The sequence below is a fragment of the Rutidosis leptorrhynchoides genome, chromosome 1 (assembly GCF_046630445.1).
Source record: "Rutidosis leptorrhynchoides isolate AG116_Rl617_1_P2 chromosome 1, CSIRO_AGI_Rlap_v1, whole genome shotgun sequence".
In the NCBI taxonomy this organism is placed as follows: domain Eukaryota; kingdom Viridiplantae; phylum Streptophyta; class Magnoliopsida; order Asterales; family Asteraceae; genus Rutidosis; species Rutidosis leptorrhynchoides.
Window position 1 is genome coordinate 673427797 of NC_092333.1, and position 72089 is coordinate 673499885.

Sequence of the window (72089 nt, forward strand, 5' to 3'; positions counted from 1 at the left end):
ATAAACCGATTTGTTTTCTGAAAACCCTATTTTCAATGCGTTCATTACCATTGAACGTAAAATCCTAGGAATTCACCTGGAATTCATTAGGTCACCTGAACTAAATCGGGTGTCAACCGTAAGAACGGTGGTTGCATAGCATGGTCAAAGACAGGACTTTGTGCCAAACCGACAAATTATAAGGGTGAGCTTTACTATTGCTCCTACCAAGGATAGTAATTGCGTCCGACACGTTATAGACCATAATCAAAAGCATGTCACGGGACATTGCCTTAACAGTTGCTTGTTCAACGCTTTCCTTTCAACCGGACGGTAGTTTACCGAAAGGTAATATACGGGACAAGTAAACTGGACGTGTTGCTTTCCAAATACAAGGTTAGCAAGTGGGTGACACAAAACCGCAAGTTTTGAGCTAAAATTTTCAAATCTGAAACCCACCAAACCCACAAAAATATTTTGCAAACACCGGTAAAGGGTTATTCCGGAAAACTTATCTAGGATAAAAACTAGATTTCAAAAGATCAAATGTTTTCATAAAGATCCAATTTCCTTAATGGATCTAAATTTTTATAGTCATGTGGGACTGTAAACCATATCGTTACTACCATTGTTTATACCGCCGTATAGAAATCACTGATGTACAAAGTGTGAAGAATAAAGAAGTGATTCTAGTATTTCAAGACAATATTGCTTGAGGACAAGCAACGCTCAAGTGTGGGAATATTTGATAATGCTAAAAACAAACATATATTTCATAGCATTATTCCTCAAGAAAGACAAGCTTTTAGTTGCAATTGTTCTATTTACAAGTGATATTCGTTTAAATAATAAAAGGTGAAGACAAAAGACAGATTCGACGATTTGAAGACGCAAACGACCAAAAAGCTCAAAAGAACAAAAGACAATCAAAAAGGTTCCAATTATTGATAAGAAACGTCTCGAAATCACAAGAGTACAAGATTCAAAACGCAAAGTACAAGATATTAAATTGTACGCGAGGACGTTCGAAAATCCGGAACCGGGACCAGAGTCAACTCTTAACGCTCGACGCAACGGACTAAAAATTACAAGTTAACTATGTATATAAATATAATATAATATATAATTAATTATATTAATTATATATATATTATATTTATATATATAAAACCGTCGGCAGAGAAAACTCCAAGGACTGAGCTGTAATTACTATCTCCGCGACTCGCGGAGTTTGAAGGGCATTTTGCCGCGAGTCGCGGAGCCCCAATTTTCAACCCTGGCTATAAAGCAAACCGAATTCTGATCAAATTTCATATCTTATTTCTCTATCTCTCTCAATATATACGATATATATATATATAATTTATATTTTAATTTTAATTTTAATTTTAAATCCTAATAATAAGGGTATGTTAGCGAATGTTGTAAGGGTGTAAGTCGAAATTCTGTCCGTGTAACGCTACGCTATTTTTAATCATTGTAAGTTATGTTCAACCTTTTTATATTAATGTCTCGTAGCTAAGTTATTATTATGCTTATTTAAAACGAAGTAATCATGATGTTGGGCTAATTACTAAAATTGGGTAATTGGGCTTTGTACCATAATTGGGGTTTGGACAAAAGAACGACACTTGTGGAAATTAGACTATGGGCTATTAATGGGCTTTATATTTGTTTAACTAAATGAAAGTTTGTTAATGTTAATATAAAGATTTACAATTGGGCGTCCCTATAAATTACCATATACACTCGATCGGACACGATGGGCGGGGTATTTATATGTACGAATAATCGTTCATTTAACCGGACACGGGAATGGATTAATAGCCACTAGAATAATTAAAACAGGGGTGAAATTACATTCAAGGGTAATTGGTGTAATTGTTAACAAAGTGGTAAAACCTTGGTTTACACGCAGTCGATAACCTGGTGTATTCATTAAACAAAGTATTAAAACCTTGTTACAATTCGAATCCCCAATTAGTTGGAATATTTAACTTCGGGTATAATAATAATTTGATGAGGACACTCGCAATTTATAATTATGACTGATGGACTGTTATGGACAAAAACCAGACGGACATATTGAATAATCCAGGACAAAGGACAATTAACCCATGGGCATAAAACTAAAATCAACACGTCAAACATCATGATTACGGAAGTTTAAATATGCATAATTCTTTTATTTCATATTTAATTTCCTTTATTTTATATTTAATTGCACTTCTAATTATCGCACTTTTATTTATTGTTATTTAATTGCACTTTTAATTATCGTACTTTTTAATTATCGCAATTTTATCGCATTTTTATTATTCGCAATTTCATTATTGTTATTTACTTTACGCTTTAATTTAAGTCTTGTATTTATTTTATATTTTACATTAGGTTTTAACTGCGACTAAAGTTTTAAAATCGACAAACCGGTCATTAAAACGGTAAAAAAACCCCCCTTTATAATAATAATATTACTTATATATATATTTGTATTTTTATAAAAGTAAACTAATATAGCGTTGAGCTTTGTTTAAAGATTTCCCTGTGGAACGAACCGGACTTACTAAAAACTACACTACTGTACGATTAGGTACACTGCCTATAAGTGTTGTAGCAAGGTTTAAGTATATCCATTCTATAAATAAATAAATATCTTGTGTAAAATTGTATCGTATTTAATAGTATTTTCTGCTAAAATTTAATAACTATTTTATATACACCTCGCATAACATCAAAAATCGACAAACCAGTCATTAAACGGTAAACCCCCTTTTATATATTATCAATATAATATATTTTGTACAAATATAATTGTTTAAAAATATAGTGTGCAATAAGCCCGCTCCCTGTGAAACGAACCGGACTTACTAAAAACTATACTACTCTACGATTAGGTACACTGCCTATAGTGTTGTAGCAAGGTTTAGGTATATCCATTTTGTAAATAAATAATTAAAACTTGTGTAATATTTCATCGTATTTCGTATTTAAATTAATACTATTTCGTACACCCCGCTGCACACATCAAGTTTTTGGCGCCGCTGCCAGGGAACTTGGCGAAACGCTAGATTTTTAATTTATTTTTGTATAAATATATTTATATATCATTTTAGAAAAACAATATAAAATTAAAAAAAAAAACCGAAAATGCAAACTCCATGACTCGCGGAGTTTGCAGGCTTAAAACTCCACGACTCGCGGAGCCACCCTGACAGACGCACCCAGAACCCTAATTTGGCATTTATTACGAGTATAATTTAATTATTATTATTAAAACTTAATTAGGTTTATATTTAATATTAATATTTAGTTTTAGTTTTGAAATTAATTTGTATTTTGTATTTTATTTAGTTTTATTATAAATAAAAATTAATACTTTTATAAAATAATAAAGATAAAAATAATATTTTTATAAAAATTATACTTTTTACAACTTTAAGTTTATTTTTATTTTATTTTTATTTATTTTTATTTGTTTTTAGCATAATATTTGTATTTTTATTGTTCGTAGCTAGTTTTAAATTTAGTATTTTGCCGTAGCTTATTTTTATTTCTAGATTTTTAGGCTTTGCCGTAAAATCCCTTAAGTACTTTTTCTTTAGATTAAGATTTAGACGCTTTAGAATTTTACGACGCCGTTTTAAATTTTAGTGCCTTTTAAGTTATTGCCGTTTTGGATATAGAATTCCTTTAAGCTTTAATACCTTTAGGCGTAACTTTTTAGATTTAATTTTTAGACTTTTAAGTTTCAACGTTTTTCTTTCTTATTTTTATTTTTTGACGTTTTTCGACGCGCACTCTTTTTCTTTCTTATTTCTCGACACGCTAGTTTTTAGGACTTAGAAATTTTCTCTACTTCTTCTCTAATAATTCCAAACGAAAAATTATTTTAAGTGGTTAAATTGATAGACATCCAAATTTTCTGCTTCGTAGTAATAGTTGGATTTGTTAGTGGCTGAGTTGTGAGCTTCCGATTTAAAGGGTTCTGGCTCCCTGCTGCATCTATTGGCTATTCGAAACGTGGGCAAAAGCAGAAAAGTCTATTAATTTGATAACTTATATAATTTTTATATTTATAACTAATAGGATAATTAAAATTTGGTAATAAGCGCATTATGAAAAGTCTCGAAGATATTTTGGAAACTCTTTACGACATACGAAATCAATACTCTCAACCGAGTGTTGATGACAATTCGTTCGGTCAATCTTGGATCACGAATGACGAAACAATAACTGGTTGTGAAATCTGTGGAGATTATCACTCAACATGGGAATGTTATTATTACGTTCCTATGGAAAATTACGCACCCATGGAACCTGAATGGAATGATTATGAAGAATACAATTCAAATTGGGATTATTCCCAAGAATATTTCCAAACTCAACAACCAGTAGACGAGGAAAATTACGTGTCTGAAAATTTATTAGACAATATGAAAATCAAACTCGAAGAACTCAATGCTCAAAATGAACAAATGAGAGAGTTTGTAAACCGGCAAGCTGAAACTCTATCAGACTACACACCTGTTAATCTGAGGAGTATTGTGCAAGAAAATCTCATATCATCGAATTTTGATGAATTCGAGAGCTCCGAAATCACCAACTATCCCGATGATACTTTTTATTCAGTTTTACCAATTTCACAACATATCGACACATTAGCCTCTATGGATGAAGAAGAAATAAGGAAGACAAATTTGTACTCTTGGGAAAACGATAACGTTGAAAATTTTACCCCCAATACCAAAGTGGTGGGACCGATAAGTACCGTTAATGAAGAAGAATCTACTTCGATCCCGAAATTCACCATTTCACAACCTTCCAACCCAATATTCTCAATAGATGAGTCATCTATCGAAGATGAACTACGAGCTGTAATAGATAATGACACCTCAGATTTCACCCAATTGGGTAATAGAGGTGAAACCTTTAATCCCGAGAATAAAAGGAAGGAAATGTTAGGAATTGTCCACCCTATAATATGTATGTCGGTGTATATCGATCCATTTGACCAAGAACCAGAAAAGAGACATATCCATTTACTAAAAGCTAAACTTAAAAAAGAATTAAGTAGTGACAATCGAGCGAGTCTAAACTTTAAACCCATTGATATATTATACACCACCCGAGATGTAAATAACTGGCTCACTATTTTAATTCTTGGAACTTATTCTACCGACTTCACATGTCGTCAGCTAAGTATGGGGAAGTCTAACCCCACTTAACGTTAAATTAGGGGTTCGGGTTAGTGCATAACTCGTTAATAAAAATGCATGATTAGGGAAAAAGACGCATTTTTAAAGATTAGCAAACAATTCAGAAAAGCAACCGTTTTTGAAGAAAAATATGTGTGATAAAACAAGAAGGAATAAACGATGAGGCGCGCCATCTATCATTCGACGAGCTTTGTAATTACAAACTGGGTATTTTCAATCACTTTTCTACACTAATCACCCTCATGAATTTATAATTAGAGTCTGATTTCATGCAAATGAGGGCATTGCATGATCTCAAGTGTGGGGAAGGGTTATAAATTCTCTCGGGTTTACACTTGGTTTTATTTGCCAAATTTTGTGAAAATTTGAAAAATTTTCAACTAAATGAATTCAAAATCATGTTTATACATATTTATGAACGATGAAAACTAGGTGTTAATACCGAAATTATCGTTACCTCAGAAAGGACATAAATTGAGAAACACCCTAAAACGATTGAATTCATTTAAAATGGAATAAAGGAGAATAAAAAGGCAAAGAAAGAAACTAAGTGTGGGGAGAATGTACCAAGTTATTCAATTAAAAACTATCTATCACATGTTTCTGTAAAATTATTGCAGGTACTTTTGTTTTGGACGATTTTAATCAGTTTTACCCGATTTACTGTAATACTTTTGAAAGAACGAAGGATCTACACAATGAATCAATTCCATCATTAAAAGGAAGTAAAGTCTTTCGAAAAATACACGCGCTTCTTGATTTAGGTCAAGAAGTTGTCGTCCAGACCAGCTGTAGGTTGACGAAAAATCTAGAAAAGTCATCTCTAAAATCAGCAGGAAATCCACGGACCTCAGCATCAAACAGAGTCGCCAAGTGGTCAGATTTATCCTAACCATGAGAAGGATTTATCTCATACAATGAGGGGCACCGTGCAAATTAGCTTGATAAGACTAATGAATCAGATCCCCAGAAAGGATAATCTCCTTAAAGATTAAAAATCAGCTTTTAAGCCTGATATTACTCAATCCTTGAGATTGACCTTAAAGATTTAGAATTACAAACTCATGGAATTCAATGATATCTAAACTCGAGCTTGAACGAGAAAATATTTTGATCAAAATTAAAACCGATTTATTTTCTGAAAACCTATTTTCAATGCGTTCATTACCATTGAACGTAAAATCCTAGGAATTCACCTGAAATTCATTAGGTCACCTGAACCAAATCGGGTGTCAACCGTAAGAACGGTGGTTGCATAGCATGTCAAAGACAGGACCTTGTGCCAGACCGAAAAATTATAAGGGTGAGCTTTACTATTGCTCCTACAAAGGATAGTAATTGCGTCCGACACGTTATAGACCATAATTAAAAGCATGTCAGGGGACATTGCCTTAACAGTTGCTTGTTTAACGCTTTCCTTTACAACCGGACGGTAGTTTACCGAAAGGTAATATACGAAGCAAGTATACTGGACGTGTTGCTTTCCTAATACAAGGTTAGCAAGTGGGTGACACAAAATCATAATTTTTGAGCTAAAATTTTCAAATCTGAAACCCACAAAACCCACAAAAACATTTTGCAAACACCGGTGAAGGGTTATTCCGGAAAACTTATCTAGGATAAAAGCTAGAATGAATTTTTAAAAGATCAAATATTTTTATAAAGATCCAATTTCCTAAAGGATCTAAATTTTTATAGTCATGTGGGACTGTAAACCACATCGTTACTACCATTGTTCATAACACCATCTCAAAATCACTAATGTATAAAGTGTGAAGAATAAAGAAGTGATTCGTGTGATGTATTATATTTCAAGTTCTGTATTGCTTGAGGACAAGCAACGTTCAAGTGTGGGGATATTTGATAGTGCTCCAAATGAACATATATTTAGTAGCAATATCCTCCCAATATGTAAATTATTTAGTTGTAATTGTCCTATTTTAAGTTGTAATCGTTTATATTAAATAAGTGCGAGGACAAAAGGCGAAAACGACGATTTGAAGACGCAAATGACCAAAAAGCTCAAATGTACAAGATACAATCCAAGTGGTTCAATTTATTGATAAGAAACGTCTAAAAATGACAAAAGTACAAGTTGCGGAACACAAAGTACAAGATATTAAATTATACGAAAGGACGTTCGAAAATCCGGAACCGGGACATGAGTCAACTCTCAACGCGCGACGCAACGGTGCAAAAATTACAAGTCAACTATGCACATAAATAAAATATAATATTTAAATAATTCTTAAAATTATTTATATATTATATTATTATTTAATTACGTCGACAAGCTAAGATCCAAAAAAATTGTGAGCTGAAAAATCAAACTCCACGACTCGCGGAGTTTGAAGGCCAAAAACTCCACGACTCGCGGAGTTTGAAAAATCAGAAATCCCTATAAAAGGCCATGCATTCTGCCGAATATAGATATAATAAAAATAATAATAATAGTACTCTGTAATAAATAAATAAATAAATATATATATAATATATATAGTATAGGGTAGTTTTATATTAGATTAGTTCGGGTTATGTAAAGGTTATTTTACGGGTTTTAAAGTCGGAGCTCTGTCCGTGTAACACTACGCGATAAATAATCAATGTAAGCTATGTTCTCCTTTTTAAATTAATGTCTCGTACTTAAGTTATTATTATGCTTATTTGAGCCAAAGTAATCATGATGTTGGACTAAATATTAAAGACGGGGTAATTGGGCTTTGTACCTTAATTGGGGTTTGGACAAAAGAACGACACTTGTGGAAATTAGACTATGGGCTATTAATGGACTTTATATTTGTTTAACTAAATGATAGTTTGTTAATTTTAATATAAAGATTTACAATTGGACGTCCCTATAAATAACCATATACACTCGATCGGACACGATAGGCGGGATATTTATATGTACTAATAATCGTTCATTTAACCGGACACGGGAATGGATTAATAGTCTATGGAATTATTAAAACAGGGGTGAAATTATGTACAAGGACAATTGGCATAATTGATAACAAAGTATTAAAACATTGGGTTACACGCAGTCGATATCCTAGTGTAATTATTAAACAAAGTATTAAAACCCTGTTACAGTTTAAGTCCCCAATTAGTTGAAATATTTGACTTCGGGTATAAGGATAATTTGATGAGGACACTCGCACTTTAAATTTATGACCGATGGACTGTTATGGACAAAAACCAGACGGACATATTAAATAATCCAGGACAAAGGACAATTAACCCATGGGCATAAAATTAAAATCAACACGTCAACCATCATGGTTACGGAAGTTTAAATAAGCATAATATATTTTATTTCATATTTCATCGTACTTTTATTTACTCGCTATTTTATTTAACGTCATTTATTTATTGTCATTTATTTTTCGCTACTTTAATTATCGTCATTTATATTTTGCATTAGGTTTTAATTGTAACTTAAAATATAAAATCGACAAACCAGTCATTAAACGATAAACCCCCTTTTATATATTATCAATATAATATATTTTGTACAAATATAATTGTTTAAAAATATAGTGTGCAATAAGCCCGCTCCCTGTGGAACGAACCGGACTTACTAAAAACTATACTACTCTACGATTAGGTACACTGCCTATAGTGTTGTAGCAAGGTTTAGGTATATCCATTTTGTAAATAAATAATTAAAACTTGTGTAATATTTCATCGTATTTCATATTTAAATTAATACTATTTCGTACACCCCGCTGCACACATCAACTACAGAAGATTCATCCAAGATTTCTCCAAAATAGCAAAACCCTTGACTACATTAACGCATAAAGGGAAGAAATTTGAATGGAAGGATGAACAAGAGAAGGCGTTTCAATTATTGAAGAAAAAGCTAACTACGGCACCTATATTGTCATTGCCTGAAGGGAATGATGATTTTGTGATTTATTGTGACGCATCAAAGCAAGGTCTCGGTTGTGTATTAATGCAACGGACGAAGGTGATTGCTTATGCGTCTAAACAATTGAATATTCACGAGCAAAATTATACGACGCATGATTTGGAATTAGGCGCGGTTGTTTTTAAATTAAAGACTTGGAGGCACTACTTATATGGGGTCAAAAGTATTATATATACCGACCACAAAAGTCTTCAACACATATTTAATCAGAAACAACTGAATATGAGGCAGTGTAGGTGGATTGAATTGTTGAATGATTACGACTTTGAGATTCGTTACCACCCGGGGAAGGCAAATGTGGTAGCCGACGCCTTGAGCAGAAAGGACAGAGAACCCATTCGAGTAAAATCTATGAATATAATGATTCACACTAACCTTACTACTCAAATAAAGGAGGCGCAACAAGGAGTTTTAAAAGAGGGAAATTTAAAGGATGAAATACCCAAAGGATCGGAGAAGCATCTTAATATTTAGGAAGACGGAACCCGGTATAGGGCTGAAAGAATTTGGGTACCAAAATTTGGAGATATGAGAGAAATGGTATTTAGAGAAGCTCATAAAACCAGATACTCAATACATCCTGGAACGGGGAAAATGTACAAGGATCTTAAGAAACAATTTTGGTGGCCAGGTATGAAAGCTGATATTGCTAAATATGTAGGAGAATGTTTGACGTGTTCTAAGGTCAAAGCTGAACATCAGAAACCATCAGGTCTACTACAACAACCTGAAATCCCGGAATGGAAATGGGAAAACATTACCATGGATTTCATTACTAAATTGCCAAGGACTGCAAGTGGTTATGATACTATTTGGGTAATAGTTGATCGTCTCACCAAGTCAGCACACTTCCTGCCAATAAGAGAAGATGACAAGATGGAGAAGTTAGCACGACTGTATTTGAAGGAAGTCGTCTCCAGACATGGAATACCAATCTCTATTATCTCTGATAGGGATGGCAGATTTATTTCAAGATTCTGGCAGACATTACAGCAAGCATTGGGAACTCTCTAGACATGAGTACTGCCTATCATCCACAAACTGATGGGCAGAGCGAAAGGACGATACAAACTCTTGAAGACATGCTACGAGCTTGTGTTATTGATTTCGGAAACCGTTGGGATCGACATCTACCGTTAGCAGAATTTTCCTACAACAACAGCTACCATTCAAGCATTGAGATGTCGCTGTTTGAATCACTTTATGGTAGAAAATGCAGGTCTCCGATTTATTGGAGTGAAGTGGGGGATAGACAGATTACGGGTCCGGAGATAATACAAGAAACTACCGAGAAAATCATCCAAATTCAAGAAAGATTGAAAACCGCCCAGAGTCGACAAAAGAGCTACGCGGACAGTAAAAGAAAAGATATAGAGTTTGAAATTGGAGAAATGGTCATGCTTAAGGTTTCACCTTGGAAAGGCGTTGTTCGATTTGGTAAACGGGGGAAACTAAATCCAAGGTACATTGGACCATTCAAGATTATAGATCGTGTCGGACCAGTAGCTTACCAACTGGAGCTACCTCAACAACTCGCGGCTGTACATAACACTTTCCACATCTCAAATTTGAAGAAATGTTTTGCTAAAGAAGATCTCACTATTCCGTTGGACGAAATCCAAATCAATGAAAAACTTCAATTCATTGAAGAACCCGTCGAAATAATGGATCGTGAGGTTAAGAGACTTAAACAAAACAAGATACCGATTGTTAAGGTTCGATGGAATGCTCGTAGAGGACCCGAGTTCACCTGGGTGCGTGAAGATCAGATGAAGAAGAAATACCCGCATTTATTTCCAGAAGATACGTCAACACCTCCAACTGCTTAAAATTTCAGGACGAAATTTATTTAACGGGTAGGTACTGTAGTGACCCGAACTTTTCCATGTTTATATATATATTAAATGAAATTGTTATTTACATGATTAAGTGTTTCCAACATGTTAAGCAATCAAACTTGTTAAGACTTAATTAATTGAAATAGGTTTCATATAGACAATTGACCACCCAAGTTGACCGGTGATTCACGAACGTTAAAACTTGTAAAAACTATACGATGACATATATATGGTTATATATATAGTTAACATGATTTTATTATAAGTATGTATCTCATTAGGTATTTTAACAATGAGTTATATACATAAAAAATGAGACTATTAATTTAAGAAACTCGAAAACGATATATATAACGATTATCGTTATAACAACGTCTTACTAGGTACATATGAATCATATTAAGATATTGATACACTTGGTTAATTATGTTAAATGATAAGTAAATATATTATTAAGTGTATTAACAATGAAATACATATGTAAAAATAAGACTACTAACTTAATGATTTCGAAACGAGACATATATGTAACGATTATCGTTGTAACGACATTTAACTGTATATATATCATACTAAGATATATTATATATCATAATATCATGATAATATAACAATTTAACATCTCATTTGTTATAAAAAACAATGGGTTAACAACATTCAACAAGATCGTTAACCTAAAGGTTTCAAAACAACATTTACATGTAACGACTAACGATGACTTAACGACTCAGTTAAAATGTATATACATGTAGTGTTTTAATATGTATTCATACACTTTTGAAAGACTTCAAGACACTTATCAAAATACTTATACTTAACAAAAATGCTTACAATTACATCCTCGTTCAGTTTCATCAACAATTTTACTCGTATGCACCCGTATTCGTACTCGTACAATACACAGCTTTTAGATGTATGTACTATTGGTATATACACTCCAATAATCAGCTCTTAGCAGCCCATGTGAGTCACCTAACACATGTGGGAACCATCATTTGGCAACTAGCATGAAATATCTCATAAAATTACAAAAATATGAGTAATCATTCATGACTTATTTACATGAAAACAAAATTACATATCCTTTATATCTAATCCATACACCAACGACCAAAAACACCTACAAACACTTTCATTCTTCAATTTTCTTCATCTAATTGATCTCTCTCAAGTTCTATCTTCAAGTTCTAAGTGTTCTTCATAAATTCTAAAAGTTCTAGTTTCATAAAATCAAGAATACTTCCAAGATTGCAAGTTTACTTCCAAGTTTTCTAAATCCATTTCAAGATCAAGAAACCTTTGTTACTTACAGTAGGTTATCTTTCTAATACAAGGTAATAATCATATTCAAACTTTAATTCAATTTCTATAACTATAACAATCTTATTTCGAGTGGAAATCTTACTTGAAATTGTTTTCGTGTCATGATTCTGCTTCAAGAACTTTCAAGCCATCCAAGGATCCTTTGAATCTAGATCTATTTTTCTCATTTCCATTAGGTTTATCTAAGGAACTTGATGTATTAATGATGTTCATAACATCATTCGATTCATACATATAAAGCTATCTTATTCGAAGGTTTAAACTTGTAATCACTAGAACATAGTTTAGTTAATTCTAAACTTGTTCGCAAATAAAAGTTAATCCTTCTAACTTGACTTTTAAAATCAACTAAACACATGTTCTATATCTATATGATATGCTAACTTAATGATTTAAAACCTGGAAACACGAAAAATACCGTAAAATCGGATTTACGCCGTCGTAGTAACACCGCGGGCTGTTTTGGGTTAGTTAATTAAAAACTATGATAAACTTTGATTTAAAAGTTGTTATTCTGGGAAAATGATTTTTATTATGAACATGAAACTATATCCAAAAATTATGGTTAAACTCAAAGTGGAAGTATGTTTTCTAAAATGGTCATCTAGACGTCGTTCTTTCGACTGAAATGACTACCTTTACAAAAATGACTTGTAACTTATTTTTACGACTATAAACCTATACTTTTTCTGTTTAGATACATAAAATAGAGTTCAATATGAAACCATAGCAATTTGATTCACTCAAAACGGATTTAAAATGAAGAAGTTATGGGTAAAACAAGATTGGATAATTTTTCTCATTTTAGCTACGTGAAAATTGGTAACAAATCTATTCCAACCATAACTTAATCAACTTGTATTGTATATTATGTAATCTTGAGATACCATAGACACGTATACAATGTTTCGACCTATCATGTCGACACATCTATATATATTTCGGAACAACCATAGACACTCTATATGTGAATGTTGGAGTTAGCTATACAGGGTTGAGGTTGATTCCAAAATATATATAGTTTGAGTTGTGATCAATACTGAGATACGTATACACTGGGTCGTGGATTGATTCAAGATAATATTTATCGATTTATTTCTGTACATCTAACTGTGGACAACTAGTTGTAGGTTACTAACGAGGACAGCTGACTTAATAAACTTAAAACATCAAAATATATTAAAAGTGTTGTAAATATATTTTGAACATACTTTGATATATATGTATATATTGTTATAGGTTCGTGAATCAACCAGTGGCCAAGTCTTACTTCCCGACGAAGTAAAAATCTGTGAAAGTGAGTTATAGTCCCACTTTTAAAATCTAATATTTTTGGGATGAGAATACATGCAGGTTTTATAAATGATTTACAAAATAGACACAAGTACGTGAAACTACATTCTATGGTTGAATTATCGAAATCGAATATGCCCCTTTTTATTAAGTCTGGTAATCTAAGAATTAGGGAACAGACACCCTAATTGACGCGAATCCTAAAGATAGATCTATTGGGCCTAACAAACCCCATCCAAAGTACCGGATGCTTTAGTACTTCGAAATTTATATCATATCCGAAGGGTGTCCCGGAATGATGGGGATATTCTTATATATGCATCTTGTTAATGTCGGTTACCAGGTGTTCACCATATGAATGATTTTTATCTCTATGTATGGGATGTGTATTGAAATATGAAATCTTGTGGTCTAATGTTACGATTTGATATATATAGGTTAAACCTATAACTCACCAACATTTTTGTTGACGTTTAAAGCATGTTTATTCTCAGGTGAATACTAAGAGCTTCCGCTGTTGCATACTAAAATAAGAACAAGATTTGGAGTCCATGTTTGTATGATATTGTGTAAAAACTGCATTCAAGAAACTGATTTCGATGTAACATATTTGTATTGTAAACCATTATGTAATGGTCGTGTGTAAACAGGATATTTTAGATTATCATTATTTGATAATCTACGTAAAGCTTTTTAAACCTTTATTTATGAAATAAAGGTTATGGTTTATTTTAAAAATGAATGCAGTCTTTGAAAAATGTCTCATATAGAGGTCAAAACCTCGCAACGAAATCAATTAATATGGAACATTTTTAATCAATAAGAACGGGACATTTCAATTTAAACTATATATTAATCATGTATAGATTTTGGAAATTATTTTGAGTCAAATTGACTTTTGTTGACCTTTACATATTATTCTCGAGCCTTGGGATTGTGATACACTATGACTTGACCTAATTTGTTAGACAAATATTGACCAACACATAAATATATATAATTAATTTAGGTTCGTGAATCCGAGGCCAACCTTGCACTTATTCAATGACGTTATATGTATTTTTACTACGAAATACAGTATGGTGAGTTTCATTTGCTCCATTTTTAAATGCTTTTGCAATATATATTTTTGGGACTGAGAATACATGCACTGCTTTTATAAATGTTTTACAAAATAAGCACAAGTTCATGAAACTACATTCTACGATTGTTTTGTTATACCGGATATCTGTACTTATTATTATTATGCTTGGTAACCTAAGAATTAGTGAAAAACACTAATTGACGCGAATCCTAAAGGTAGATCTACGGGCACCAACCACCCCCATTTTCGAATAGTGGAAATGCTTTAGTACTTCGAAGGGTTCTTGTCATACATTTGAATAGTGGAATGTATGATGCCAGATATCTTAAGCGCTCTATGTTAAGGTCGGTTACCAGGTGATTCATCGTATGAATGATTTTTGCAGTTGTAATGATCCTGCACATTTAATTAAATGAAATCTTGTGGCTTATTAAATATTATGATTATTATATAGAAATTAAACCTATGAACTCACCAACCTTTTGGTTGACACTTTAAAGCATGTTTATTCTCAGGTGTTAAAGAAATCTTCCGCTGTGCATTTGCTCATTTTAGAGATATTACATGGAGTCATTCATGGCATATTTTGAAAGACGTTGCATTCGAGTCGTTGAAATTCATCAAGATTATTATTAAGTCAATTATAGTCGGATGTATTATGAAATGGTATGCATGCCGTCAACTTTCGTTGTAAAGAAAGTTTGTCTTTTAGAAACGAATGCAGTGTTTGTAAAATGTATCATATAGAGGTCAAATACCTCGCGATGAAATCAACTATTGTGAATCGTTTATAATGTATATGAACGGGTCCTTTCAAGTGAGAACGCTATCATAACCTCGAAATATACTATCCTTTCAACTTTTCGCGTTCTTGCCGGTACACTGACCACCTCATAGCTATGAACTTTACAAACCCATCTTCTCATCCCAAGCACGCTCCCACTATACGAGTAAGAAACAAACTGCGGCTACTCAAGAAGATATTTGGTTCGTACCACTAGTCAGTCGCAAATTTCTTTGCCATCGAAGAGTAAAACAAGTACTCGAAGCTCCAGTGTTACGCGAAATCATCACACTAATCTTAAGAACATTGGAGAACGACGTCGCATAATCATCTCCACCACTCTACTAGTTGACTAACTCCTACTAGCTCGATAACTTCTATCCGGTTAACCAAATCATGCCAAGTTCCCAACACCCTCAACGATCCTAGAAAGCTCAAGTTCCGGGACTTACATGATTATCCGCCCCTCTTCCATCACTAAAAGACTTTTAATTGATCACCCTCGAAGAAAATCGCTTCTTTTGTTGAAACGCCAACCAAAACCGAGCAACCGTCGAATGGGTTCTATACGACACCCTTCGACAACCAATTACCATTAGTGACAAGAAGATCTAATCCTCCCTCATATTCCATAATCACTGGAATATTGACCAAATACCATTGGTCATCCCGTTTTTAAACTGCAAGCACCAAACTTCCCCGATACTCTCACTGTCGACTTTCAAACCGATGCATCTAGTTCGTTACCTAACCGCTCTAAATCGAAAGAAGAACACCCTCATTAGCTCCCGTAACAAACTCACATATCTGAAAGCACAGCTCGTATCGCTCGAAGTTTTGAAACAAAACCATCTCGCACTCGCGTCATCAAATTGAAAACATTTCATCCTGAAAACTTCCCATCGAAAAATCATATCTCAAGATCCGACGGTCAGATCGGCCTCAACTTTTTAACACGTGTAGATCAGCAAGTCTTCTATCTACAACCAAAAAATTAAGTGTAACCAAAAGTTAACAAATCCGCTATGAATTTTATTCTATAGCAGCTCCTGGAACTCCGAATTTTAAAGTTCAAACATTTTGTCGCACGGGATCGCAAAGAACGAGAACTTAGATCCGACTCCCGAATCTCCCGAAAAATCTCTCCGCAACGAACCCATCGAACCGACCTCTGACTCCGTAACCCTTGGCGAAAAAGAACCACCATCATCATACAAACGTCGCGAACAACTGCATGATAACTTTTAGAACCGTTACCCGAATTCCAATGTGATCAACTCTTCCGGATACATAGACATACCCATGAGTTCATCGCGAACAACTAAGTCACCTAGTCTCGATACATGTTGCAAAACAAATCCTTAAGCCCGTCGTTTTAATAACCTTGATAAAAAAAAACTGGTTCATCAACCATTATCGAAAAAAACTTGCTTTCAATTCGCCATCGTGCCCGGATCTTCAACTTTAAGCTCTTGATACCACTTTTTAGGAATTTGGGACCCAACAAGACAGGTGATTTAAACCAATCACCAATCCCACAAACGACAAACGATTAATTAAAGCATAAGAATGATAAATAAAAGCATAAAAATGACACAACGATTTAACGTGATTATATCCCAACTTCAAACACGGATAAGGGTTAATCCACATGCGCAAAACCGAGATTTTTCTTTGTTATTATCGTGCACACCTTTACAAGTTATATGGTGTTTATTTTTATAGGGGAACACAAAATAAACAAGAAATCCGTCTGACTTGCTGACCAAGACAAAATGTCACGTCTGGTGACCATAATGTCACCATTGGTGACATACTTGTTCTACCAGCTCAAAAAGATCGACTATAATTCTCGCGTTTCACCATATCACCTCATCAATGGTGAGAATATGTCACCAAGAGTGACATTCTTTGGACTCGCTTTTCCTTTGATTTTAATTCTTGTTCAAATCTCCATACTCAACACTTTTTTGATGACTATGATGCATGGGTTTTTGATGTGGGTAGGAGTATTGTATTGATGTGTTAAAATATATTTTATAAAATAGTTAAAAAGGATAAAAAATAATATTTTTAAAATAATATAAAATCAATATATTAAATCTCATGCATGTTGCTTTTGGTGTAGTATTCCAACACACGCCTCTCAAACGTCCAAAACCCACACACCATTACGTATACAATTGGTGTTGCTTTGTGCCATGCAGGATTCCCACGCCCGTGGGTTTATTCCGATACAAATGGTCTTAAGGAGTAAGACATATAGTCAATCTTATCTGATAAAATTGTACAATGCCTGGCCAACTTAACATGAGTTTGGCCATGTTTGGTTTTAATCTAATAATTAATACAGTAGTTAATACTATTAAGGGGGTGTTTGGATTAGCGATTTGAAAATTGATTATACGTTTTAGATAATCAGAATCAGATAATCAGCTGTATCGAAACGTGATTTAATTTAATGGTGTTTGGATATGATTATGCTGTTTGATATCGCAATAATCTGATAATTAATTTTCTGAGTGTTTGGAAAAATCAGATTACTTGAAACATAACAAATAAAATTACTAAAATGGACATTCTAATTCTAATTCTAATTCTAATAATAATAATAATAATGATAATGATAATAATAATAATATAATAACATACAAATGTAATAATACAAATATATAGACAACTGGAACTATATGACACCATTATATTATATTATAATCAATATGATAATAATAATTTAGTAATTGTAAATAATATAAAGACAGTCTAGTATGATTTAGATTTAATAGATTAAAAAATTCAATAACAAAGGTTTTGTAGTACAGAAATTCAACATGTTATTAATAGGGAAATATATAAATATGTAGAAAATAATAACATGGCAAAATATTAACATCAAGGAAATGATTACTAAAGCTGCAGTTGGTAGCATTTCTAAAGCAATGAGATAAGTAGAGATAAGTAAAGCTTGTACGGAGTATACTTTAATATTGGTATATAATATGGGTGATGACATGCACACAACTAATTTTTACAAATACACAACCAAACATGTTTTACAGTGTTGTATAGTACAACACTGTAAAGAATGTTTGGTTGCGTATTTGTAAAACTTGGTTGTGTACATATCACTTCCCATATAATACAAGGGTATGACGGTAAAATTCAAGTGATGGGATTTTCTCTAAGAATCACGTTTACAAACAGTACCTCCCCACCAACTGTTCTGTTTCTGCGTTTTGAGACCACCTAGACGTAAATAATCAATTTTTAATAGTTAATTACCAAACACTTAAATTAGATTATTTGCGATTTCAAAACGTAATAATTAAATAATCTTTCTCAAATCGCTAATCCAAAAACCCCGAAATATCTAAAGATTTTATTTATTAAGGTAATTAGGACTATATGCTTTATTATTAAACCTTTTACATATATATATATAATAGTAATATGACTGTTATAACACCTGTCAAACCGAGGACTGTCTAGTATTTGCAAACGACAATGATTGCCTTCGTGAAAAAAAGTTCATTGATTGAATCTGAAATCTCGTACAAACTACATGGAATGTCCTTGTAGTTTTTTAATATACATACAATTATTAATAACGAGCCACGTGAGTGTTTCGAATATAGGTCATCTAGATTTGATTTTACTGTTTCGGATGGCTCGTTATTACTAGCAAGATTGCAAAAGACGTGAGACGAGGTCGAGACGGTTGGGTCCTAAAAAGGTCGAGACGTTCGAGACGGGGTCGAGACGGACGTTGACCAAAGTTGACTTTTAAATATATATATAAGTACATAAATGTATATATGTGTACATATTTTAAAGCCAAAAACTTTAATTCACCAATTTGTACCCATAATCGCTATCACCGTTTTTATAATATAGAAAATTCAAACTAAAATACGACAATTTTGACCGATTTTACCGACTTTCTGGCTTTTCCAAATTTTGAGAGACTTTGACCTGATTTTTTCAACTTTGACCCAAATTTTGACCGTTGACTGTCATTTTAGACGGTTTTCTTCGAGACGGGACGGGCTAGTCACCAAACCGTCGCAACGGGCATCGCAACGGCTCGAGACGGGGGGTTTTGCAACAGTGATTACTAGTGAAGACGTGAAGTGATAGTTATAATATTGTTTTCACAAATTTGAAAATTCAAATCTAAAGTAAGACTCTAGTTGATGTTTAGAGTTTGCAAAATATTGCCACAAATATTTCTATTAAAGTTGAAGTAATGCTACTTTAACTCAGTTGGTTTAGAATAAACGACAACAATTTGAAAGTTGGTGGGCATTTTCCTTTCTCTTATAGTCATGTTTGCAGTTTTTGTAGTTTAATACGTATGAATTTGAATTGTGAAGCATATTTACATCTTCAATAACCTTATTGTTTTCCAATTTAGGTGAGTACAACGACGAACATTTAGTATACGAATTTTATTTTATTTTTTTACAATGACCTAAATGTCCTAACATACGTTTCAGTGTTTATTAAATAATAAATACACATTAATACATGCTAAAAAAAAACTCCTAGTAATTACGTACCTAATTTCCATTTTCTTTCTTGATGTTTTTTACGTATATAAGTAAGGGATCCGACTTAAATCAATAGCCATAAGACAAACAAAACTAATTTTTCTCCAATAAAAATGATGAAAAATGCTTCGTTGATGATAGTGCTTTTAACAATCTTGCTAATGAATGCTAACAATTTCGACTACGTTTCAGGAATTTTACAATCGAAAGGTGCACGCTCGTCGGCTAATGTTAAAGTTCCGGCTGGGGAGTTTATAGGAAAGATGGTAAACATTGGACAATTATGTCATCAAGATATCGACTGTGCACTGACTTGCCCCATTTACGGGAAATATATTTGTGTCGATGGCGGATGCTTTTGCTACGTACCTCCGAATGAATAATTGTTGGTAACTTGCTAAATGCGATAATGTTGATAATGTATAAAGGGAATTTTAAGTAATACAATGTAATATCATGGATATATGTTTTCAACAATTAGCTTGAGATGTTTACAAATTGAAAATTTATGACCCATTTGAAGCGACTGGAACCAGTTATTGCTAGTTTCAAGCTCAAAAGTTATATTATCTTCAGTTTCATGTTAATTTCAATAACCAACCTCATCTTAAAACAAAATTATTATGTACTAATGCATTGGTTGAAACAGGGTTGAATTGGGTTGATAAACAAACACTTTCATATATAAAAACATTAAGCATGTACATTTTTTCAGTGATTACAACCATATAATACTATATAAGTACCATGTATTTGTACACTCATTTCTTCTTCTTTGTAGAAGATTTCCTCTTTGCCTTCATAAACCCCGCTCCGCTCTCCTGCCAGAAGAATGCAACTTTCAGCAATGCTAATAAAAAACCTTAGCAAAAATTTTATAAAAGATACATTGAATAAATAAACTGTTAATTTTCAAAAACCACAACTGAAAGCGCATACAAACACAATTACCTTCTTGTACTGGCAGTACGCAACTCGGCCAGTCAGCTCCTGTCCCCTTTTACCAACATAGACCTAAAGGTAACAACCAAATAGTTCAAAACATATACATATCTGATATAAACACTGCTTATAATATCCGAAACAGCAAATTAACTAGTCTTCCATTTTAATTTATTTTACTCGAGATTCAAGTATAAATCACCAACATAATAAGCCCATCAGGCTCCTAATGACACGCATTTGCACCTCAGAAGACCAAACAGATACGTAAAAGTAATCTGGCATCCTGTTAGGCTGTTACCCATAAATCTAGAAATGACAAAATGAATGGGACAAGTAACTGGTCAACACAAGTAACTTTTGGGAGAATATATGGTCAAGTTACTAATTACAAAATAATACAAATTAATTAAAAGTTATTTGAAGTGTTAAATAAATTGAATACAGAGATCGAAGTTGCAATATGATCAAACCTATTACTTAGCGTGATAGATATGAGTGCTTAATTTTGGAAAAAGAGGATTAACCGATTGTTTTATCTCCGGCAGTCGTGCAAACCCGATCGGAATCTGAGAGTTCATAAGAGTGTAAAACAACCAATCGATTAATCTACTCAATTAGATTGAGTAATTAATATCTTAGGTGATGAACTCCGGTGGTGATGACTGGAATTCAGTCGGAATTGAGTAAACTTGTGCCTGAGACGTAATTTTGGCAGAGTATATTTATAGTGATTGAATGTGTGTGAAATGAGTGACCCAAGGGGACTTATTTTCAGGCAGAAAAGTTTGTTATGTGAGCTGGTGATGTGACACACGTACTACTTGTGTGCATAACAAACTTTCCTAAATACTCGGGCTGACGTGGCACTGACGCTCCCCCGTGTGCCACTGCTTAGATATTTTGGGCACGTGTGCAGGCTGCATGCTACCGGATGGTACATATGTATGCCCAAGTTAAAGGGCTTACGTGTATACACAGACTAAGTTATTGGTCAAGTGTTTCTTCATGACAACTCTTATCCGCACAAACCCTATCCCTCATATCTTGTCGGCATGCTTCATCAACAACCTACACATTCATCATTTTGCTTATGATGCCAATCTGTTTGCTCGGTGATCATCCTTTCTTTGCCACTTCTTACCTTATTACATGTGATTTTATCCGGCACCGGCACTATTTATCATTCTTGCCGGACCCTGTTCTTTGTAAAATGGATAATCCGTATAAAATTAAAGATTATGTGATACGATCAGTAGGGCGTATCATTACATTAGAAATAGCTTTTGGTAACTTCCAATGCATTTGAGTATTTGACATTCTTTTTGGTAAATCTAGAAGGATGTATGAACTGAAAATTATAACAAACATACTAGATAATTCAACTCACTTTCTTTCCATCCGAGCCTGTTAACCAACGCCCAGGAGTATGATTGGCACCATGCACCTTTCTTTTTACAGCTCTTTTTGTTGTCACTTTGTCAACACCAAGTTTCGGATTCACCCAACCGTCAGACATATCTTCAGTCTTAGATTTTCTTGAATTTTTCTTTTTATTTGAGCTTTGTCCACATTTAAACTGTCCCCTATATTTTTTATACACAAGTATGTCACTGACTAGAATACACCGTAAAACGTTAAGAACATCATGAGGTGGAGCTGAGTTTACATGTAATCAATCTCTGATGTACTAGGCTTCTCAAAATCTCTCTTTGTCACATTATCCAAAGGAGAAAAGTTTGGTAAGCGACTTCGAACAAGCTCTTGAATCCGTGGGTCATCGTGACAAAAATAGCGATGAGCAGGTAGCAAACATTCACGAAGACTTCCTGTAGCAGATGACTCAACTGATTCAATGACGTATGACGTTTCTCTTCTTACTTATAATATGCAACTATTAACAATTTGAATAAATATATATATTACAGTAATAACATCAAAATTAAACAATAATAATAATGCATAAGAAAAATGATATCGCATAAAATAAAATAAAAATCGCATAGAATCAAAGCAAATACCACAGCAGTCATCAATAACCGCAGTAGAGTGCAACTTTGTCTCATCATTGCACGGAATCGTTGATGACGTGGCACTGATAGAGAGTCCACGTCGGATTCGCTTCAGCTCCGGATTCTGATCAAGATACTCAGGCTCCGAATCATCGACGATTAGGGTTTCAAAATCATCATCGTTGTCTTCGAGTGTTTTTGTAGTAGCAGCTACTGAGAACTGCCCGGACGAGCTACGGTTGCTAATTGGATTTGAAGAACCAATTCGGGGCTCCGAATCGAATATGGTAAAATCAAAACCTAAAGAAAAGGAAGGTGCTTCAAAATCCGCCATGAGTCAATCTAAAAGCGCAACGGTCAGAGTGCCGGTTATACAAAAGCTGGTGGAATACAAATGAGATCCCTATAATATGCCACTATTAACAATTCTAGTCCTCGATTTTTTTAAAATGTTGATCAAAATACAGTCGTTTGATTGGTTGTGACGCTCGTTTTGATTGTTAATAGTCTTTGTTTTTACAGAGTGAAATATTGTGAGGATTCGTCTGGCTTATTCGATTTTTCAGGTTGAGGATGTGCTTTTCGATTTTTTTCTTGCGCTCTCGAGGAGGGTGCCTTGAGCTTTCCCGGCGAATGTTTCAAGTAGTTTCATGGACGGGTTGAGGGGGGTTCGTTAGCCAAAGGGTTATATGGGGGTTTTATGGGGGGTCTTGAGATTGTGGGTCTCAAATCAATTGTTGATGTGTCTGATTTGATTATTGTTGTACGTTATCAGTTCTTTAGGTTTTAGGTTGCATTGCCAATCATTTTGGTTGGTTGTACGGTTGTTAGTTGAGATCAGTTGTTAGCTATGGTCTATGGGCAATTGGTTTTGGTTGTAGTACATTTAGCTACGGTTAATTACAATACACAGTACACACTTTATCATCAACTTACGTGAATGTAACATGCAACAAGCATAGCTACTTATTATCGAAAGATTCGATATAAGAGAAAGCCATCTTATAACAAGTTAGATGATGAAAAAAATAGATAACAAGCCACCAAGATATAGGAAACAGATAAAACTAGTAAAACCAAAGTGTATTTGTCAACAATCCATCGTGTTCACTCAATAGGAAATGGACATCAATACAAGTCGAATTCAAATATGTGTCAACAATCTATTGTTTTCCTTTCAGCTCAATTCACTATATGCTTGCCATAACCCCAACCAACCATTGGGTTTGTAATCACAAGCTGAAATGAGCAGACGTATGTTTAAACGCCCTAAAGATATGCTTTTTAGCCTAGCTTGAGTGCTGCAAATGACTTGGCAACGTCTATTGCTTCGTCTACATGCTGTATATCGGGTCCCTGAAGAAATAAATGATCATCATCATTAGTCAAGGGAATAACAAACGAAACAAGCCTGGTCTAGCCCATGCCAAAGATGACCAAATTCAAACTCGCCACCCAGACATGTAAGTTAAAAGAGTAAAGAAACATACCTGGCCTTGAGCAAGACCGCCTTTTCCTCCACCACCTTTGCCTTCTAGTGGCTTCAATGCCGCCTTCAGCCACTCCAAAACCTTCAACTGGTTGCTTTTATCACTTTTTTCTGGCACACCAGCACAAACTAACGCCTTATTTGACTGTCTATCAGTAGTAAAAACCATAACTGGCATTCCCTGCCCACCCAACAAAATACGTTCACAAAATCAATACATTATAAGAAATAAAAAAAACACAATACATTGATAACCAGATAATATTTATGCAACTTTAAACCAACCTTCTGCTCCATGACTTTCACAACTGCTTCGCGAATAGCAGCATTGTCCGATCCTACGGCAACGTGTGAAATGCAGAAAGGTACACCTTCAGAAGAAGCAACTTCTGCAGCCTTAATTGCTGCTTCAACAGCTTTGTTTATGTTCTCTTCTGCGGCCTTCTTTTTTGCTTTTATTACCAAATTCTGAAATATAATAGACACGTACTCATCTATTAATGACAGGTTTCAGTGGCAGGTTTGTAACAGAAACTGAGAGTAGTAGGATGGATATTATTTACCTGAAGGATTGAGATTTTTGCCTTTAAATCAGCCTTCTTTGCAGATGAAATAGAAGCTGATTCTACTTGACCATTTAAAGAGGTCACTTTCTGAAATAAAAAGAACCACACACAACAAACATCATAAAAACTTCAAGCAACATATTCCAAAAAGAAATTACAAAAGTAAATATAAGCACTGATGAAGTCTAGAGAGGAGTTAATTTGGCAGTTCGCATAGTACACAGAGAAGGTGAAGACAAAATCTAAGAATAAGAAACTAGAGGGGGCAAAATGAGTGTGGTGTCAAATTCCTAACGTGTCAAAGTGACCCAATTCTGTACCGTCCCAAGTGAGTCAAGATAAGGTCTTAAAATTTTCTTTAAAATTAAAATGCAACTCTAACATTCTGTTACAAACAAACTAATAAGATGTATACATTATTGTATGATGAGAAAATTCAAAACTTGATTAAATGGTAATGATAAGGTGTGTCGTGTGTGTGGTTACAGTACTATTACTATAGCGTCCCAATAGTAATACATGCTTAAAATCTCTCCTAAATTGCTACGTTCCAGGAAAAAATGACTACAGTACTATTTTACAAGTACAGTTTCTATAGTGACATTTAAACTCAGTATTTATGAGCTCAGATAATAAAACCAATGGGATTAAAGAACGAGGAAACACAACGTACCCTGACCTAGATCATCTTGACCCAATTTGAACATTTTCGTATATACCCGTTTGGACCCTTTGTATCAGTCGTTTCACCCAGAGAAAGCCTAATATTACTTGCCCATTATTGTTAAATTAGGAAAATATCCCCCTTCTATAAACTAATTAACCAACCTGTTCAAGAAGGCTTCCTTCCAGCTTCGATGCCTGATCAACTTCCTGCTCGAGTTCAGCTGCCTTTTTGATAGCATCGAAAGCATAATCTGTTGTTACGGCAGTAACCCTCCGAATCCCCTTGGCAATTCCCTCCTCAGACAGTAGTGCAAAAGCCTTCGCCTCCCGTGTATTTGAAATATGAGTCCCTAAATACTCATAAAGTTCAGTATTTAATATAGGATATGAAACAAGCATTATACGAGTCACCAACAATAAAAAATAAACGTACCTCCACATAGCTCTGCAGATATCGACACCCATTCTTCACTTTCGGGATCAGCCAAAAGATCGTCCACTTGTCGACCAATTGCAACAATCCTAACTGGATCAGGATACACCTAAACCATCATGGAAAGTCCAACATCCGTCAGATTAAAAGTGGGCATTTTGGACACATTTGTATGGCAAACGGGTCCATCCAGGTTGCTTTTTAAAATGCTTACCTCACCAAAAACAGCCCGCAAACCATTAACTCTTTTAGCATCAGCCAGGCTTGCCTCTTTTGCAGAAACGTCTAATTCAGCTTTGATTTGTTCATTCACAATGGATTCAATTCTGCGAAGGTCCTCTGGTTTTACGGGTTTCCCTGAAATAAAAAGTTTTGAAGTATTAATACATGATTGTGGTGACAAAATGAGGTGCCAATAAGCCTACCATGAGAGAAGTCAAATCTTAATTTTTCTGGAAGAACAATGGATCCTTTCTGATCGACATGAGTCCCTAATACCTCCTGCAGATAAATTGCAATATTAGGAATACAAAATGACTTACAAAGGTGACAATAAAAACTAATGAAGGGTCATTTTTTATTTACCCTGAGAGCAAAATTTAACATGTGTGTACATGTATGATTGGGAGCAATGCGCTGACGCCTTTTGTAGTCGACCTACATAAAGATACCCAAAAACATCAAAAACAGAGGTGGCAAAACACGAGTCAAGCAAGTTTGGTAACGAGTCAAAGAGAATAATTTTTTATGCTAGTCTGGTCAGCCTGATCACAAATATCTAAAAACGTTTTATAGAGAATTAGTCAGTTGAACATGATGACAAAACCAACTCATTTATATAATTACTTGGGTTTTTCAAAGATCAATATCCATTAACAATACTCTCCGGGCAACTTTCACCCGTTAGACTTGTTTCCGTTTGCACTGATCTTAGTTGTCCTATTGGACTCATCGGAGATAAAGCATGCCAACCTAGACCCATAAGTGGACGGGTCAACATTGATATTCAAACCACAAGCATCAGATCTGCTATATGTGTCAGCCTCTTACCTTGCAAATAACTTTATCACCCACATGAAACTTGGCAGACTCCCCAGTAATTTTACCATGATGTATCACAAAACCACCATAAACTTGAACATTACAAACTTCAAATGATCCAAAGGAGCCTTCAAGTAGTCCAGTATCATATATCTAAAATATCACTAAACCATGTCATACTTCGAAGCACATTTGCCCACACAAAAATAAATAAATAAAAAAACAAGTAAATAATATGGTACACGGAGTTTGGAGGATAATCAGCACTAACCTGACCACCTTGCTCAGCATAAAAACTGGTACTTTTAAGAATTATACCAACATCAACACCAGCATCAGCAAGTTCCACGTACTCGCTGCCTGTGTAAATGGCTTTTATCTCACTTTCATGTTCCTGAAAGTGGGATTTATTATCATACTACCTCAAAAAAGTGAAAAAATTTACACTTTCAGGCTTTCAGCAATTTGAAAATAAAGTGATAAAATCAAATTTGTAAGAAAACCTTACAAGATAAATATAAATACAAGTAAGCCAGAACCAGCTCGTCTACATACCTTAAACCATTCAAACTTATAACTATCGTTTGTTGTAGGCACTCCTCTTTTATGCAGTGCAGAAGTCGCATCAGCATCCATGACAATCGTAACAGCAGCTTGCTGTCAAAATACCATGTTTGTTAATTAAAAAGCATTAGTAAAATGGCTCCCAATCTAAGTAACACTTTATTAACATGATTGTAACTTACAGACCTTAGGTTGTTCAAGATATCAATACAAGTTTGGTCAAGTAAGTAATTTTTAGGAACATACAAAAAAAATCGCAAAGCAAAACAATAACCTTATTCTGGGCATTCCTTGATCTTTCTCTAGCTTCATTCATAGCAATATTGAATCCATCAACATCAACCTCTAACCCCCTTTCTTCCGCCATCAGCTGACACAAGAAACTATTGGTTAATACAATAAACATTGGATTGAAAGACTTGAAAAAAAAAATAAAAAATAAAAAATAAAAAATATAAATAAATGTCAAAAGTGCCATCTACACACCTGTGTCAGATCCAATGGAAATCCATAAGTATCCCACAACACAAATGCATCCTGCAACCATGAGATATATTTCAAAATCAGAAACAAACACAAATAAATAAATAAATAAATAAGACTTAAAGATGATAAAGAATTAAAAAAAAAAAAAAAAAAAAAAAAATTCACCTGTCCACTAAATTTCTTCCCCTGAACATCTTGAACCGTCTTCTTAAACTTCTCGATTCCCTATAGTCAACAAGAGTCAATTTAGTCATCATACACTTCTTATCTTTTCTCCACGTACCTACTTATTCTTGGAACAAAAAAAATATTTAAAATGAATTAGTTCGCAATAGAACAGAACCCCATTTTGTTCTACAAAATGTAAATCAGGGAATAATGTCAACCCATTGACTACCTTTTATAAAGTCTCGCTTCTATTCTATTACAATTAGAGCACACATGAATTAGTATTAATGAAAACCAAGCTTACATGAAGTAATGTCCTCCCAAAACTTGCTTCCTCTTCGGCTATAATTTCTCTAATGTTTGCCTCTTGTTTTAGCTCAGGAAAAACATGGCCCATTGTTTCTACCACAACTTTTACCAATCTGATTATATTGTATAATAAGATATCACCACAAATCATAAACTTATGGAACACGAATATTACAATTACAATACTGTATAATAAATGTGAATCAAAACTTTATAAGCTACCCATTGAAAAATCCTTGTTGTGCTTTCAGTACTTCGGTTCCATAACGTACAGCACGACGAAGAATACGCCGCAGAACATATTCACGCCCTTCATTGCCTGATTATCAAATATATTAACATGCAAGTTGGGGTAAGTTATAATACACACAATGGCGTACAATAAAAGCGGTTGTACATATCAACCTGGTCGTGAACCATCTGCGATGGCAAACGAAAGAGTTCTAATGTGGTCAGCAACAACTCTGTACGCCATGTCAATGCCGTCAACATCATCTGGACCCACTTTGCCTGAATATGGTCTAGCGCCAGTTGCCTACCCAGAAGCAAACAAACACACTCAATGAAATGCAAATCGAAACTAACGCAAGTAAGAAGAGTACATATAGAAGTATTTATATAATTATATTACATGCTGGATTGCATCAAAGATAGGTATGAAGACATCCGTATCATAGTTGCTCATCTTGTTCTGGAGTATTGAAGTCAGTCTTTCGAAACCCATACCAGTATCCACGTGTTTTGCAGGCAAAGGTTTCAAGGAACCATCTGCTTCCCTGTTAAACTGTGTGATAACAAATATATCAACAAAAAGTATGTCACACACAGCACAAAGGCTAGTCACTGTAACATAAGAGGAAAAAGTAGTACGAGCTTTACCTGAATAAACACATTATTCCATATCTCAATCAATGTAGGATCATCATTGTTAACCAGATCTGCAGCATCACGACCACCTATTCTATCAAAGTGTATTTCAGTACACGGTCCACATGGCCCAGTATCACCCATCTCCCAGAAGTTGTCCTACAAGAAAATTAAACAAGTAATCAAACTGGATTAGTCAACTCTTTCAGTTTACAAAACATTGTTGCGCTATAAACACTAAAACAACTTACTTTACAACCAAAAGGTAAAACTCGTGCGGGTGGAAGATATTTGAGCCATATATTTCTAGCTTCAACATCAGCAGGAAGGCCCAATTTCTCATCACCACCAAAATAGGTGGCATAAATTCGATCAGTGGGCAGCTTGAAGACCTGTAAATCAATACATATGAATTAAATACGCATGATGAAGAAAACTCCATACTAAGTGTGACCATATAATGTGATACAATATTTTGTGTATACCGTTGTGAGAAGCTCCCATGCCCATCCAATAGCTTCCTCTTTAAAATAATCACCAAATGACCAGTTACCAAGCATCTCAAAGAAGGTGTGATGATAAGTGTCTTTGCCAACATCATCAAGATCATTATGCTTCCCACCAGCTCGGATACACTTCTGTGTGTTGCACGCACGAGTCAGTTTGCTCAATTGAGTGTTTGGATCAGCAGTACCCAAAAAGATAGGCTTGAACTGATTCATACCTGTAAATGACAAAAAGATTATATATAGTTCAAGTACTCGCGTTTACACGATGCCTATACCACCTATAAATGTCCCTCACATATCAAATAAACATTTTTTTAAAATGTCTACAATATCAATTACAAAACACTCTTTCTTTAAAATTTTAATCCACCATTTAATCTTTTAACGTCTAATATATTGCTCTTTAATCTTCAAAATCCAAAGAGATAACTATTTCGAATATTTTAACTGGATCGTGTCCCTCTTCTCAAAATGTATTACAGTATTACAAACTTCAATACCTAAAGTACAGAATAGCTTCTCATTTAATTGATCAAATTGTCAAACTATACCTTCTTTTACAAACTTACCTAGTATACATACATGCACATATTAAATTTATTTGTGCATTTATTAAAATTAGGGTTACAATAAATCAAATGAGATGAAGAAGATTAACAAACCAGCATTAGCAAAAAGAAGTGTTGGATCATTAACAGGAACAACAGGGCTTGATTTCCAATACACATGATTCTTTTCTTCAAAAAATTTAACAAAACTATCTCTAACTTTATTCGCCGGCCATTCAACCTCAATCGCCGATTGTGACCCCATACTCTTCACTGGATCGATAGCAACACCAGTTGATAAGTTAAACCGGCCTAAAATACAATTCTTCTTAGAAACCCTAACTTTCGAATAACCAGCGACTGTGCAGTAATTCAACGCTAAATTTAAATTACGAGCTAATTGAGCCTTCATCCATCTGTAATTACTACAAATACGAGAAAATGAAAGGACGGCGGTGATAGTGGTTGACTGATTGACGGCGTTAGAGAGTGAGGGTTTAAGGGTGATCGGATAAATAAGAAATGGAAGTTGGCCACTAACTTGGTACTTATATTAAAATTGAGAACGACGTAGTATTGTGTCATCCCTCGTTTACCTTACATATGCAAAATTGATTAATAAGTCATAAGACCACATATACCCCAATGTTTGTGGGGAGACACGCCTAAACGTCCCCCAAACGATCGTAGTTGCCCGTTTGTGAGGAAAAATATTGGAGGCGTTGGTGTAGCTAATACATGAAAATAACGGGTCTACGATATATTTGTTAGAAATCGGGTATGAATTGACTGACGGATTCGTTCTTGAATCTTGTAATCACTTTCTCTATAAAGTATTTCGACCCTACGATTGCCTTGGTAGCACGAAATCTTTACAGAGATAAGACAAGAACGCAATCATTGTTTTTGGCAATGAAATCACAGATCAAATTGTTAAAAAGTATGTGTGTGTTTTCTGTTTTTTTTTTATGAATGCAAAATGATAATTAAAAACGTTCAAAAACTGTTATGTAAAACAGTTAGACAAATGAAAGGGTATATCCCCTCATTTTAGGCGGGAAAAATTGTATACCGAAAAACTTTTATATAAAACACCAGCCAGGGGAGCTGCCCCTTGGACCCCGCAAGGGTATATTTACATTGATAGATTTCATTGCATATATATATATATATATATATATATATATATATATATATATATATATATATATATATATATATATATATATATATATATATATATATGGGAATTAATTAAATAAACATGATCTTTATATTTACATGGATAAAAAATTTACACCTATAATAATCATACTTATATAAATTATAACTAAATTGTAATAATAATAAAAGTAATTATTATTATTATTAATCATAATCGTAATCATATTCATAATTATAATTATGATTTATAGTCTTAATAATATCATTGTGTGTGTGTGTGTGTGTATATATATATATATATCTATATATATATATATATATATATATATATATATATATATATATATATATATATATATATATATATATATAAGTAAAATTATTTATGTAAATTAATTAAATAAACATTATCGATATATTTACATGTATAAAAAAACAGTACACTTATAATAATCATATAGTTATATGAATTATAACTAAAATGTAATAATAATAAAAATAATAATCGTAATCATATTCATAATTATAATTATGAATTATAATCATAATAGTAATCATAATCTTAATTATTAATCATATAAGTTATACAAATATACAATATAATAATGATAATCATAAAATTAACATTAAAAAAGATCTTCGAACGAATCGATCCAACATAGAGTCAACCACATTTCTTCTTGCCTTGTCCGCGGTTTACACTATTTTAAAATTGTTGTTTCTTCGATACCTACAAAAATAAACAAATATATATTATGTTTAACAATATATATATATATATATATATATATATATATATATATATATATATATATATATATATATATATATATATATATATATATATATATATATATTATAAAAATATATATATCATTTTTTCTTTTTTCCATCTAAAAAAAATCAAGAATACAGCTTTAGTAATATGATGTACTATTTTGTATAATTGATATGAAAAAATGGAATGAAGATGACGTATTTATAGACTAAGAAAATAACTGACGTTATTTAGAGAAGATGAAAGGTTTATATATTTATTAATCATTAATTACTTAAAATCTATTTATGACGTTTTTATTTAATATGGTCTTTAATTATTTTTTTACTTTTTTACCATAATAATTTTTAACCTTTTTTACCGGTCTATTAAATAATATGGGTAAATTTTATTGAGTTAATCGTATTTATATACTTTACCAAAATAATTTTTAACCTTTTTATCAGTCTATTAAAAATATGATAAATTTTATTGAGTTAATCGCATTTAGTACACCATACTTATGATTCTAGGACTCAATTACTGTAGATATATAAAAATATAGATAGATATAGATATAGATATATAGATCAGTCGCGTATTCCTCATCACTACTCTCGTGAAGAATGTCAGACCATATATTCTTAGAATATAACATAATTCATTTCGAGCGTACAATTGCCTTTCCTCATCGATTCCTTCTCGTCTTCATCTCAATATACAAACTTCAATGCCTCGAAATCGTCAATTCGTCTTAAATAATCGAATAAGCTGACTAATTCCATGTAGAGATGGCAATGGATCGGATATGGATCGGGTGACGCCGTATCCATATCAATATCCATTTAATTTTTGTTCATCCATATCCATATCCATATCCATTTAGTTCCAAGTCATCCATCCACATCCATATCCAGTGGATTAAGCGGGTTAATGGATATCCAATGGATATTAAAATTTTGTTATAAAATTTTCTAATATGCGATTAAAATAAAAACGTAGTATAACAAAAATGAATATAACATGACAAATTAAAATCTATCCATAAGAATGTGTAATCTTTATCGCAAATGTAACAAAAATTGTTAAATTTATTATAAAACATAAATTATGAAAAATTAAATATGAAATTTTAAGTTTGTTTTGTTAGATATACGTGTTTGATTGTAATATATTATAGTTATTTCATTATAGGTATTAAAACATAATGTAAATATAACAGTAAATGAATTTTTAATAGTAAATATGTAAGCATATATCTATATTTATGTATTTGTATATGTATTTCAGGTGGTAATGGATATATCCATGGATGAAACTTTTCATCCATGTCCATATCCATATCCATTTAGGTTCATCCATATCCGTATCCATATCCATTTAGGTTCATCCATATCCATCACGAAGCGGGTGGATCGAGTGGATATCCACCGGATCGGGTGGCCATTGCCATCCCTAATTCCATGCCTTTAACATCGACATCTTCCAAAGTGTGTTTCAAACTGCCGTAATATTCCTTCATGTCTTCGACAAAAAAATGTAGTCACCCGAACTTTTCCATGATTATATATTATATGTGATCTATATTTACATGATTAAATGTTTCCAACATGTTAAACTTGTTAAGACTTGATTAATTGAAATGAGTTTATGTAGACAATTGACCACCCAGTTTGTCTGATGATTCACGAACGTCATAACTTGTGATAATTATATAATCGTTTTTTTTATGTAAGTTTTTATTATATATATATATATATATATATATATATATATATATATATATATATATATATAAGAAGAAATACAATTAAATCAAAGATGTACAAGTAAAAAACTATTTGCTACAGTACAACACTATTTGCTACAGTAAATTTTCGCTTTGCTAACTATTTGCTACAGTTACTTTTCGCTTGCTGCAGTAAAATACTATTTGCTGCAATAAAATACTATTTACTACAGTAAACACTATTTACTACAGTAAACACTATTTACTCGTATTCAATCCGTATTCGTACTCGTACAATACCCAGCTTACAGACGTATATACTATTGGTATATACACTCAATGATTAGCTCCTTAGCAGCCTTAATGAGTCATCAAATATGTGGGAACCTGATGTGTGCAGCGGGGTGTACGAAATAGTATTAATTTTTACTACAAAATGCGACGAAATATTACACAAGTTTTATTTATTTATTTATCGAGTGGATATACCTAAACATTGCTACAACACTTATAGGCAGTGTACCTAATCGTAGAGTAGTGTAGTTTTTAGTAAGTCCGGTTCGTTCCACAGGGAGCTGGTGAAGTTAACGCTATATTATTAAGTTTATTTGTAAAAATATATATATATATAAGTAGTAGTATTATTATAAAATGGGGGTTTTACCGTTTAATGACCGGTTTGTCGATTTTAAGCGTAAAAATAAATGACAAAAATTAAAGTGCGTAAAATAAATTGCGATAAATAAAATGACAGAAAATAAAATGACAGAAAATAAAAGTGCGATGAAAAATACAATAAAACAATTATGCTTATTTAAACTTCCGTAATCATGATGTTTAACGTTTTGATTTTAATTAATTGTTACTCGGGTTAATTGTCCTTTGTCATGGTTTATTTGATACCTATCTGGTTTTTATCCATAATAGTCCATCGGTCATAAATATAAAGTGCGAGTGTCCTCATCAAATTACCCTTATACCCGAAGTCAAATATTCCAACTAATTAAGGATTTAAACTGTGACGCAGTTATCACTTCTGTCAACAATTACACCAGTTATCACTGTATGTAATCTACCCCTGTTTTGATTAGATATGAATATTAATTTACCCACTTGATCAGTTTGAATAATCAATTACCCAACCCGAATAATTAATTAAATGATTATAATAGATTACATATGAACGTCACTAAATAGGATAACCATAATCATTATTAATTATTAGGATAATTAATTTGAAGATAGGTTCGACAGACTCCAATGAGTTGTCACTCAATTAGACAATACCCCCCATCTATTAATAGTCAATAGTCCAATTTCCACAAGTGTCGGTCTTTTGCCCAAACCTTAATTATGGTACAAAATACAATAACTCCGTCTTAATATTTAGTCAAACATCACGATTACTTCGGCTTAAATAAGCATAATAATAACTTAGTTACGAGACATTAATTTAAAAAAAAAAGAACATAACTTACAGTGATTATTAATCGCGTAGCGTTACACGGACAGAGTTCCTACTTTAAAACCCGTAAAACATTTCTTACAATAACCCAATTATTATTAATCTTAAATTAAACTTAATATTATAAATATAAATATAAATTACATAAGAAAGAAAGAAGATTGGAAAAAGGTGTATCTAAATCATCGATTTAGATGGCCTTTTATAGGCAAATGATAAATTGAAATTTTCACTTATGACCCCTGAACTATGCTCAATTAACAACTTTTTAATATTTAATATTATTCTTATTATGAATTATTTAAATATTATATTATATTCTTGTGCATAGTTGACTTGTACTTTCAGATCCGTTGCGTTGAGCGTTGAAAGTTGGTTCATGTGTCGGTTCCGGATTTTCGAACGTCCTTTCGCACAATTTTATATCGTGTACTTTGCGTTTTGTAACTTGTACTCTTGTCGTTTTTAGACGTTCCTCATCAATAATTTGAACCTTTTTTATTGTATCTTGTACTTTTTAGCTTTTTGGACCTTTGCGTCTTCAATTCGTCGTTTTCGCCTTTTGTCTTCGCACTTATTAAATATAAACGAATATTACTTGAAAATGGAACAATTGCAACTAAAATCTTGTCTTTCTTGGGGAATAATGCTATGAAATATATGTTCCTTTTTAGCCTTATCAATATCCCCACACTTGAGCATTGCTTGTCCTCAAGCAATACAGTCTTGAAATAAAAACATACTAGAATCACTTCTTTATTCTTCACACTTTATACATCAGTGATTTTGATACGGTGTTATAAACAATGATAGTAACGATAGAACCATGGTTAAAGGTGGTTTTGCCATCCACAGTTGCCTCGGGTTTAGGTCAACGACACTTGCAATCAAATAGCCGATTTACTTTCGGTTTCCAAAGCAAAGTGCACATTTGAAAGGTGGTTTACAGTCCCACATGACTATGAAAATGTAGATCCTTAAGGAAATTGGATCTTTATGAAAACATTTGATCTTTTTGAAAATTTAATCTAGCTTTTACCCTAGATAAGTTTTTTGGAATAACCCTTCACCGGTGTTTGCAAAATATTTTTGTGGGTTGTGTAGGTTTCTGATTTGAAAATTTTAGCTCAACACTTGTGGTTTTGTGTTACCCACTTGCTAACCTTGTATTAGGAAAGCAACACGTCCAGTTTACTTGTCCCGTATATTACCTTTCGGCAAACTACCGTCCGGTTGTAAAGGAAAGCGATGAACAAGAAACTGTTAAGGCAATGTCCCGTGACATGCTTTTAATTATGGTCCAAAAACGTGTCGGATGCTTTTACTATCCTTTGTAGGAGCAATAGTAAAGCTCACCCTTATAATTTTTCGGTCTGGCACAAGGTCCTGTCTCCGACCATGCTATGCAACCACCGTTCTTACGGTTGACACCCGATTTGGTTCAGGTGACCTAATGAATTCTGATGAATTCTCAGGATTTTACGTTCAATGGTAATGAACGCATTGAAAATGGGTTTTCAGAAAACAAATCGATTTTAATTTTGATCAAAATATTTTCTCGTTCAAGCTCGAGTTTAGATATCATTGAATTCCATGAGTTTGAATTCTCAATCTTTAAGGTCAATCTCTAGGATTGAGTAATATCAGTCTTAAAAGCTGATTTTTAATCTTTAAGGAGATTATCCTTTCTGGGGATCTGATTCATTAGTCTTATCAAGCTAATTTGTACGGTGCCCCCCCATTGTACGAGATAAATCCTTCTCATGGTTAGGATAAATCTGACCACATGGCGACCCTGTTTGATGCTGAGGTCCGTGGATTTTCAGCCGATTTTAGTGATGACTTTTCTAGATTTTTCGTCAACCTACAGCTGGTCTGGACGACAACTTCTTGACCTAAATCAAGAAGCGTGTGTCTTTTTCGGAAGACTTTACTTCCTTCAAATGATGGAATTGATTCATCGTGTAGATCCATCTTTCTTTCAAAAGTATAATAGTAAATCGGGTAAAACTGATTAGTATTATCCAAAACAAAAGTACCTGCAATAATCTTGTACAAAAATATGTGATAGATAGTTTTTAATTGAATAACTTGGTACATTATCCCCACACTTAGTTTCTTTCTTTGCCTTTTTATTCTCCTTTATTCCATTTTAAATGAATTCAAGCGTTTTAAGTTGTTTCTCAATTTATGTCCTTTTCGAGGTAACGATAATTTCGGTATTAACACCTAGTTTTCATCGTTCATAAATATGTATAAACATGATTTTGAGTTCATTTAGTTGAAAATTTTTCAAATTTTCACAAAATTTGGCAAATAAACCAAGTATAAACCTGAGAGAATTTATAACCCTTCCCCACACTTAAGATCATGCAATGCCCTCATTTGCATGAAATCAGACTATAATTTAAATTCATGAGGGTGATTAGCGTAGAAAAGTGATTAAAAATACCGAGTTTGCAAACATATTGTTATTTCACATTTGATTTTTTGCGTCTTGTCAAAATCAGTAGCTTTTGCTGAACTTCATGACAGTCTTTGAAAGTGCGATGTTTTACCCTGTTGTGTACATGACATAAAATACAAACATATATATACATATTTTTGAAGTTTGGTACATAACCCCACGTTCAAAAATTTATAATATATAATATTTTTGGCATGCTTTAGATCAATAAAATTAAAAATAATGATAACAAAATTTGTCGCCCCGCCCTCGGGTAAAGCAATTTCGGTTCAATTACCTAGTGTTCAACTTACGACGAATTTTAAAAATCATATTTTTAACTTAAAGAAATAAAGTAAATTTTGTTTTTTAAAATCACAATAAAACATAAATTAAAATGCATATTAATTTCAAATAAAACCTAAAAAAAATAAAAATTCAGAATGGAGGGAGAAAACTAGTTCTTTAGTGTCTGCTAGCGGAAAAGACCAATCGAATTCCATTCTCGGAACTACACGAGAACAGAACAACTAACTCCAAACAGAATTTTCTTTTTAGAATATTTGAATCTCCTCACACTTAGGTAGATGTGGTGTCGAAATTGTGATTAACTTCATCGTCAATTTCTCTTGGACCATAATCAACTTGCATATCTGTGACTTTTGCTTTAAGCCAGTGACCAGCTTTTTCCGTAATATCCACAAATTCAACTAGCTTCGCCTTTTCTTTAGGCGACAGATTGGATACTAACCGGTTACATAACTTAAAGTTCCCCTTACTTTTAGCATCAATAACCCGTTTAAAAAGTTTCTTCATTGAACTGTTAATAACCGGGTTATTTAATTTCGTATCAACTATGGGGTTCTTTATTATCAAGTCATCATTAGATGTTACTTCATTTTTCCCACACTTAGGCGTTTCATTATTGCTAAGCACTGCCGTTGGAGTTGGTAAAACAACATGGTTCTTACCAATCGTTTTTATTGGTTCAACGGTTTTGGTTGGTGGAGGTTTAGATTTTCGAATCATAAAGGTGATCGATTTGTCACCACTTTTAAGTGTCATTCTTCCATTTCCTACATCAAATAACGCCCCGGTGGACGCAAAGAATGGTCGACCTAAAATTAGAGGAATGTTTGGGTCCTCTTCTATGTCAATGACAATGAATTCGACTAGAAAGGTTAAATTACCTACTTGAATGGGTAGGTTGTCAGCAATTCCAACTGGGTGCTTAATGGTTTGATCAAAGAGTCGAACACTCATATCCGTTGGACTTAACTTACCTACACCTAATCTCTTATATAAGGAAAGAGGCATAACACTTACACTTGCACCTAAATCTGCTAGTGCATCATACATGACACAATCACTAAGTAGACAAGGAACAATAAATTCACCCGGATCACCTACCCTAGGTGGAGGTTTTGGTGGAACTGTATTCACCGGGTTTACTTCTACGGCTTTTGTTTCTTGTACTTTCTTATTCTTTTTCTTCTTCTTCTTTCCAGAAGTATCACAATCTTTATTACTTATTACTTGCTCATACTCAACTCCTTTTCTTGGAAACGAGATGGGTGGTTTGTATGGTGCCACCACTGGCTTTACATACTCTGGTGGTGGTGGTGTAACTTCTTCATTTTTATTCTCATCTAAAACCTTCCCATCTTCCGGAGCTGGTTTTTCAGAATTTGTTGAAACCATGTTAACATTCTCATTCCGAGGATTTGCTTCAGTATTACTCGGTAGCTTTCCTTGTTCCCTCTCACTCATTAAGCTAGCAAGAGTACCTACGTGTTTTTCTAGATTCAAAATGGAAGCTTGTTGAGTTCTTAATGACTGATCAAACCTCTCATTTGTTTGGGTTTGAGTTTCAATAAATTGTGTTTGAGATTCAACTAGCTTGAATACCACGTCTTCCATATTTGACTTTTTCTCTTCGGTTTGTTGTGGTGGTTTATACAAGCCAGGTCTTTGTTGATTGAAAGTATTGTTTTGAGTTGGTTGGTTATTCGGACCTTGTTGGTTATACCAGTTATTTTCGGGTCCTTTTGGATTGTAAAGAATGTTTTGATTTCGATTGAAGTTTAGCTTTGGCGGTTGATAATTATTTTGATAATTATTTCCCGGCCTTTGGTTCATATAGAAAACATTCTCTCGTTGTTCCATGGTTGGTTCAATGTGACAATCTTTCAATAAGTGTGGTCCACCGCATAGCTCACAACTGATTCGTATTGCGTGAATATCTTTATTCATCTTTTCCATTCGTCTTTCGAAAGCATCTATTTTTGCGGAAACGGAATCAAAGTCATGGCTAGAATCGGCTCTAGCCGCTTTAGATGATCGAAAGATATCTTTTTCTTGGTGCCACTCATGAGAGTGGGAGGCTGTATTATCAATAATTTTGTAAGCTTCAGTTGCGGTTTTCTTCATGATGGAACCACCGGCTGTTATGTCGATGTCTTTTCGTGTAGCAACGTTGACACCTTGGTAGAATATTTGTACTATTTGGTAAGTGTCTAAACCGTGTTGAGGACATCCTCTCAACATCCTTCCGAATCTTGTCCACGCCTCATATAATGTTTCATTTGGCTTTTGCGCGAACGTACCAATTTCTCCTTGAAGTCTCACGGCTTTGGATGCCGGAAAGAATCTTTTAAGAAATTTCTCAACTAAAACATCCCATGTGTCAATCGTCCCTTCAGGTAACGATTCTAACCAATCTTTGGCTTCTCCCTTTAAAGTCCAGGTAAACAACATGAGATAGATCTGTTCATCCTCAACTTCTCGGATTTTGAATAGTGTACAGATCCTATTAAACGTACGAAGATGTTCGTTTGGATCTTCCTTCGACGCACCACTATATTGGCACTGATTAGTTACCATGTGTAGGATTTGTCCTTTGATTTCATAATCTGGCGCATTAATGTCTGGCTTAATAATGGCGTGACCTTGGCCCGTGCGTGTGGCTCTCATTCGGTCTTCCATACTTAGAGGTTCTAGATTTTCCATGATTGGAAGTGTTGTATCCGAATCACTAGAGGTTTCTAATTTAATGGTTTCTTCCTTAACAATCTCTGTTTGAATGATTGGTGGTTCTGGAGGAATAATTAGTGGATCAGGGTCTCGGAATTGTCCCTGAGTATTCTCCGGATTCTCAATTGTGAGGTTTGTTTCAAAAACTGGGTTATCGGAAATTTGAACTGAAGTACTTGGTCGACTGGATGACGATTCTAAAGAAAAATCAACGGCGGTTATATTTGCTAAATGTCTTGATCTAGTTACAGGTGGTGAACGTACAAAAGGTGGTGAACGTCTTGCTCGGTGCATTCACTGAATATCCTATTAGTTTTTAAAAGGAAAGAAAAATTATAATAAGTTATCCAATCAATAGACTTTTCTGATTTTGCCCACGTTTCGAATAGCCAAAAGATGCAGCAGAGGGGCAGGATTCGTTTGGTCTCAATATAATTGAGTACTGTTTGGCTCCAATAACCCGGTCCACGTACAAATCCAACTATTACTACGAACCAGAAAATTTTGATGTCTATCAATTTAACCACTTAAAATAAATTTTCGTAATTTTAAGAAATTTAGAGAAGAAGTAGAAAAAATTCTAAGTCCTAAAAACTAGAATGGCGAGAAATAAGAGAGAAAAAGATTGCGCGTCGAAAAATGTCGAAAAATAAAAGGTCGAAAAATAGGCGTCGAAAAATAAAAATAAGAAAGTAGCGCGAAAAACGGCGACGCAAAATTCTAAAGCACATAAATCTTAGTCTAAGGAATAAGCACTTAAGGGATTTTACGGCAAACCTAAAAATTCTAGAAATAAAAATAACTATGGCAAAACTAAACTTAATACTAAAAATTGTAACTAGAGTCTAAAAATCTAAAGGTAATAAAAAAAAAAACTTTTTTTTTTAATTTTTAAATTTTTTTTTTATTTCGGTTTTTAAGGATTTTAAAATTTTTTTTTTTTAAAATTTTTTTTTTATATAATTTTTTTTTTAAAACTTTTTTTTTTTTTAAAATTTTTTTTAAAAAAAAAACGATTTTTTTTACAATTTTTTTTTAAAACGATTTTTTTTACACAAATTTTTTTTTTTTTAAAACGATTTTTTTTTTACACAAATTTTTTTTTTTTTAATTTTTTTTTTTAAAACGAATTTTTTTTTTTTTAAAACGTTTTTTTTTTTTTTTGAAATTCTTTTTTTTTTAAAAACGAATATTTTTTTTATTATAATATTATTTTTTTTTAAAACTTTTTTTTTTAATTCATTTACTATTCATGAATAGTAAATGAAAATAAATTAATTAATTTACTATTTACATGAAAGCGACATGATAGAAATTATTAATTATAAGTTACATAATATACCCCTGAAGTATTTAATAAATACGACTTTTTAAAACTTTTAAAACTTTTACGTATCAAATTTGATTCTAAAATATTATTATATTATTATATTCTATTTCAATATTATTATATTATTATATTTTATTTCAATATTATTATAATTAAAAATATAGCGTTTTAGCGCTCCCCGGCAGCGGCGCCAAAAACTTGATGTGTGCAGCGGGGTGTACGAAATAGTATTAATTTTTACTACAAAATGCGACGAAATATTACACAAGTTTTATTTATTTATTTATCGAGTGGATATACCTAAACCTTGCTACAACACTTATAGGCAGTGTACCTAATCGTAGAGTAGTGTAGTTTTTAGTAAGTTCGGTTCGTTCCACAGGGAGCTGGTGAAGTTAACGCTATATTATTAAGTTTATTTGTAAAAATATATATATAAATAAGTAGTAGTATTATTATAAAATGGGGGTTTTACCGTTTAATGACCGGTTTGTCGATTTTAAGCGTAAAAATAAATGACAAAAATTAAAGTGCGTAAAATAAATTGCGATAAATAAAATGACAGAAAATAAAATGACAGAAAATAAAAGTGCGATGAAAAATACAATAAAATAATTATGCTTATTTAAACTTCCGTAATCATGATGTTTAACGTTTTGATTTTAATTAATTGTTACTCGGGTTAATTGTCCTTTGTCATGGTTTATTTGATACCTATCTGGTTTTTATCCATAATAGTCCATCGGTCATAAATATAAAGTGCGAGTGTCCTCGTCAAATTACCCTTATACCCGAAGTCAAATATTCCAACTAATTAAGGATTTAAACTGTGACGCAGTTATCACTTTTGTCAACAATTACACCAGTTATCACTGTATGTAATCTACCACTGTTTTGATTAGATATGAATATTAATTTACCCACTTGATCAGTTTGAATAATCAATTACCCAACCCGAATAATTAATTAAATGATTATAATAGATTCCATATGAACGTCACTAAATAGGACAACCATAATCATTATTAATTATTAGGATAATTAATTTGAAGATAGGTTCGACAGACTCCAATGAGTTGTCACTCAATTAGACAATACCCCCATCTATTAATAGTCAATAGTCCAATTTCCACAAGTGTCGGTCTTTTGCCCAAACCTTAATTATGGTACAAAATCCAATAACCCCGTCTTAATATTTAGTCAAACATCACGATTACTTCGGCTTAAATAAGCATAATAATAACTTAGTTACGAGACATTAATTTAAAAAAAAAAAGAACATAACTTACAGTGATTATTAATCGCGTAGCGTTACACGGACAGAGTTCCTACTTTAAAACCCGTAAAATATTTCTTACAATAACCCAATTATTATTAATCTTAAATTAAACTTAATATTATAAATATAAATATAAATTACATAAGAAAGAAAGAAGATTGGAAAAAGGTGTATCTAAATCATCGATTTAGATGGCCTTTTATAGGCAAATGATAAATTGAAATTTTCACTTATGACCCCTAAACTATGCTCAATTAACAACTTTTTAATATTTAATATTATTCTTATTATGAATTATTTAAATATTATATTATATTCTTGTGCATAGTTGACTTGTACTTTCAGATCCGTTGCGTTGAGCGTTGAAAGTTGGTTCATGTGTCGGTTCCGGATTTTCGAACGTCCTTTCGCACAATTTTATATCGTGTACTTTGCGTTTTGTAACTTGTACTCTTGTCGTTTTTAGACGTTCCTCATCAATAATTTGAACCTTTTTTATTGTATCTTGTACTTTTTAGCTTTTTGGACCTTTGCGTCTTCAATTCGTCGTTTTCGCCTTTTGTCTTCGCACTTATTAAATATAAACGAATATTACTTGAAAATAGAACAATTGCAACTAAAATCTTGTCTTTCTTGGGGAATAATGCTATGAAATATATGTTCCTTTTTAGCCTTATCAGAACCATTATTTGGCAACTAACATGAATGATTACACTAAAAATCAAACTAATGGAGCCTATATACACATGCATACATTCATGTGAATGATGAACACACACACACACACATTTTCAATCAACTTCCATGCATCAAACTCATCTCTCTCAAGTTCTCTCTTGATGTTCTAAGTGTTCTTCATCATCTTCATCAAAATCTACATCAATCTAGCTCATAAATCCATACATAAATCAACTTACAAAACAACTACTCAAGAAAACTTCAAGAACACTTTCAAGTTTGCAAGTCTACTTCCAAGCTTTCTAATCCATTCCAATCAATCATCTAAGATCAAGAAAACTTTGTTATTTACAGTAGGTTATCTTTCTTATTCAAGGTAATATTCATATTCAAACTTTGATTCGATTTCTATAAATATAACTATCTTAATTCGAGTAGTAATCTTACTTGAACTTGTTTTCGTGTCATGATTCTACTTCAAGAACTTTCAAGCCATCCAAGATCTTTTGAAGCTCTAGATCATTTCTTGTCATTTCCAGTAGGTTTACCTACTATACTTGAGGTAGTAATGGTATTCATAACTATCACACCCCCAGTTAGGGCCTGGGCGAAATGTGACTTAATATCAAAATATACCAACATATTATAATAACGAGAACAATACTAAATGAGAAAGTTAAACTTTATTGAGTACGCAGCGGAAAATGAAATGCCGTTACAAAGGAGTAAAGTAAATGTTTAAATGCAATAGTAATAAATGAGATAATCTCTTGATCATATGGCCAAGTAGCATCACATAAGCAGTAGATAAGTAAGCTTGAATCAAATAGCATCTGAGACAAAACATGCTAAAGTGTCAACCAAAAGGTTGAGTGAAGTTCATAGGTTTAACAAAAGTTTGACCGTTGTTTTAGACCACAAGATTAGTTTGTAAAGTTGATCTCCCGCAGGATCAAAAAGTTATGCCAAAGCGTGATATTTAGACTAAACGTTCAAGTTTGCCCCATGACAAGTTGTGTCTGTCCTTGTCGGTTTAATTTCATTATCAAGTAATACAAAGACTTAGTCAAATGTATCGGGGACGTTACTCCCGATAGGCCTACCCCCAATAATTAAGCATGCAGCAGCAATTAAAAATATCACTATAGGGACTTAGTCGGACATAGCCGGGTATTGCATAGTTTAACAGTTTGTTACTTGTGTTTAAATTGTAAAAAGTAAAAACAGCATGTGTCTCACCCCAAGTAAAGTAAGTAAGTTTGCTAGCAACAAAGAGGGGCTATGAATTCACCTTAAATAGCAGTTGAAGTATTCCACGCAAGAAGGAAAGTAAAGCAAGTAAGTGATCTGGATATCAACCTAGAGGTATAACGTTTGATTAGTTAATGTCTAACTGACATAAAGTATGTATAGAAACTATATTGACAGTGACGGTTTTCGAGAATAGTTCCTATTTCTCAAAAGTTTCTATTTTTGGAAACTTACTATTTATGGAAAGCTTCCACTTATAGTAAGCTTCTAGTTTAAAAATGTTCGGGTTATAATTCTTAACAAAGATGTTATACAATCTCGCCCAAACTTCGTTGCTAACATGCAAGTTGTAGTGACCCGAACTTTTCCATGTTTATATATATTAATTGAGATTGATGTTTACATGATTAAATGTTTCCAACATGTTAAGCAATCAAACTTGTTAAGACTTGATTAATTGAAATAGGTTTCATATAGACAATTGACCACCCAAGTTGACCGGTGATTCACGAACGTTAAAACTTGTAAAAAACTATATGATGACATATATATGGTTATATATATAGTTAACATGATATTATGATAAGTAAACATATCATTAATTATATTAACAATGAACTACATATGTAAAAACAAGACTACTAACTTAATGATTTTGAAACGAGACATATATGTAACGTTTATCGTTGTAACGACATTTAATGTATATATATCATATTAAGATATATTCGTACATCATAATATCATGATAATATAATAATTTAAAATCTCTTTTGTTATTATAAACATTGGGTTAACAACATTTAACAAGATCGTTAACCTAAAGGTTTCAAAACAACACTTACATATAACGACTAACGATGACTTAACGACTCAGTTAAAATGTATATACATGTAGTGTTTTAATATGTATTTATACACTTTTGAAAGACTTCAATACACTTATCAAAATACTTCTACTTAACAAAAATGCTTACAATTACATTCTCGTTCAGTTTCATCAACAATTCTACTCGTATGCACCCGTATTCGTACTCGTACAATACACAGCTTTTAGATGTATGTACTATTGGTATATACACTCCAATGATCAGATCTTAGCAGCCCATGTGAGTCACCTAACACATGTGGGAACCATCATTTGGCAACTAGCATGAAATATCTCATAAGATTACAAAAATATGAGTAATCATTCATGACTTATTTACATGAAAACAAAATTACATATCCTTTATATCTAATCCATACACCAACGACCAAAAACACCTACAAACACTTTCATTCTTCAATTTTCTTCATCTAATTGAACTCTCTCAAGTTCTATCTTCAAGTTCTAAGTGTTCTTCATAAATTCCAAAAGTTCTAGTTTCATAAAATCAAGAATACTTTCAAGTTTGCTAGCTCACTTCCAATCTTGTAAGGTGATCATCCAACCTCAAGAAATCTTTGTTTCTTACAGTAGGTTATCATTCTAATACAAGGTAATAATCATATTCAAACTTTGGTTCAATTTCTATAACTATAACAATCTTATTTCAAGTGATGATCTTACTTGAACTTGTTTTCGTGTCATGATTTTGCTTCAAGAACTTTGAGCCATCCAAGGATCCATTGAAGCTAGATCCATTTTTCTCTTTTCCAGTAGGTTCATCCAAGGAACTTAAGGTAGTAATGATGTTCATAACATCATTCGATTCATACATATAAAGCTATCTTATTCGAAGGTTTAAACTTGTAATCACTAGAACATAGTTTAGTTAATTCTAAACTTGTTCGCAAACAAAAGTTAATCCTTCTAACTTGACTTTTAAAATCAACTAAACACATGTTCTATATCTATATGATATGCTAACTTAATGATTTAAAACCTGGAAACACGAAAAACACCGTAAAACCGGATTTACGCCGTCGTAGTAACACCGCGGGCTGTTTTGGGTTAGTTAATTAAAAACTATGATAAACTTTGATTTAAAAGTTGTTATTCTGAGAAAATGATTTTTATTATGAACATGAAACTATATCCAAAAATTATGGTTAAACTCAAAGTGGAAGTATGTTTTCTAAAATGGTCATCTAGACGTCGTTCTTTCGACTGAAATGACTACCTTTACAAAAATGACTTGTAACTTATTTTTCCGACTAGAAACCTATACTTTTTTTGTTTAGATTCATAAAATAGAGTTCAATATGAAACCATAGCAATTTGATTCACTCAAAACGGATTTAAAATGAAGAAGTTATGGGTAAAACAAGATTGGATAATTTTTCTCATTTTAGCTACGTGAAAATTGATAACAAATCTATTCCAACCATAACTTAATCAACTTGTATTATATATTATGTAATCTTGAGATACCATAGACACGTATACAATATTTCGACCTATCATGTCGACACATCTATATATATTTCGGAACAACCATAGACACTCTATATGTGAATGTTGGAGTTAGCTATACAGGGTTGAGGTTGATTCCAAAATATATATAGTTTGAGTTGTGATCAATACTGAGATACGTATACACTGGGTCGTGGATTGATTCAAGATAATATTTATCGATTTATTTCTGTACATCTAACTGTGGACAACTAGTTGTAGGTTACTAACGAGGACAGCTGACTTAATAAACTTAAAACATCAAAATATATTAAAAGTGTTGTAAATATATTTTGAACATACTTTGATATATATGTATATATTGTTATAGGTTCGTGAATCAACCAGTGGCCAAGTCTTACTTCCCGACGAAGTAAAAATCTGTGAAAGTGAGTTATAGTCCCACTTTTAAAATCTAATATTTTTGGGATGAGAATACATGCAGGTTTTATAAATGATTTACAAAATAGACACAAGTACGTGAAACTACATTCTATGGTTGAATTATCGAAATCGAATATGCCCCTTTTTATTAAGTCTGGTAATCTAAGAATTAGGGAACAGACACCCTAATTGACGCGAATCCTAAAGATAGATCTATTGGGCCTAACAAACCCCATCCAAAGTACCGGATGCTTTAGTACTTCGAAATTTATATCATATCCGAAGGGTGTCCCGGAATGATGGGGATATTCTTATATATGCATCTTGTTATTGTCGGTTACCAGGTGTTCACCATATGAATGATTTTTATCTCTATGTATGGGATGTGTATTGAAATATGAAATCTTGTGGTCTATTGTTACGATTTGATATATATAGGTTAAACCTATAACTCACCAACATTTTTGTTGACGTTTTAAGCATGTTTATTCTCAGGTGATTATTAAGAGCTTCCGCTGTCGCATACTTAAATAAGGACAAGATTTGAAGTCCATGCTTGTATGATATTGTGTAAAAACTGCATTCAAGAAACTTATTTTGTTGTAACATATTTGTATTGTAAACCATTATGTAATGGTCGTGTGTAAACAGGATATTTTAGATTATCATTATTTGATAATCTACGTAAAGCTTTTTAAACCTTTATTGATGAAATAAAGGTTATGGTTTGTTTAAAAATGAATGCAGTCTTTGAAAAACGTCTCATATAGAGGTCAAAACCTCGCAACGAAATCAATTAATATGGAACGTTTTTAATCAATAAGAACGGGACATTTCAGTTGGTATCAGAGCGTTGGTCTTAGAGAACCAGAAAATTTGCATTAGTGTGTCTTATCGAGTTTGTTAGGATGCATTAGTGAGTCTGGACTTCGACCGTGTTTTCTTTAAAAATGATTGCTTAACATTTTTGTTGGAAACTATATATTTTAACATATGAATATTATGTGATATATTAATCTCTTAACGTGTTTGATATTATGTGATAGATGTCTACCTCTAGAACAAGTCCCATTGACTCACCTAATAATAATGAAGAGTCAAATGTAAATTGGAATGATTTGTGGACTGATTCACAAGTTCCCGAAGAGGAACCGGAAGAAGAGTCGGAACCGGAAGAAGAATCGGAACCGGAAGAAGAATCGGAACCGGATGAAGAAATAGAACCGGTGGGGGAAATAATAAAACGGTTAAGTAAAAGAAAATCCTCAACCAACCGACCAAAGTTAATTATGGTCAATGGTGTTTCCGCCAAGGAAGCAAAATATTGGGAGGATTACCAATTCTCCGATGAATCGGATTCCGACGAGAATTCCGATGATGTTATAGAAATTACCCCAACTGAATTTAAAAAGGCAAAAGAAAATAATAAGGGAAAGGGCATAAAAATAGAGAAATCTAATTCCAACCCCGATGAACTTTATATGTATCGTCAACCCCCGAAGTCCTTAAGTTGTAACAATGACCCGGGAACCTCTAAACCACCAGGTTTTTCTAAACCAATGTGGACAACGACGGCTCGTATTAGGGGAACATCATATATCCCTAGAAACTTGGCAAAACGAACCAAAACCGAAGAAGAAGAAATGAGCGAGTCGGAATAAGATAGTTGTATTCGTGTGGTGTAATATATGGAATATAGTGTTCTTATGCTTTATGATATATGTAAAAATTGCTTGTATTAATAAGTATTTTTTTTATGAATCTAACTCTTGTCTATTTTACAGTTTAAAAACACAAAATGGATAGACAACCCAATATTTTAAGAGACCTACCCGGAGACATGATTGATGAAATCTTGTCTAGAGTCGGCCAGAATTCTTCGGCACAACTATTTAAGGCGAGATCAGTTTGTAAGACATTCGAAGAACGTTCCAAGAATGTCTTGGTTTATAAGAGACTTTCGTTTGAAAGATGGGGGATATCACATTGGGAAACCCATAAGTTACGATGTGTTTACTTTGACGCATATATTGCGGGGAACCCAAATGCTATTTTACGCAACGGGTTAAGAAATTATTTTGACTCAATATATCCGAATATTGGACTTCGTGATTTAGAAAAAGCGGCTAACATGCAACATAAAGAAGCATGTTATGCTTACGGATTAGTAATGTTCGCTTCTCACCAAAGTGAGAACAAGAACATCGGGCTACAACTATTAAACAAAACGTTTCCACAAGTGACGGAGTCGGTAATTGGGGTAAGAAATGAGGTTTTTAGATTATTACGGGACTGTTGGACATTACGTAACCCTCGTCCCTTTGACGACGCTACAACACGCTGTCTTATCAACGGCCATAACGGTTATATTGCACAAGACCAAGGATGGGAAGTAGTCCTAGTAAAACCAGAATGCATGACTTGTTTCTGGACGTATGAATTACGTGTCTTTATTGCCTTTGCTGAACGACTTGTGTACTAGCTAGAATTATCTTCACAACTATCTTGTATCAAAGTTATTGTGTGCTATATTTCATGCTTTATGTAAAATAAGCGGTATTGTAAGTTTGTAAAATATTGTATAAAAGTTTGAACGCGAAATATTATTATAATCAGTTTTTCATATAGAATTGTAGTAGTTGAATTGTATATTAGCTACTAAGTATGAACTTAACGGGTAGGTACTACCCGAATTTAAACTTATAAAACGCTAATATGAAGAAAAAGCTTTTATAAATGAGTTCATATTATGCTACGAAATACTATTAACTACTCTTAATATTCTGTATGATTAACTTGTTCCATTTAACTATTTTGAAGGAAATGGCACCGACTACTCGACACACCGTGAATATGAATGAAGAGGAATTCCGTACTTTTCTAGCTTCAAACATAGCCGCAGTACAGGCTGCGCTACATACCAACAATAACCTTGGATCTAGCAGTACAGGAAATCGTGTAGGATGCACCTACAAAGAATTCACTGCCTGCAAACCTTTGGAATTTGATGGAACTGAAGGACCGATCGGATTGAAACGGTGGACCGAGAAGGTTGAATCGGTGTTTGCCATAAGTAAGTGTACTGAAGAGGACAAAGTAAAGTACGCTACGCATACCTTCACAGGTTCTGCGTTAACATGGTGGAATACCTATCTAGAGCAAGTGGGACAAGACGATGCGTACGCACTACCGTGGTCAGCATTCAAGCACTTGATGAACGAGAAGTACCGTCCCAGAACCGAGGTCAATAAGCTCAAGACAGAACTTAGAGGGTTACGAACCCAAGTATTTGATATTACCACGTACGAAAGACGATTCACAGAATTGTGCCTATTGTGTCCGGGAGCATTCGAAGATGAGGAAGAGAAGATCGACGCGTTTGTGAAAGGATTACCGGAAAGAATCCAAGAAGATATAAGTTCACACGAGCCCGCCTCCATACAACAGGCATGTAGAATGGCTCACAAACTCGTGAACCAAATTGAAGAAAGAATTAAAGAACAGACTGCTGAAGAGGCCAATGTGAAGCAAGTCAAAAGAAAGTGGGAGGAAAACGGTGATAAGAATCACCAATACAACAACAACAGCAATTACAACAATAATCGCAACAATTATCCCAACAATCGCAACATCAATCGCAACTACAACAAACGGCCTAACAACAACAACAACAACAACAACAACAACAACTACAACAATCATCCCAACAATAATAATAACCGCAACAACAACAACAATCAGAAGCAGCTATGCCAAAGGTGTGAAAAGAATCACTCGGGGTTCTGCACCAAATTTTGCAACAAGTGTAAAAGAAATGGTCATAGCGCGGCGAAGTGTGAGGTCTACGGACCAGGGGTTAATAGAACGAAAGGAACAAATGGTGTCGGAACGAGTAATGGCGGAGCAAGTAGTGTCGGAGCAAGTTATGCCAATGTAGTTTGTTATAAATGTGGAAAACCGGGCCACATTATTAGAAATTGCCCGAACCAGGAGAACACGAATGGACAAGGCCGTGGAAGAGTTTTCAATATTAATGCGGCAGAGGCACAGGAAGACCCGGAGCTTGTTACGGGTACGTTTCTTATTGACAATAAATCTGCTTACGTTTTATTTGATTCGGGTGCGGATAGAAGCTATATGAGTAGAGATTTTTGTGCTAAATTAAGTTGTCCATTGACGCCTTTGGATAGTAAATTTTTACTCGAATTAGCAAATGGTAAATTAATTTCAGCAGATAATATATGTCAGAATCGAGAAATTAAACTGGTTAGCGAAACATTTAAGATTGATTTGATACCAGTAGAGTTAGGGAGTTTTGATGTGATAATCGGTATGGACTGGTTGAAAGAAGTGAAAGCGGAGATCGTTTGTTACAAAAATGCAATTCGCATTATACGAGAAAAAGGAAAACCCTTAATGGTGTACGGAGAAAAAGGCAACACGAAGCTACATCTTATTAGTAATTTGAAGGCACAAAAACTAATAAGAAAAGGTTGCTATGCTGTTCTAGCACACGTCGAGAAAGTACAAACTGAAGAAAAGAGCATCAATGATGTTCCCATTGCAAAAGAATTTCCCGATGTATTTCCGAAAGAATTACCGGGATTACCCCCACATCGATCCGTTGAATTTCAAATAGATCTTGTACCAGGAGCTGCACCAATAGCTCGTGCTCCTTACAGACTCGCACCCAGCGAGATGAAAGAACTGCAAAGCCAATTACAAGAACTTTTAGAGCGTGGTTTCATTCGACCAAGCACATCACCGTGGGGAGCTCCTGTTTTGTTTGTCAAGAAGAAAGATGGTACATTCAGGTTGTGTATCGACTACCGAGAGTTGAACAAACTTACCATCAAGAACCGCTACCCACTACCGAGAATCGACGACTTATTTGATCAACTACAAGGCTCGTCTGTTTATTCAAAGATTGACTTACGTTCCGGGTATCATCAAATGCGGGTGAAAGAAGATGATATTCCAAAGACTGCTTTCAGAACACGTTACGGTCATTACGAGTTTATGGTCATGCCGTTTGGTTTAACTAATGCACCAGCTGTGTTCATGGACCTTATGAACCGAGTGTGTGGACCATACCTTGACAAGTTTGTCATTGTTTTCATTGATGACATACTTATTTACTCAAAGAATGACCAAGAACACGGTGAACATTTGAGAAATGTGTTAGAAGTATTGAGGAAGGAAGAATTGTACGCTAAGTTTTCAAAGTGTGCATTTTGGTTGGAAGAAGTTCAATTCCTCGGTCACATAGTGAACAAAGAAGGTATTAAGGTGGATCCGGCAAAGATAGAAACTGTTGAAAAGTGGGAAACCCCGAAAACTCCGAAACACATACGCCAGTTTTTAGGACTAGCTGGTTACTACAGAAGGTTCATCCAAGACTTTTCCAGAATAGAAAAACCCTTGACTGCATTAACGCATAAAGGGAAGAAATTTGAATGGAATGATGAACAAGAGAAAGCGTTTCAGTTATTGAAGAAAAAGCTAACTACGGCACCTATATTGTCATTGCCTGAAGGGAATGATGATTTTGTGATTTATTGTGACGCATCAAAGCAAGGTCTCGGTTGTGTATTAATGCAACGAACGAAGGTGATTGCTTATGCGTCTAGACAATTGAAGATTCACGAACAAAATTATACGACGCATGATTTGGAATTAGGCGCGGTTGTTTTTGCATTAAAGACTTGGAGGCACTACTTATATGGGGTCAAAAGTATTATATATACCGACCACAAAAGTCTTCAACACATATTTAATCAGAAACAACTGAATATGAGGCAGCGTAGGTGGATTGAATTATTGAATGATTACGATTTTGAGATTCGTTACCACCCGGGGAAGGCAAATGTGGTAGCCGATGCCTTGAGCAGGAAGGATAGAGAACCCATTCGAGTAAAATCTATGAATATAATGATTCATAATAACATTACTACTCAAATAAAGGAGGCGCAACAAGGAGTTTTAAAAGAGGGAAATTTAAAGGATGAAATACCCAAAGGATCGGAGAAGCATCTTAATATTCGGGAAGACGGAACCCGGTATAGGGCTGAAAGGATTTGGGTACCAAAATTTGGAGATATGAGAGAAATGGTACTTAGAGAAGCTCATAAAACCAGATACTCAATACATCCTGGAACGGGGAAGATGTACAAGGATCTCAAGAAACATTTTTGGTGGCCGGGTATGAAAGCCGATGTTGCTAAATACGTAGGAGAATGTTTGACGTGTTCTAAGGTCAAAGCTGAGCATCAGAAACCATCAGGTCTACTTCAACAACCCGAAATCCCGGAATGGAAATGGGAAAACATTACCATGGATTTCATCACTAAATTGCCAAGGACTGCAAGTGGTTTTGATACTATTTGGGTAATAGTTGATCGTCTCACCAAATCAGCACACTTCCTACCAATAAGAGAAGATGACAAGATGGAGAAGTTAGCACGACTGTATTTGAAGGAAGTCGTCTCCAGACATGGAATACCAATCTCTATTATCTCTGATAGGGATGGCAGATTTATTTCAAGATTCTGGCAGACATTACAGCAAGCATTAGGAACTCGTCTAGACATGAGTACTGCCTATCATCCACAAACTGATGGGCAGAGTGAAAGGACGATACAAACGCTTGAAGACATGCTACGAGCATGTGTTATTGATTTCGGAAACAGTTGGGATCGACATCTACCGTTAGCAGAATTTTCCTACAACAACAGCTACCATTCAAGCATTGAGATGGCGCCGTTTGAAGCACTTTATGGTAGAAAGTGCAGGTCTCCGATTTGTTGGAGTGAGGTGGGGGATAGACAGATTACGGGTCCGGAGATTATACAAGAAACTACCGAGAAGATCATCCAAATTCAACAACGGTTGAAAACCGCCCAAAGTCGACAAAAGAGCTACGCTGACATTAAAAGAAAAGATATAGAATTTGAAATTGGAGAGATGGTCATGCTTAAAGTTTCACCTTGGAAAGGCGTTGTTCGATTTGGTAAACGAGGGAAATTAAATCCAAGGTATATTGGACCATTCAAGATTATTGATCGTGTCGGACCAGTAGCTTACCGACTTGAGTTACTGATGTTAAAGCAGAGGGGTATAAAATACTATTAAATTTTAGCAGAAAATACTATTAAATACGATACAATTTTACACAAGATATTTATTTATTTATAGAATGGATATACTTAAACCTTGCTACAACACTTATAGGCAGTGTACCTAATCGTACAGTAGTGTAGTTTTTAGTAAGTCCGGTTCGTTCCACAGGGAAATCTTTAAACAAAGCTCAACGCTATATTAGTTTACTTTTATAAAAATACAAATATATATATAAGTAATATTATTATTATAAAGGGGGGTTTTTACCGTTTAATGACCGGTTTGTCGATTTTAAGACTTTAGTCGCAGTTAAAACCTAATGTAAAATATAAAATAAATACAAGACTTAAATTAAAGCTTAAAGTAAATAACGATAATGAAATTACGAATAATAAAAATGCGATAAAATTAAATTGCGATAATTAAAAAGTACGATAATTAAAAGTGCGATTAAATAAAATAACAATAAATAAAAGTGCGATAATTAGAAGTGCAATTAAATATAAAATAAAGGAAATTAAATATGAAATAAAAGAATTATGCTTATTTAAACTTCCGTAATCATGATGTTTGACGTGTTGATTTTAGTTTTATGCCCATGGGTTAATTGTCCTTTGTCCTGGATTATTCAATATGTCCGTCTGGTTTTTGTCCATAACAGTCCATCAGTCATAAATATAAATTGCAAGTGTCCTTGTCAAATTATTATTATACCCGAAGATAAATATTCCAACTAATTGGGGATTCGAATTGTAACAAGGTTTTAATACTTTGTTTAATGAATACACCAGGTTATCGACTGCGTGTAAACCAAGGTTTTACTACTTTGTTAACAATTACACCAATTACCCTTGAATGTAATTTCACCCCTGTTTCAATTATTCTAGTGGCTATTAATCCATTCCCGTGTCCGGTTAAATGAACGATTATTCGTACATATAAATACCCCGCCCATCGTGTCCGATCGAGTGTATATGGTAATTTATAGGGACGCCTAATTGTAAATCTTTATATTAACATTAACAAACTATCATTTAGTTAAACAAATATAAAGCCCATTAATAGCCCATAGTCTCATTTCCACAAGTGTCGTTCTTTTGTCCAAACCCCAATTATGGTACAAAGCCCAATTACCCAATTTTAGTAATTAGCCCAACATCATGATTACTTCGTTTTAAATAAGCATAATAATAACTTAGCTACGAGACATTAATATAAAAAGGTTGAACATAACTTACAATGATTAAAAATAGCGTAGCGTTACACGGACAGAATTTCGACTTACACCCTTACAACATTCGCTAACATACCCTTATTATTAGAATTATAATTAAAATTAAAATATAAATTATAAATATAAATATATTACTCGTATGAATGAGAAGAAAAAAAAATGATGATTTTGATCAGAATTCGGTTGGCTTTATAGCCAGAAGTGAAATTTGGGGCTCCGCGACTCGCGACAAAATGGCCTTAAAACTCCGCGAGTCGCGGAGAGGTATTTACAGTTCACACCCTTGGAGTTTCTGGCTGCCGACGGTTTTTAATATATATATATAATATATATATAATTAATATAATTAATTATATATTATATTATATTTATATACATAGTTAACTTGTAATTTTTAGTCCGTTGCGTCGAGCGTTAAGAGTTGACTCTGGTCCCGGTTCCGGATTTTCGAACGTCCTTGCGTACAATTTAATATCTTGTACTTTGCGTTTTGAATCTTGTACTCTTGTGATTTCGAGACGTTTCTTATCAATAATTGGAACCTTTTTGATTGTCTTTTGTTCTTTTGAGCTTTTTGGTCGTTTGCGTCTTCAATTCGTCGAATCTGTCTTTTGTCTTCACCTTTTATTATTTAAACGAATATCACTTGTAAATAGAACAATTGCAACTAAAAGCTTGTCTTTCTTGAGGAATAATGCTATGAAATATATGTTCGTTTTTAGCATTATCAAATATTCCCACACTTGAGCGTTGCTTGTCCTCAAGCAATATTGTCTTGAAATACTAGAATCACTTCTTTATTCTTCACACTTTGTACATCAGTGATTTCTATATGGCGGTATAAACAATGGTAGTAACGATATGGTTTACAGTCCCACATGACTATAAAAATTTAGATCCATTAAGGAAATTGGATCTTTATGAAAACATTTGATCTTTTGAAAATTAAATCTAGTTTTTACCCTAGATAAGTTTTCCGGAATAACCCTTTACCGGTGTTTGCAAAATATTTTTGTGGGTTTGGTGGGTTTCAGATTTGAAAATTTTAGCTCAAAACTTGCGGTTTTGTGTCACCCACTTGCTAACCTTGTATTTGGAAAGCAACACGTCCAGTTTACTTGTTCCGTATATTACCTTTCGGCAAACTACCGTCTGGTTGTAAAGGAAAGCGTTGAACAAGCAACTGTTAAGGCAATGTCCCGTGACATGCTTTTGATTATGGTCTATAACGTGTCGGACGCAATTACTATCCTTGGTAGGAGCAATAGTAAAGCTCACCCTTATAATTTTTCGGTCTGGCACAAGGTCCTGTCTTTGACCATGCTATGCAACCACCGTTCTTACGGTTGACACCCGATTTAGTTCAGGTGACCTAATGAATTTCAGGTGAATTCCTAGGATTTTACGTTCAATGGTAATGAACGCATTGAAAATAGGGTTTTCAGAAAACAAATCGGTTTGTAATTTTTGATCAAAGTATTTTCTCGTTTAAGCTCGAGTTTAGATATCATTGAATTCCATGAGTTTGAATTCTCAATCTTTAAGGTCAATCTCTAGGATTGAGTAATATCAGTCTTAAAAGCTGATTTTTAATCTTTAAGGAGATTATCCTTTCTGGGGATCTGATTCATTAGTCTTATCAAGCTAATTTGCACAGTGCCCCCCATTGTACGAGATAAATCCTTCTCATGGTTAGGATAAATCTGACCACTTGGCGACCCTGTTTAATGCTGAGGTCCGTGGATTTCCTGCTGATTTTAGTGATGACTTTTCTAGATTTTTCGTCAACCTACAGCTGGTCTGGACGACAACTTCATGACCTAAATCAAGAAGCGCGTGTCTTTTTCGGAAGACTTTACTTCCTTTTAATGATGGAATTGATTCATCGTGTAGATCCATCTCTTCTTTTCTTTCATCGGGTAAAACAGTTTAGTTTAGTCCAAAGCAAAAGTATTTTCAGTTATTTGTTACAAATATATGTGGCATATGTTTAAAATAACTTGGTAAATTTTCCCACACTTGGCTTTTTATTTTTCTTTTTATCGTCCTCTATTCCATTTTAAATGAATTTTGACGTTTTAGTTTGTTTCTCAATTTATGTCCTTTTTGAGGTAACAATAATTTCGGTGTTAAAACCTAGTTTTATCGTTCATAAATATGTATAAACATGATTTTGAATTCATTTAATTGAAAATTTTGAAAAATTTTACTAGAATTGGGTAGTCAGTATATAAGACCAGGGCTGTTCTTTATTATCAGAGAGCACTAGATTCTAATACAACTACTGCTTTACTAGTATTTTTAATGGTAACCAAGTGTTTAATATAAAAATTTTAAAATCCGAAAGAATTTAATCCCTTCCCACACTTAAGATCTTGCAATGCCCTCATTTGCAAGAAATCAGTAACAATTTAAATTATTGAGGGTGATTTGTGTGAAAATGATTAAATTTTTACCAAAGTTTCCAAATATATTGGCGTTTGTTTGCTGAATGATAAATGGTGCACGTCATTTGTTCATTCCGTCTTGTTGTTATTTCACATACATTTTGCATCATTGTCGTCAAAATTACTTGCTTTTGCTGAACTTAATGCCAGTCTTTGAAAATGCGTTGTTTTACCCTGTTGTGTACATAAGATAAACTGCAAACATATATACATATTTTTTGAAGTTTGGTTTATTACCCCACATTCAAAAATTATTAAAATCTAAGAATAAAAGTTAGATAATTATAAAAATGATTACAATATTAACAAAAGTATTAAACATATCAATAATTACAAATTACAAAATAAAAATAAAAATAAGTAAACTAAGGATGATATTGGTACCAATAGGGGTTCCACGCATAACCATAAGTGCTATAGAATGCTTCGGCAGGGTCATACGTAGGATATGGTGGCTGCATCTCTATCGACCAAGGAGGGAAGACGGGTTTCGGTGTAGGAATATAGTTTCTACCTATATGTTGGCAATGCGCTATGATCTGGTTCTGATGTACTTGCCAATCTTCAAATGCTCTCTGTCTAGCATTTTCGTATTCCTGAGAAGCTATAAACCTATGCATTTCTTGCATCTCATTCCCCCCTCCTACATTACCTTGTTCCTGGTTTCTCTCTACCTGTGGATGTCTACCATTGTATCGTACTGCGGCGTTATTTCGCCGCTTCAAAACTTTCGCACCATGGTATACATTTAAACCTATAGTGTCGCGGGGTTCCGGCTCTTCTACTAATAATCCCCCCCGACTTATATCCACACCGAGATATTCACCAATCAAAGTAATAAAAATACCACCTCCTATTATGCTATGTGGACGCATCCCTCGAACCATAGCTGATAAATAATAACCCACACAATATGGTATACTTACAGCGCTGTGTGGGTCTCGAATACACATATGGTAAAACAAATCTTGTTCATTTACCTTTTCTTTGTTTTTACCCCTTTGTGTAATCGAATTAGCTAAAAACCTATGTATCACTCTTAATTCGGCTCTATCTATATCCAAATAAGAGTAGTTTCCCCCTTTAAAACGGTGATGGCTTGTCATTTGACTCCACACACCGTGTGTATCAAAATTTTCATCTATCTTTCTACCGTTTAGTATCAATCCTCTACAATCGGCAGACGCTAACTCCTCAGGCGTATATATACGTAAAGCCTGAGCCATGTCCAGTAAAGACATGTGGCGCATCGAACCGCCTAACAAAAATCTAATAAAAGAACGATCGGTTAAACTAGCTACCCGATCATTCAACTCTATACTACATAACAACTCTTCACACCATACTTTATATACAGGTCTGCGTATGGTGAATAAACATATCCAGTCATTAAAAGAAGAATTACCATACCTCTGTACCAGTAATTCCCTAATTGGCCCGGCCAATTCTACAGCTTCCAAGGGTCCCCATTCTATGACCCTCGGTACCTCAACAACCTTGGAATGAAGAGTATGCAAACCCCGTTGATATTTTGGATAATCTATCCAAAGTCTGTCAAATCGCAGGTTCGGGTGCAACTGTTCCAAGTGCATATCTGAAAAGGTCATGACTGGATGAGGTACATCCTGCTTGTAGTAGTTATCTACCTCCTGTTGTTCCAAGTTCTCAGCAGGAGCATGACGGGCTTGGGATGAAGATTCACCCCTTTCATTCTGCAAAACACATCAAACACAAATTTTGTGCATCCAAATATGCATTAGTGTCAGCAAAATCATCAATCAAAATAATTACAATGACATTATCAATTTACATCAAACTTAAGCTTATTTTCACATTTTTATCAAATCTACACTTTTTCAAATAAGCATATACGAAAATTTTCGCCAAATTCATAAACATTCAACTCAAATAACATGTCAAAATAATCATTACTAGCAAATAAACAAGTCTCAAATGGCATTATCTTTCAAAAATCAAGTTCATGAATTTTGGACTTGAAAAAGTCCACTTTAATTCTCAAAAACATGTTTAGGCTCAAAGTTTGGATCATTTAACTACCTAGACATGTTACACTACTCAATTTAGCAACAATTCATGACAAAAATCGGCCATAACCTGTTTATATCAAAAAGCCCCAAATTTGCTCAAGAACACAAACCCTAGATTATTCAAAATTTGAAGTTTAAGGCTTCTAATCATGTTAAACAACATCAATCTAGGTTATACAAGCATAATACATAAACAATTTAAGTCTAATTACACTAAAAAGCATCAAAATCAAATTGGGTATAAATTAGCTCAAGAACACTAAAATTCGAATTAAATGGTGTTTAGGTGTAGAAATTTACCGTTTTTCTTGAGTAGTTCTTAGATATCATCCTTCTCAACATGATTTTAGCAAAAAATTTGGTGATTAACGGTTAAAAATTGAGATTTTTGGGGGTGATTTTCGGGTTTTTTTCGGGTTCTTTTTCGCAGTATTTGGGTGTTTATGTGTGTGGGTGAGTGAGCTGATCGTGCAGCTTGTTATATTTTTTTTCTGTAATTTTGTCCCTCCGCGAGTCGCGGAGGTTTGCACTGCAAACTCCGCGAGTCGCGGAGTTTACCTTTTTTTTTTTTTTTTTTTTTTTTTTTTATCTTATAATCTTTAACTTATAAAACAATTAAGAAATTAATTTTAAAATTTTGTTTCCCTTGTTATTTAGGACGAGGTCGTTTCGGATCGATGTCCTAGTCCGTCCCTCGACAAAATTTTAAAATTTGTCTTTTTGTAGCGATTGTTTTAAAAGCTAAGATTTTTGGGTTTTTTAATGTTTTTGGCATACTTTAAATCAATAAGATTAAAAATAATGATAATAAAAGTTCTCGTCCCTCCCTCGGGTAAAGCAATTTCGGTTCAAAGACCTAGTCTTCAACTTACGACGAATTTTAAAAATCATATTCTTAACTTAATGAGATAAAGTAAATTTTTGTTTTTAAATTTACACAACTTAAATATAAAATTCAAAATTAATAAAAAATAATCACACCAAACTTAAAATTTTAAATGCATAAAGTTAAAATTAATTTTTTTAAAAATTAAAAATTCACACCAAACTTAATTTAAAAATTCATAAATTCATATCAAACTTATATTAATTTTTCAAATATTTATAATTTTAAATATATTGTTTTTACAAAGTTTACAATATTAATTTAAGATTTAAATATTAATTTTTAAAAACATGGTAAAAATAAAATTGAAAATCTTTTTGTCTTTTTATCCCACTTTAATCAATCAAATATTATCAAAAATATGCGCCCCTCTTTTCGGTAAAGTAATTTCGGTTCCAAGACCTAATTTGACTCATGACGAATTTTTGAAATATTTTGGTTTGATTGTTTAAAGATATTTATACCTTAAGAATAAACGTTAAATTTCGCAGTGATGTAATAAATTTTTGAAGGATATCAATAATTTCGGTCGCCAAACCTAATTTTATTTAATACCAATTTAATACTTTTTAGCGAACAAATTAGCGTTTATTATCAAAAGGTTAAAAATAAAAATAAAAATAAAAACTGTACAGACATACCTGTGAAATAGATTTCTTAGTTATATGATCTATTATATTCATAAGATAGTCGGTTTAATTGGTTTTCCATGGCTGCATAGGCGTAACCTCGAGCATTCATTGTCTTTTCTTCTAAACATATGAACGGTCCGTCTCTGCATAAAGTAACAAATTCGGTATTTGAATAGGTTTGATTATTTGAACATTTACCTCCATGTGACCATTTTCCGCATTTGTGACATTTTTCTAGGTGTCGTGCTCTTCTTTTTGCTGCGGATTTTGATTTTCCTTTACCAAATTGTAACTTATTATCTTCGCATCTGGATCCTTTTCTAACTCCGTCCATTCTTTCTCTGATTACTGATACTATTTCACTTGGTAGTATGTCATTATTACGTTTAGTGATCAAAGCGTGTAGCATTAGACCATGGTTTAGTTCACAGGCAGTCTTCATTTCGTAAAAACCTAAAAAAAATAAAAATTCAGAATGGGGGGAGAAGACTAGTTCTTTAGGGTCTGCTAGGGAAAGACCATACGTGTTCCATTTTCGAGAACTACATGAAAACAGACAATCTAACAGAAATACATATTATCCTTTACAGACTTGATTCTCCCCACACTTAGTTAGCTGTGGTGTCGAAATTGTGATTAACTTCGTTGTCGACTTCCATCGGACCATGTATGTAATGTTTAACTCTGTGACCATTAACTTTAAATTCAATCCCATTTGAATTTATCAATTCTATCGTTCCGTATGGGAAAACTCTTTTGACTATGAATGGTCCAGACCATCTTGATTTCAATTTTCCAGGAAATAGCTTGAATCGTGAATTGAAAAGAAGAACTTTGTCTCCTTCTTTAAATTCTTTTGAACTTCTGATTCTTTTATCATGCCATTTCTTCGTTCTTTCTTTATAGATTAACGAATTTTCGTATGCTTCATGTCTTAATTCTTCTAATTCGTTTAGTTGACTTAATCGTAGACGTCCGGCTTCATGTAAATCAAGATTACATGTCTTCAAAGCCCAAAATGCTTTGTGTTCAATTTCTACTGGAAGATGACATGCTTTTCCATACACAAGTCTAAAAGGTGTGGTTCCAATTGGAGTTTTGTAGGCTGTTCTAAAAGCCCAGAGTGCATCCTCCAATTTAATGGACCATTCCTTTGGATTTGATCCTACGGTTTTCTCAAGAATACGTTTTAAAGCTCGGTTGGTATTTTCAACTTGTCCACTTGTTTGTGGATGATATGCGGTGGAGATTTTATGAGTTACTCCATATCTTTTAAGAACTTTCTCAAGTTGATTATTACAGAAATGAGTACCCCGATCACTTATTAAAGCTTTCGGTGTTCCAAACCTTGCAAAAAGACGTTTTAAAAAGTTGACTACAACTCGTGCATCGTTAGTTGGGAGAGCTTGTGCTTCCGCCCATTTAGATACATAATCAATGGCTACGAGTATATATAGATTATTATGAGATTTTGGAAATGGACCCATAAAGTCAATACCCCAAATGTCAAATACTTCACATACTTGGATGACATTTTGTGGCATTTCATCGCGTTGACTTATTTTTCCGGCCCTTTGACATGCATCACAGGATTTGCAAAGAAGGTGTGAGTCTTTGTAAATTGTAGGCCAATAGAATCCAGCTTCATAAATTTTTCTTGCTGTTAGTTGAGGCCCATAATGCCCTCCTGTTGGTCCTGTGTGACAATGGTTTAAAATTTTACTAGCTTCATCTCCAAATACACATCGGCGTATTATTCCATCGGGACAACTTTTAAACAGATGTGGATCTTCCCAGAAATAGTGTTTTATATCACTGAAGAATTTCTTTCGTCTTTGGTACGATAATCCTTTTTCAAGGAATCCACAAACTAAGTAGTTTGCATAGTCTGCAAACCATGGGATTTCTTTATAATCTATCTTCAATAGATATTCATCAGGAAAGTTGTCTTGTATGGCCGATTCATTCAGAACTTCTAATTCGGGATTTTCAAGACGAGAAAGATGATCAGCGGCGAGATTTTCTGCTCCTTTTTTATCTCGGATTTCAATATCAAACTCTTGTAAGAGTAAGATCCAACGGATTAATCTTGGTTTAGCATCTTGTTTTTAAAATAGGTATCTAAGAGCAGAATGGTCGGTATAGACCACCGTTTTTGCTAGAACGAGATATGATCGAAATTTGTCAAAAGCAAAGACAATAGCAAGGAGTTCTTTTTCAGTAGTTGTATAGTTCGTTTGTGCTCCTTGTAATGTCTTACTAGCATAATATATAGGTTGAAATCGTTTTTCAATCCTTTGTCCTAAAACGGCTCCCATTGCAAAATCACTTGCATCGCACATTAGTTCAAATGGTAGATTCCAATTTGGTGTTATCATGATCGGTGCATTAGTGAGTTTCTCTTTAAGAATATTAAAAGATTTGATACATTCATCTGAAAAGATGAATGGCGCATCCTTTTCTAGGAGTTTATTCATAGGAGTGGCAATTTTAGAAAAATCTTTTATGAAACGTCGGTAAAAACCGGCATGCCCTAGAAAACTCCTAACTCCTCTAACATTGGTGGGATGTGGAAGTTTAGCAATTACATCTACTTTAGCTCTATCCACTTCGATTCCTTCTTTTGAAATTTTATGTCCAAGAACGATGCCTTCTTTAACCATGAAATGGCATTTCTCCCAATTAAGTACTAGATTTGATTTTTCGCATCTAATTAGCATTCGTTCCAGATTAACTAGACATGATTTAAATGTATCACCGAAGACTGAAAAGTCATCCATGAATACTTCCATGCATTCTTCTATCATGTCGTGAAAAATCGCCATCATACACCTTTGAAAGGTTGCAGGGGCGTTACAAAGTCCAAATGGCATGCGTTTGTAAGCAAAAGTACCATAAGGGCACGTGAATGTGGTTTTCTCTTGATCTTCGGGTGCTATTGGAATTTGAAAATATCCGGAAAATCCATCTAGAAAACAATAGTAACTATTTCCGGCTAATCTTTCCAACATTTGATCTATGAAAGGTAAGGGAAAGTGATCTTTTCTGGTGGCGTCATTTAATTTTCTATAATCAATACATACACGCCATCCTGTTACAGTCCTAGTAGGAATAAGCTCATTTTTCTCATTTGTGATGACAGTCATGCCACCCTTCTTCGGCACGCATTGAACTGGGCTTACCCATGGGCTATCAGAAATTGGATATATCAAACCTGCATCTAGCAGTTTAATAATCTCTTTCTTAACTACATCTTGCATATTAGGATTTAGTCTTCGTTGGCGTTGCACATACGTTTTATGACCTTCTTCCATAAGGATTTTATGTGTGCAATACGAAGGACTTATTCCTTTAATATCATGAATCTTCCATGCAATGGCTGGTTTATGAGCTTTTAACACAGAAATGAGTTGTGATTTCTCATTTTCAGTAAGAGAAGACGATATTATTACAGGTAATTCAGATTCACCATGTAAATAAGCGTATTCCAAATGGTTTGGAAGTGGCTTTAACTCTAATTTCGGAGGTTCTTCTATCGATGATTTATATCGATATCTGTCTTCTTCTTTTAGCATTTTAATTTCTTCTGTTGTTGGTTCATATCCATTAGCTATAAGTGTAGCTAACATTTCAGCTTCATCAATTGGTTCATTACCTTCTCCTAAAGAACATTCTCCTGTTCCTTGTAATTCTGGAAATTCTTCTAATAATTCTGCATGTGCATCTATAGTTTGAATATAATAACATGTATCATCTGCAGATTGTGGTTGTTGCATTGCTCTATCAACTGAAAAGGTAACACTCTCATCCTCTATACTTAGGGTCAGTTTCTTACCGAACACGTCTATCATTGCTTTAGCCGTGTTTAAGAATGGTCTTCCTAATATGAGAGGAACTTGAGAATCTTCTTCCATGTCCAAAACAACAAAATCTACTGGAAATACTAAATTACCAACTTTAACTAGCATGTTCTCCATTATCCCTCTAGGATATTTTATTGATCTATCCGCTAGTTGTATGCTTATTCTGGTTGGTTTCAATTCTCCAAGGTCTAGTTTAGCGTATAGTGAATACGGCATTAGATTTATACTAGCACCTAAATCTGCTAATGCTTCTATTGAACTAAGACTACCCAGAAAACATGGAATTGTGAAACTTCCTGGATCAGATAGTTTTTCTGGTATCTTATTCAACAGCACTGCTGAACAATTAGCATTCATAGTAACAGCCGAGAGTTCTTCCATTTTCTTTCTATTCGTGATTAGATCTTTCAAGAATTTAGCATATCTTGGCATTCCTGAAATTACATCAATGAAAGGAAGATTTACATTTATCTGTTTAAACATATCCAAGAATTTGGATTGCTCGGCTTCAAGTTTTTCTTTCTTCATTTTACTCGGGTAAGGAAGTGGTGGTTGATATGGTTTAACATAAGGTTTATCCTTAACTGTGTTATTTTCATTAACCTTTTCAACTACCGGTTCTTTTTCCTTATCTTGATCAGGTTGTGGTTCTTGTGGAGTAGGAATAGTTTCATCAGAAGTTACAGGTATTTCAGGTGGTTTAAGTGTTGTACCACTTCTTGTGGTAATAGCTTTAGCTGTTTCATTCCGGGGGTTAGCATTTGTATCACTAGGTAAACTTCCCGGTTTTCTTTCACCTATTAACCTTGCTAGGTTACTTACTTCTTGTTCCAGATTTTGAATAGAAGCTTGTTGATTTCTAAATGCTTGAGCATTTTGTTCATTAGTTTGTTTTTGAGATGTGAAAAACTGCGTTTGAGTTTCAACTAGCTTCGTCATCATATCTTCTAAATTTGGCTTTTTATCATCGGTTTGTTGTGGTGGTTTGTTTTGAAAATTCGGTCTTTGCTGATTATAAGTATTATTGGATACTTGTTGATTGCTAGGACCTTGTTGGTTGTTGTATGGAATATTTCGGTTATAATTCTGGTTTTGATTGTAAATCGGTCTTGGCGGTTGATAATTATTCTGATAATTATTTCCAGGCCTTTGGTTTATGTATGAAATATTCTCTCTTTGTTCCATTATTAATTCAATACTGAGACAATCTTTTGTCAAATGTGGTCCTCCACACTGCTCACAACTAATTCGTATTGAGTGAATATCCTTAGTCATCTTTTCCATTCGTCTCTCGAAAGCATCTATCTTTGCGGAAATGGAATCTAAGTCATGGCTAGAATCGGCTCTAGCTGCTTTAGATGATCTAATGATGTCTTTTTCTTGGTGCCACTCATGTGAGTGGGAAGCAGTATTATCAATAATTTTGTAAGCATCAGTTTCGGTTTTCTTCATAATCGAACCACCAGCTGCTATATCTATGTCTTTTCTTGTAGTGATGTCGCATCCTTGGTAGAATATTTGTACTATTTGACAGGTGTCTAAACCATGTTGCGGACATCCTCTTAACAATTTTCCATATCTTGTCCACGCCTCATATAGAGTTTCATTTGGCTTCTGTGTGAACGTAACAATTTCTGCTTGAAGTCTTACGGCTTTAGATGCAGGAAAGAATTGTTTAAGAAATTTGTCAATTAAAACATCCCATGTATCAATCGCCCCTTCAGGTAACGATTCCAACCAATCTTTGGCTTCTCCCTTTAAAGTCCAGGGAAATAACATGAGATATATCTGTTCATCCTCTACTTCTCGGATTTTAAATAGTGTGCAGATCCTATTAAAGGTACGTAGATGTTCATTTGGATCTTCCTTCGGCGCACCACTAAATTGGCATTGATTAGTCACCATGTGTAAAATTTGTCCTTTGATTTCATAATCTGGCGCATTAATGTCTGGATGAGTAATTGCGTGACCTTGGCCAGTGCGTTTAGCTCTCATTCGGTCTTCCATACTTAAAGGTTCCAGATTCTCCATAATTGAATTTGTTGAATCGGTATCACTAGATGATTCTGATTTAATAGTTCGTTCCTCAACAATCTCTGTTTGAATGATTGGTGGTTCCGGAGGAAAGTTTAATGGTTCAGGATCTACGAACCGTTCCTGAATATTTTCTGGATTCTCAATTGTGAGGTTTGTTTCAAAAACTGGATTATCGGAAATTTGAACTGAAGTACTTGGTCGACTGGATGACGATTCTAAAGAAAAATCAACGGCGGTTATATTTGTTAAACGATGTCTTGATCGAGTTACAGGTGGTGAACGTACAAAAGGTGATGAACGTCTTGCTCGGTGCATTCACTGAATATCCTATTAGTTTTTAAAAGGAAAGAAAAATTATAATAAGTTATCCAATCAATAGACTTTTCTGATTTTGCCCACGTTTCGAATAGCCAAAAGATGCAGCAGAGGGGCAGGATTCGTTTGGTCTCAATATAATTGAGGACTGTTTGGCTCCAATAACCCGGTCCACGTACAAATCCAACTATTACTACGAACCAGAAAATTTTGATGTCTATTAATTTAACCACTTAAAATAAATTTTCGTAATTTTAAGAAATTTAGATAAGAAGTAGAAAAAATTCTAAGTCCTAAAACTAGAATAGCGAGAAATAAGAGAGAAAAAGAGAGTTCGTCGAAAAAGGTCGAAAAAGGAAAAAATATGGTTGAAAAATAAAAGGTGACGGAAAAATAAAAGGAACTTATCAAAACTTAAAAATACTTAACTAATTTAACCTTATTACTACAACTAACTTAAAATTATAATCGCAAATTGAAATTACTAATTGGAATGATAATTGATACATAGTAAAAGGTCTAAAAATATTAAAGCTTACAGGAAAAACTAAATTCCAAATGGAAATAACTTAAAAAGAAACTAAAACTTAAAAAGGCGTCGCAAAATTCTAAAGTACCTAAATCTTAGTCTAAAGAAAAAGCACTTAAGGAATTCTACGGCAAAGCCTAAAAATATAGGAGTAAAAATAACTATAGCAAAAACTAAGTTTAAAATTAAATATGAGCTAAAAAATACAAATTTTACGCTACAACGATTAAAAAGGGACAAAATATAAAAATATACAAAAAGTTGTAAAAAGTACAATTTTTTTAAAAATATTATTTTTATATTATTTATTTAATTAAAACTACTAATTTTACAATTTTAATAAAACTAATTAAACAAAATACATAAATATAAAGTAAAAAGTAAAAATAAAACTAAAATTAATAATAATAATAATAATAATTAAGTTAAATAATAATAATAATAATTAAAACCCGTAATCAATGCTTGATTAGGGTTTTGTCCGTGTGTCAGAAACCCTCCGCGAGTCGCGGCAAAGAGAGAAGAAAACCCCGCGAGTCGCGGGGTTCAGAATTTGAGCTGACAGGTTTCACTTTTTACGCGTTTTTCTTTATTTTTTTTTTTTTATTTTGTTTTCTGTTTTTTAAATAATTAAAAGATATTAAAATTAAAACTTATATTTTTATAAACTAAAATAAAAATAAAGAAACTTATAAAACTTAAATATTTAACAAAATCCTAAAAATACTAATATTTTTGTTTGTCTTTTTATATTTTTGAATAATTAAAACGTATTTTTACAAAAACGAATTTTAATAAAAGTAGATAAAAATCTTTTTTTTTTTTTATATTAGCGTTGCGCTTCCGGCTTTTAAGATAAGTCCCCGGCAGCTGCGCCAAAAATACTTGATGTTAAAGCAGAGAGGTATAAAATACTATTAAATTTTAGCAGAAAATACTATTAAATACGATACAATTTTACACAAGATATTTATTTATTTATAGAATGGATATACTTAAACCTTGCTACAACACTTATAGGCAGTGTACCTAATCGTACAGTAGTGTAGTTTTTAGTAAGTCCGGTTCGTTCCACAGGGAAATCTTTAAACAAAGCTCAACGCTATATTAGTTTACTTTTATAAAAATACAAATATATATATAAGTAATATTATTATTATAAAGGGGGGTTTTTACCGTTTAATGACCGGTTTGTCGATTTTAAGACTTTAGTCGCAGTTAAAACCTAATGTAAAATATAAAATAAATACAAGACTTAAATTAAAGCTTAAAGTAAATAACGATAATGAAATTACGAATAATAAAAATGCGATAAAATTAAATTGCGATAATTAAAAAGTACGATAATTAAAAGTGCGATTAAATAAAATAACAATAAATAAAAGTGCGATAATTAGAAGTGCAATTAAATATAAAATAAAGGAAATTAAATATAAAATAAAAGAATTATGCTTATTTAAACTTCCGTAATCATGATGTTTGACGTGTTGATTTTAGTTTTATGCCCATGGGTTAATTGTCCTTTGTCCTGGATTATTCAATATGTCCGTCTGGTTTTTGTCCATAACAGTCCATCAGTCATAAATATAAATTGCAAGTGTCCTTGTCAAATTATTATTATACCCGAAGATAAATATTCCAACTAATTGGGGATTCGAATTGTAACAAGGTTTTAATACTTTGTTTAATGAATACACCAGGTTATCGACTGCGTGTAAACCAAGGTTTTACTACTTTGTTAACAATTACACCAATTACCCTTGAATGTAATTTCACCCCTGTTTCAATTATTCTAGTGGCTATTAATCCATTCCCGTGTCCGGTTAAATGAACGATTATTCGTACATATAAATACCCCGCCCATCGTGTCCGATCGAGTGTATATGGTAATTTATAGGGACGCCTAATTGTAAATCTTTATATTAACATTAACAAACTATCATTTAGTTAAACAAATATAAAGCCCATTAATAGCCCATAGTCTCATTTCCACAAGTGTCGTTCTTTTGTCCAAACCCCAATTATGGTACAAAGCCCAATTACCCAATTTTAGTAATTAGCCCAACATCATGATTACTTCGTTTTAAATAAGCATAATAATAACTTAGCTACGAGACATTAATATAAAAAGGTTGAACATAACTTACAATGATTAAAAATAGCGTAGCGTTACACGGACAGAATTTCGACTTACACCCTTACAACATTCGCTAACATACCCTTATTATTAGAATTATAATTAAAATTAAAATATAAATTATAAATATAAATATATTACTCGTATGAATGAGAAGAAAAAAAAATGATGATTTTGATCAGAATTCGGTTGGCTTTATAGCCAGAAGTGAAATTTGGGGCTCCGCGACTCGCGGCAAAATGGCCTTAAAACTCCGCGAGTCGCGGAGAGGTATTTACAGTTCACACCCTTGGAGTTTCTGGCTGCCGACGGTTTTTAATATATATATATAATATATATATAATTAAT

At 33.4% G+C, this 72089-nt stretch overlaps 2 protein-coding genes across 2 annotated transcripts; both read right to left on the reverse strand.

Annotated features, from left to right (window-relative positions):
* Window positions 1-20702: 20702 nt before the first annotated feature.
* Window positions 20703-23289, reverse strand: LOC139851371 (uncharacterized). The gene is made up of 5 exons (XM_071840402.1): window positions 22965-23289; window positions 22613-22823; window positions 22334-22529; window positions 20953-21015; window positions 20703-20822 (listed from the first exon to the last, which is right to left on the reverse strand). The coding sequence occupies exons 1-5, from the start codon at window positions 23287-23289 to the stop codon at window positions 20763-20765; spliced, it is 855 nt and encodes a 284-aa protein (XP_071696503.1). The 3' UTR covers window positions 20703-20762.
* A 715-nt stretch (window positions 23290-24004) lies between these two features.
* Window positions 24005-31121, reverse strand: LOC139885950 (alanine--tRNA ligase-like). Its single transcript, XM_071869698.1, has 23 exons — window positions 30716-31121; window positions 30030-30268; window positions 29796-29936; window positions 29557-29703; window positions 29309-29461; window positions 29083-29212; window positions 28900-28996; window positions 28673-28790; window positions 28366-28425; window positions 28201-28251; window positions 27989-28084; window positions 27706-27807; window positions 27422-27544; window positions 27160-27303; window positions 26695-26766; window positions 26535-26610; window positions 26324-26466; window positions 26110-26218; window positions 25839-26026; window positions 25008-25097; window positions 24730-24912; window positions 24446-24625; window positions 24005-24311 (listed from the first exon to the last, which is right to left on the reverse strand). Exons 1-23 carry the CDS (start codon window positions 31011-31013, stop codon window positions 24240-24242), a joined length of 3012 nt encoding a protein of 1003 aa, XP_071725799.1. The 5' UTR covers window positions 31014-31121; the 3' UTR covers window positions 24005-24239.
* Window positions 31122-72089: the final 40968 nt, after the last annotated feature.

Bases quoted from the DNA above. Each gene is read 5' to 3' on its own strand.
- LOC139851371 (XM_071840402.1), bottom strand. From the start codon at position 23,289: ATGGCGGATTTTGAAGCACCTTCCTTTTCTTTAGGTTTTGATTTTACC. The intron at 22,530-22,612 runs GTAAACTCAGCT...TAAAAAATATAG, and splicing joins ACATCAGAGATTGATTACAT to GGGACAGTTTAAATGTGGAC. The intron at 21,016-22,333 runs GTGAGTTGAATT...TGTTACCTTTAG, and splicing joins CAGGCTCGGATGGAAAGAAA to GTCTATGTTGGTAAAAGGGG.
- LOC139885950 (XM_071869698.1), bottom strand. From the start codon at position 31,013: ATGAAGGCTCAATTAGCTCGTAATTTAAATTTAGCGTTGAATTACTGC. The intron at 28,426-28,672 runs GTAAGCTTGGTT...TGTTGACTATAG, and splicing joins TTGGGAGGACATTACTTCAT to GGAATCGAGAAGTTTAAGAA. The intron at 24,626-24,729 runs GTTGGTTTAAAG...TTGGGTGGGCAG, and splicing joins TGAAAGTCATGGAGCAGAAG to GGAATGCCAGTTATGGTTTT.